The sequence below is a fragment of the Mesoplodon mirus genome (genome assembly GCF_964341445.2).
Source record: "Mesoplodon mirus genome assembly, chromosome: 5".
Taxonomy (NCBI): domain Eukaryota; kingdom Metazoa; phylum Chordata; class Mammalia; order Artiodactyla; family Ziphiidae; genus Mesoplodon; species Mesoplodon mirus.
In genome coordinates this window covers 37,498,412-37,559,359 of record NC_138980.1, presented here as the reverse complement: position 1 = coordinate 37,559,359, position 60,948 = coordinate 37,498,412, and the positions used below count along the sequence as shown (strand labels likewise).

At 46.6% G+C, this 60,948-nt stretch overlaps 2 protein-coding genes and 1 pseudogene across 4 annotated transcripts; 2 read left to right on the top strand and 1 right to left on the bottom strand.

Annotated features, from left to right (window-relative positions):
- The first annotated feature begins 307 nt into the window (after positions 1 to 307).
- On the top strand, positions 308 to 32,728 carry C3 (complement C3). Its single transcript, XM_082620548.1, has 41 exons — positions 308 to 440; positions 946 to 1,138; positions 1,967 to 2,129; positions 2,227 to 2,297; positions 4,107 to 4,201; positions 4,305 to 4,387; positions 4,493 to 4,583; positions 4,702 to 4,804; positions 4,933 to 5,059; positions 5,360 to 5,475; positions 5,576 to 5,722; positions 6,397 to 6,606; positions 6,719 to 6,925; positions 7,577 to 7,735; positions 8,097 to 8,226; positions 8,504 to 8,575; positions 8,759 to 8,956; positions 10,770 to 10,881; positions 11,148 to 11,233; positions 16,822 to 16,964; positions 17,057 to 17,269; positions 18,693 to 18,759; positions 18,856 to 18,942; positions 19,664 to 19,867; positions 20,379 to 20,454; positions 20,726 to 20,885; positions 21,897 to 21,995; positions 22,969 to 23,125; positions 24,611 to 24,774; positions 25,802 to 25,960; positions 26,109 to 26,168; positions 26,292 to 26,382; positions 26,504 to 26,555; positions 28,729 to 28,816; positions 28,935 to 29,021; positions 30,875 to 30,980; positions 31,391 to 31,480; positions 31,643 to 31,723; positions 32,150 to 32,233; positions 32,322 to 32,457; positions 32,540 to 32,728. The coding sequence occupies exons 1-41, from the start codon at positions 370 to 372 to the stop codon at positions 32,679 to 32,681; spliced, it is 4,980 nt and encodes a 1,659-aa protein (XP_082476674.1). The 5' UTR covers positions 308 to 369; the 3' UTR covers positions 32,682 to 32,728.
- Positions 32,729 to 35,900: 3,172 nt separating this feature from the next.
- On the bottom strand, positions 35,901 to 38,485 carry LOC309803810 (C-terminal-binding protein 2-like; annotated as a pseudogene). Its single transcript has one exon. The product of its transcript is annotated as a C-terminal-binding protein 2-like (transcript).
- A 1,585-nt stretch (positions 38,486 to 40,070) lies between these two features.
- Positions 40,071 to 45,808, top strand: TNFSF14 (TNF superfamily member 14). 2 transcript variants are annotated; one of them, XM_082620396.1, is made up of 4 exons: positions 40,071 to 40,377; positions 41,861 to 41,897; positions 42,142 to 42,183; positions 42,808 to 45,808. In XM_082620396.1, the coding sequence occupies exons 1-4, from the start codon at positions 40,159 to 40,161 to the stop codon at positions 43,233 to 43,235; spliced, it is 726 nt and encodes a 241-aa protein (XP_082476522.1). In that variant the 5' UTR covers positions 40,071 to 40,158; the 3' UTR covers positions 43,236 to 45,808. The 2 variants fall into 2 exon arrangements, with proteins under 2 accessions (XP_082476522.1, XP_082476523.1); XM_082620397.1 differs by lacking the exon at positions 41,861 to 41,897 and having other exon boundaries at positions 40,071 to 40,417.
- Positions 45,809 to 60,948: the final 15,140 nt, after the last annotated feature.

Sequence of the window (60,948 nt, the reverse complement as noted above, 5' to 3'; positions counted from 1 at the left end):
TCTGGCCTCTGTCCTCAATTTTCCTCTACTACCAAGTGGGTGTGACAGGGAAAGATCCCTGTTCACCAGCTGGCCTTGACCCTGAGGGAGCCTAAGGCTGTTGTGTTCCTGTTGCAGGAGGGCATGCCCTCAGGTTACTTACCCCAAGCTCATGCTGCCCCGCAGACTGAAAAACTTAGGAAATAGTATTGAGTAATCTGGGGCAGTACCAGGGAGGGGGGAGCCCATGGGGAGTGGAGGGCTGGGCTGAGGAGGGAGAAAGGCGGGAGCTAAATAAAAGGCAGCCTCCAGCAAGCTCTGCTCACTCCTCCCTCCCCGCCTCTGTCTCTCTGTCCCTCCGTCCCTCTGTCCCTTCACTGTCCTGGCACCATGCATCCTACTTCGGGCCCCAGTCTGCTGCTGCTGCTGGCCAGTCTCCCCCTAGCCCTGGGGGACCCCATGTGAGTAGTCACAGCCCGACCCCAAACAAGGCTGCTTCTGAGATGGGAGTGGGCATTTGTGGGTACAGGTCCCTGCAAGTTTAGGGCGCATGCGCGGTGTTGGGTGATTCTGTGGACGGGCAGTTTGGACTTCATAGGATCTGGGAGTTTGTAGTTTCAGGATTTAAGGGTTTAGAGATTTCGTATGGGTGTATGTGAATGAGAAGGTGGAGTTGGTTGTATTTATAGGTCTGGGGTGCTAGAGGTTTAGGGAGAAGTTTAGGGTGTTCCAGGGTTGGGTGTTTAGAGACTTGGGGTGTTTAAAGATTTAGGGGTTAGGGCTCCCAGAGTTGGTGGTTTTTATTTGGAGGTTCAGGAGTTGATGGGATTTGAAGCCCTTGAGCTGTCTGCCGGTCACCAGATCCCCTGTGGGACCCCGGGGCTGGGGCAGAGCGCTGACCCGGATAGGGCTGGTATCTCGGGCTCCAGGCATGACAGCTCCATGCCCTGTGCTCCCCTCCGGCAGGTATTCCATGATCACCCCCAACGTCTTGCGTCTGGAGAGCGAGGAGATGGTGGTGCTGGAGGCCCACGAAGGGCAAGGGAATATACCAGTTGCAGTCACCGTCCACGACTTCCCGTTCAAGAGACAAGTGCTGTCCAGCGAAAACACCGAGCTGAACAGTGCCAATGGCTACCTGAGCACCGTCACCATAAAGGTGGGCACGCACGGGAGCCCAGCCCCGCTGACACCCCACCCCCTCTTTGAGTGCTCCCGCTGCTGAGCCCCTCCTCCCTCTCTGGGCCCCACCCACTCTATCTGAGCCGGGCCCCTTCTGTCTGAGTCTCCGCTCCATTCTGAACCCCTCCCCTCTCTGAATCTCCGCCCCTTTTGAGTCCCTCCCTTTGCTGAGTCCCTCCCACTGCTTCTTCCAGTGCTTTCTCTGAGATGCCTCTACCTTTTTTTTTTAACTTTTTATTTTATATTGGAATATAGTTGATTAACAATGTTGTGATAATTTCAGGTGTACAGCGAAGTGATTCAATTATACATATACATGTATATATTCTTTTTCAAATTCTTTTCCCATTTAGGTTGTTACATAATATTGAGCAGAGTTCCCTGTGCTATACATAGCCCCCTTATCTCTCTCAACTCCACCCCCTTCCAAGCCGGACCATCTCTGAGCCCCCCACCCCCATTTCTGAGCCCCTCCCCTCCAAGCCCCTCCCCCTCTAAGCCCTCTCTCCCTTCAGAGCCCCTCCCCTCTCTGGGTCTCCTCCTCTTTCGGAGTCCCCTTCCCGTTCTGAGCTCTCCCTCCTCTGAGCCCCCTGTCTGATTCCCCCTTCCCATCCTTCCCTCTGACTCCCACCCCCTCTCTTGCCCTTGCCCTCTCTCCAAGTACCCTTTTTTTCCCCAAACCTGGGCAAACAAGGGAGACCAGGAGTGATGGGCAGGCTCTGTTGTGAAGAGGGGCAGGTGTGGATCCAGCCAAAGGCAAGGGGCCCTAGAGCAGACGCCTAATAACCCCCTGGTTCATGCCCAGATCCCGGCCAGCAAGGAGTTAAAATCAGAAACGGGGCACAAATTCGTGACTGTCCAGGCGGCCTTCGGGAACGAGATGGTGGAGCAGGTGGTGCTGATCAGCCTTCAGAGCGGGTACCTCTTCATCCAGACGGACAAGACCATCTACACCCCAGGCTCCACGGGTAAGGGTCTGGGGGTGGCTGGAGAGGGCCGGGGGCAGGGCTGGGGGGAGGGGCAGGGCCTCACCCAGCTCTCCCTTTCTCTCCCACCTCGTCTCAGTCCTCTATCGGATCTTTACCGTTGACCACAAGCTGCTGCCCGTGGGCCAGACAGTTATCGTCAGCATTGAGGTACCAGCCAACCGGGACCCCAGACCTACCCGGGGCAGAGACTCGGGGAGAGACAAAGAGATAGAGGCAGAGAAAGAAGACACAGGCAAAGGCCCAGCAGCAGAGACCTAAAGGCAAAGAAATATGTAGAGGCACACAGATGGGGAGAGGGGGCGGGGACCCAGGGAGACTACGTGGAGAGATGCTTGCGCCCGTGGATTCTGGGTCCCGATAAACCGCTGGTTACTGTTTGACTCTGGGCAGGTCACTTTACCTTTCCAAGTCTCCGTTTCCTCATCTGAAGATTGGGATAATGACAGACGCTAATTCTATGTAGTCTGTTCTAGCTAGTGCAGCCAGAGGGCGCTTGTGAGCACCCCGCCTCTGCCCGCAGCGCTCCAGGGCTCCCACCTCCCTCGGGGTAAAAGCCCAAGTCCTCCCCGCTGCCCACTAGGCCTGGCCCTACCTACCCCGTCCCCTCCCTGCCCTCACCTCCTCCCTGTCTCCCCCTCGCTCACTCCGCTCCAGCCACACCGGCCTCCTCACTGTTCCTCCAACAACCCAGGCACAGTCTGCCCTAGGACCTTTGCACAGGCTATGCCCCCTACCCAAAAATCCCTCTTCCTCCAAATTTCCACACAGCTTGCTCCATCACCTCCTTCAAGTCTTTGCTCAAATATCACCAGTGTCCCAGTTTTACAGTGAGACCTCTCTGAGCGCCCCATAAAATTGCAACACCCCCTCTCTCCACCGCCCCCCACCCCCCACACACACACATGCACTCCACTCTCATTTTCCCTTCCTCCACTCTTATTTTCCTTCCGGGCCATCTCCCTTTAGCATCTTCTAAATTGGATTTATTCATTTGTTACTTGCACCTCCCCCAACATCCACTGAACCTAAATTCCAAACGGAAAGGGATTATCTGTTGACACCACTGCTTGGCATGTAGTAGGGTAAATAAAAACTTACTGGAAGAAGGGAGAGAGGGAAGGAGAGGGGAGAAAGAAGAAGGGAGCGATGGGCAGGGAAAAACAAGTGTAGGAGGAAGGGAGAGAGAAGGAAGGGAAGGAATGGAGCATGTGCTCCTTACGGGATCTTCATGAGTTTGTACTGAGATCACACAAACCTAACAGGGACCAGGTTCTGAAGGCTGTGAGCTGGCTTTAGGGATTGTGGGATCTGCGGGGAACGGAGAACACAACACACATCTCCTCTAAAGGCACAGAGCTGCCCGGCTCCCATGAAATGTCACCTTGTGCCAACAGGAGCACGTTATCCACAATTACCCCAATTTCCAAGAGAAGCCAAAATACCAGATTTCTATGTGATGTCTCTTGTTGTTTAACTGTCGGCAACGAATGAAATCATATGTGTATTAGATCAAGCCACGCGACATTGCTATGCTTTAGGTCAAAAAAGGCGAATGTGGGCAATTATGTGTGATTTATACAAATCAAGTGCTTAGTGCAGGGTCCTGCACAAAAGTAGGTGATAAATGCTAGTTTTTATTAGTCTTCAGAGAGACACTGATCACCATGAGCTCTTGCTTATATTAACATGTCCCAAACCAGTGACATAGGAGCTATAATTATCTCCGTTTTCTAGATGTGCACACTGAGCACAGAGAGGTTAAGTAACTTGCCCACGTCACACAGCTTGTAAGTGGCACAGTGGGGATTTGAACCCAGGCTGACTGGCTCAGGTGCATGTTCTTAACCACTGCCCCTGTAGACATGACACAGAGTGTCCAGACAGAGAGAAGGAGGGGAGAGCCAAAGGGCTAAGCCTGGTCTCTGAAGAGCCATTTCTCTCCCTGTCTCCCCACAGACCCCTGATGGCATTCCCATCAAGCGGGACTCCCTGTCTTCTCACAACCAGTTTGGCATCTTGGCCTTGTCTTGGAACATCCCAGAGCTGGTCAAGTATGTCAGGCCCTCCAGGAGGGGGTTCAGGGCTCCCCTACCCCAGGAGAGGGAGTGGGGGTCTGCTAGGTCTGGTCAGATCACTAGCCTGCTTTTGCCACAGCATGGGGCAGTGGAAGATCAAAGCCCACTACGAAGATTCTCCGCAGCAGGTCTTCTCTGCTGAGTTTGAGGTGAAAGAATACGGTAAGGGGAGCAGAGAGCCGTGGGTGGGAGCGTGGGGAAGGATGGGGGAGCACATAATTCTGGACTCAATGCTGGTTCACTCCCCACCACGATCTGTTCCCCCAGTGCTGCCCAGTTTTGAGGTCCAAGTGGAGCCTGAAGAGAAATTCTACTACATCGATGACCCAAATGGCCTGAAGGTCAACATCATTGCCAGGTGAGGGACAGGGGAGGGACCAGCTAGGGGGAGGGGCTCAGCCACAGCCAACAGAAGTTTGGAGGAAGACTCATCTTTTTTAAGGAGGGGAGAATCTGAGACTCTCCCCGCCTCACAGGTTCTTGTACGGGGAGAATGTGGATGGAACAGCTTTCGTCATCTTTGGAGTCCAGGACGATGACCGGAGGATTTCATTGGCCCACTCCCTCACCCGTGTTCCGGTACCTAACAGAGGCCCCCTCTAAGTCTCCTGCACTCTGAGCATCCTTCCTGTCCCCATCAGCGCCCCTCCCGCACCTGAGCCCCCCTCCACCCCCCGCCTCCGCTGAGCCTTCACTGTCTCCCCCAGATCACTGACGGTACTGGGGAGGCCACACTGCAACGACAGGTCTTGCTGAACGGAGTACAGCCCTCCCAAGCCGATGCCCTAGTGGGCAAGTCCTTATATGTGTCCGTCACCGTCATCCTGCACTCAGGTGAGGCCAGGCTGAGGGCAGGGGCCCAGCACCACCGTACGGTCCAGTCTGAGACGGGAGGCCCAGAAGGAAGGCGGGGTCCAGTCTGATAGGGATGACCCAGTCTGCGGCGCAAGACCCAGTCTGGGAGCGGAGGCTCGGTCTGAGGGTGGATGTTCAGAATGAAGGTGGGATCCGGTTTATGGGGGAGATGCAGTCCGAGGAAAGAGGCCCAGTATGAAGGCAGAGTCCAATCTGAGGGGGGAGGCCTGGTCCTGAGGGGTGGCCCAGGAGCCCACCCTCACGATTGGTCCCCCTCAGGCAGCGACATGGTGGAGGCAGAGCGTACCGGGATCCCCATCGTGACCTCCCCCTACCAGATCCACTTCACCAAGACCCCCAAGTTCTTCAAACCCGCCATGCCCTTCGACCTCATGGTGAGACGCAGGGCGGGGCTGCAACCCGCCTCCACTGCTCCTGAGCATGACCATGCCTCTAGGTCTGCCTGAACCCCCTCCACCTGGCCTGCACCCACAGGTGTTCGTGACGAACCCCGACGGCTCCCCTGCCCGCCACATCCCGGTGGTGACCCAGGGCACCAACGTGCAGTCCTTGACCCAGGACGACGGTGTGGCCAAGCTGACCATCAACACACTCAACAACCGGCAGCCCCTGACCATCACTGTGAGTCCAGGCCAGACTCGCGACCCCACACCAGGAGACAGGGGGCTTGATTTTGTAGAGCGGGGTCCTGACATTTGCACAAAGGGATCCTGTCCTGGGCATACAGGGGGTCCTTTCATTTGCATAAAGGGATGTGCCATCCACAGAGAGATGTTTTCATTTACATAGAAGGGCTCTTTTTTCACTTTATTTTATTGAAGCATAGTTGATTTACAATGTTGTGTTAATTTCTGCTGTACAGCAAAGTGATTCAGTTATATATATATATGACTGAATATATATATATATATAACTATATATATATATGTATATACCTTCTTTTTCATATTCTTTTCCATTATGGTTTATCACAGGATATTGTATATAGTTCCCTGTGCTATACAGTAGGACCTTGGTGTTTATCCATCCTATATATATATGGTAGTTTTCATGCATAGATGAGTTCTCATCTGCACAGCAGGGTCCTACCTTCTGCCTAGACGTCTTATAAGGATCCTTGCAATGGCATTGCACCCACCTGGATAATCCCATCTCTTCCCCATTTCCTCAAGATCCTTAACCTAATCTCATCTGCAGAGTCTCTCTTGCCACATAAAATACCATATTCCCTGGTCCCAGGGATATGGGTGTGGACATCTCTGGGGGCCAGCATGCATCCATCTTTCCTTGCCCAGGTACGCACACAGAAGGAGAATATCCCAGAGGCGCGACAGGCGACCAGGACCATGCAGGCCCTACCCTACAACACCCAGGGCAACTCCAACAACTACCTGCACCTCTCTGTGCCCCGAGTGGAGCTCAAGCCTGGGGAGACTCTCAATGTCAACTTCCACCTGCGCACGGACCCCAGCCACCAAGCCAAGATCCGCTACTACACTTACTTGGTCTGTGGCTTCCTAGAACACCCAGCACCCCCGGGAGCCCTCCGCCATCCTGGCTCCCCCCGCCATCCTCCCTCTTACCTTTCCGATACTTATACCAACCTGTTCTCCCCAGGTCATGAACAAGGGGAAGCTGTTGAAGGTGGGGCGGCAGGTGCGAGAGCCCGGCCAGGACCTAGTGGTGTTGCCCATAACCATCACAGCGGACTTCATCCCTTCCTTCCGCCTGGTGGCCTATTACACGCTGATCACCAGCAACAACCAGAGGGAGGTGGTGGCCGACTCCGTGTGGGTGGATGTCAAGGACTCATGTGTGGGCACGGTAAGCTTTGTGGCATCTCTCTGTGCCCATCTGGGGACTCTCCACCTGGCTGTCACTTTCCCCATCTTGGGCCCTCTGGCTCTGTCTCTCTCCAACTCCTTTTTAAATTTTTAAAATTTATTTTATTATTTATTTATTTTATTATTTATTTATTTATTTATTTTGGCTGTGTTGGGTCTTCGTTGCTGCGCTCGGGCTTTTCTCTACTTGAGAGCAGGGGCTACTCTTCACTGTGGTGCACGGGCTTCTCATTGTGGTGGCTTCTCTTGTTGCAGAGCATGGGCTTTAGGCGCGTGGGCTTCAGTAGTTGTGGCACATGGGCTCAGAAGTTGTGGCACACGGGCTTAGTTGCTCTGCGGCATGTGGGATCTTCCCAGACCAGGGCTCAAACCCGTGTCCCCTGCATCGGCAGGCGGACTCTTAACCACTGCGCCACCAGGGAAGCCCTCAGTATCTCTTTTGCTCCTGGTTTTCTCTCTTTTCTTGACTTTCTACCTGATGCCGGTCTGCCTGCCTCCCTTCCTCGCTCTCTCCTTTCAGTCCAGCCCAGGACCTCCTTTGTCTTTGGCTTCCAGAGACCAGGGCCTTGCAGGGCTGACTTCTCCCTCCCTCCCCTCCAATCATCCCCCTCTACCCCACCCCTGACCATAGCTGGTGGTGAAAAATGGCGGGAAGGAAGAGAAGCACCATCGGCCTGGGCAACAGATAACCCTGAAGATCGAGGCTGACCAGGGGTCCCGAGTGGGGCTGGTGGCTGTGGACAAGGGCGTGTTTGTGCTGAATAAGAAGAACAAATTGACCCAGAGTAAGGTATGCCCCTGCGTCACTGAGGTTGGTTTAGAGATGGCGTTGGGTTGAGGCGGGAATGGTGCTGAGGGGAACAAATGGGTTTGAGTGTGGGTTAAGTGTAGAGGTCCGAATGGATGCAGATACAGGGATGGGTTGAAGTCAAGTTGACGATGAGAATGTGGATGGACAAGGGTCCAAGCTGGGGATGATCCCGGGGATGGACACAGCTCCAGGTCTAACTCCAGATGGTCCACCATGGCTGGCCAGCCTGGGGACCAGGATGAGGATGGATGGTGTGGGGTTGGATGGACGTGTTGGCCAATCGGTGGAGGCACGGCTGACCCGATCTCGCCACACTCTCGGCCTCCACTCCCCACTGCAGATCTGGGACATAGTGGAGAAGGCAGACATTGGCTGCACTCCAGGCAGTGGAAGTGACTATGCCGGCGTCTTCACGGATGCAGGGCTGGCCCTCAAGACCAGCAAAAGCCCACAGACCGCCCAGAGGGCAGGTGAGGATGCAGCCAGCAGCAGGGCTAGGGAGGGGCAGGGCCTCCACCTCCCAGATACTGAGAACAGGTTAAGGGCAGCTCTCTGGGATGGGGGTGGGGGTATTGAAGTCCCGCCTCCACCACCATCTAGCATATTACTTCTTTCGGAGCCTCAGTTTCTACATTTGTCAAATGGGAGCAATAACACCCCGACCTCAAGGGGGACTACTGTGGGGAGGAAACCAAGGACACACGGTAGATGCCTAATCCCTCTGGTTCCCGGTCCACCTGCCTTTAGATCCTCAGTGCCCAAAACCAGCCGCCCGCCGACGCCGCTCGGTGCAGCTCATGGAAAAGAGGATGGATAAAGGTGGGAGCCTTCCGTCAGCGCTCGCCCACCGCTTCCCACCCGAGATCCAGCCCCTACGGGATCCCAGACGGAGAGGGAGGGGGCCTAGCCGTGAGGAAGTTCTCCCTGGGGTCTGTCCTGAGTGCCTCCTGCTTCGAGGCCCAGGCTGAGGGCGCGCGGGGTGGGGGATCTGTGCTCCCACAGCCGGACAGTACAGCAAGGAGCTGCGCAAGTGCTGTGAGGACGGCATGCGGGACAACCCCATGAAGTTCCCGTGCCAGCGCCGGGCCCAGTTCATCCTGCAAGGCGACGCATGCGTGAAGGCCTTCCTGGACTGCTGCGAATACATCGCCCAGCTGCGGCTGCAGCACAGCCGCGACGGGACCCTGGAGCTGGCCCGGAGTGAGTCCGGTGGCAGGGAGGAGGCCCCTGTCCAAGGGAGGGGAGGTGCCTGTCCAAGGCGGGAGGTGCCTGTCCAAGGTGGGGAGGTGCCTATCCAAGGGGGATGGTGCCTGTTCAAGGGGGGAGGAGGTGCCTGTCCAAGGGAGGAGGAGGTGCCTGTCCAAGGGGGGAGGTGCCTGTCCAAGGCGGGAGGTGCTTGTCCGAGGAGAGAGGAGGCGCCTGTCTGAGGAAGAAAGAAGCCTTCAGATGAGGAGCTAGGTGATTCAGGTCTGAGGGAAGAAGGACCCAGTCCAGTGGGGGACTAGGTCCTTCTTCCCTTGCCTGGGAGGATCATCCTGGCCCTGGCCCTGTCACTCTGAAATTTGACCTTAGCAGTGCCCAGGACATCCATGGTCTGAGGGCACGTTCTAGATGAGAGGGCTGGTCACACTAGTTGCCAATGGGAAGACTAAGATGGGTTCTAGCCTTGCCTTTACCAAAGAAAACTAATTCATGTTGCCTTACAAAGAGAGGTGCCTAACTTATGCCTAATCAATGTTCATTCATTCATTCATTCATTCAGCTCTGGATGTACACACTTGAAACTTTACATCTCAGGCCAAGTCAGTCTTAAGCAAAGCCAAGAGAAAATTCTCTTAGAAGCCCATTTCAAGCAAAACCAGAATGGTCTCCACCACAAAGTGGCATTTACAGAACTAACAAGAGTCCCCACTGCCATCTGCTGAGAGGCAGAGGACCCCGGTGTGAACTGATCCCTCCTTTTTTTAACATCTTTTAATATGTCTTAATTAAGAGAAGGACTTTTCTGCCAGGATGGGCTTTGTCAAAACTGAATATTTGCAGGCACCTCTCAATGGCCGCCATTGCCAAAGTGGTCAAATAGGTCTAAATTCCTTTATCTGGAAAGCTATCAACTCCTCCAACCCTCCCCCCCTCCAAAGACACAAAGATTCCCAACACACATGAACGAAGACTTCTACCTTCAGTCTCTTTGCAAATTGCAATAACTAGACATGGTGCTCTCTGCTCCAGTGACCCAAGACTTTTCTTTTGCAAAGAGGAAATTTGGACAAAACTTCTGATTTACTGGGGTATAATTTACACACACGGGTGTTTTTTTTTTTTTTTTTCCAGCATTGTTTCATTTCTTTAGCCAATTGGGGTGAGACAGAGGGTTGATTAAAAGTTAGTACCCCAAGGGCACTTTGATGCATTATTCCAGAGTATGGGTGGATTTGGGCATCTATGGAATTCCACCTACTTTGTCGTTAGGCAGACCCAGAGCCAAATTAAAATCTCTTCATCATTTTTTGAGGAAAGCCCAGCCAGGGTTGAACTCTATTCCAGCCCAGCTTCGTTTATGTGCAGACGGGGTCAAGTTGGCTTTTAAAGGCCACCATCTCTTCAGCAATCTCCATCAAGTCTGGGGAATCTCTCAACTCACCCCATTGCTTTCAGGATGGACTTAACCATCAGACACAGCAGGCATGGTGCTTGGGGGCCAATGATGCTTTTAGAGGCTCATTCATGCAAATGTTTTCATTCCTTTGAAAATCAAAGACGGGAAAAAAAAATCAATCCAGTTCAGTCTGGCTTATTTTCACCTTTCTACCAACAGAATTGTAAAATATGATTTTTAATTTTTTTTATGGAGAAAGGAGCCCCCAGAGACAAATGTGCCTAGGGTCCCCGGAAGTGATCACGTGACCCTGGGTGTGTCACTGCTAGGAACCCCTCCAGGGTATTATAGAGATAAATATCTAAAAGGGGACAGTGGGGAAAGTGAGTCTGTTTTAACTCCCACCCCCCACAGGTGACCTGGATGATGAAATAATCCCAGAGGAGGACATCATTTCCCGAAGCCAGTTCCCAGAGAGCTGGCTGTGGACCATTGTTGAGGACCTTAAAGTCGCAGACAAAAATGGGTAAGGCTGGGATGCTCCCACTTCAACCCACCCCAGACCAGCCCCTATCATCACCCCAGACTGGACATTGAGTTTGTATGCACCTCAATGCCCCCTCTTTTCTGGAATCATTGTGGAATCACACAACCTAGCCTAGAAGAGTTGGGGCTACCTACACATGCCCACCCGCCAGCCCCCCTCCAACCCTGTCCCTTGGGGCCCCTCCCTACCAGCTCTCCCCCTCCACCCTGCTAGGTATCTTCTAATGGCTCCCCTCCCCGATCCAGGATCTCCACGAAGCTCATGAACGTGTTTTTGAAAGACTCCATCACCACTTGGGAGATTCTGGCTGTGAGCTTGTCAGACAAGAAAGGTGAGAGAGGATGGTGGCCTGGTCCTCAGGAGGCCAGGACCCCAGACCCCCCCGGGCATTTTCTCATTCAATCCTGACAGATCCTTTGTTTCCTGGTGGCTGACACTTTCCCCTGGCTCCTGGAGAGGCATTAGAGTGTAGAATGTGAGTGACATTGTGCTTTTTGTAAATAGATTTTAGTTTTAGTGCAGCTTTAGTTCAGAGCAAAATTGAGAGGATGGTGCAGAGATTTCCCATATACCCCTTTCCCCACCACAGACACAGTCTCCCTCACCATCAACATCCCCCACCAGCATGGTGCATTTGTAACAATCGAAGGATGCATGGGTACATCATGATCACTGCAAGTTCTTAGCGGAGGTCAGGGTTCACTCTTGGTGTTGTACGTTCTATGGGTTTGGACAAATGTATAATGACATGTATCCACCATCATAGTATCATACAGAATGATTTACAGCAACAAAAACTTTGCAGGGGTGATGTTGCCATGATATTGGGTAAAGCAATTAAGAAAAAATAGGGCTTCCCTAGTGACGCAGTGGTTGAGAGTCCGCCTGCCGATGCAGGGAACGCGGGTTCGTGTCCCAGTCCGGGAAGATCCCACATGCCGCGCAGCGGCCGGGCCCGTGAGCCATGGCCGTTGAGCCTGCGCGTCCGGAGTCTGTGCTCCGCAATGGAAGAGGCCACAACAGTGAGAGGCCCGCGTACCACCAAAAAAAAAAAAAAAAAAAAGTCGACAAAGAAAAAATAAAAGAGGAAGCGGGATGAAATGAGTGATTGAAACATTGGTGGTTAGATTGTGAAACACGACCAAAAAAGGTGTATGTGTACCCCCCCTGCCCTACCGACCCACCACCACCAAGGGCTGGGTGTGAGACCCTGACACACCCTAGCCAAATATGGATGACTTATAACAGGTCTGAGAATGGGGCAAGAAGAGTGAGGCACTGACTTTGAATGCAAAATTAAGTGGGTGCCAAAAAACTCAGTCATCAAGATAAATCATATTTTCATGCAATAGTTTTCTTGGAAAAAAATCAAAATGAATGCAAAAAAAACCATGTTGTACAAAATATCCAAATTTTAAATATAAACCAGCACCGTGCCGAGCCATAATGGAGTTTGAGGTAAAAGGAAAGATGTGTCCCATATGCATGTTTTATGTATATTTTAAAGGTTAATTTTTTTCCAGAGCCTTAAAGTAGTTGAAAAACTATTGAAAACACTAAAACATTTTTAAAATAGGTGTATTAAAACTCACAACATTAAGTGTATTTTATTTATACCAAACTCAGAATTTAATATACTCTAGTATAAGTTTGTTTAGTTGTAATTCATCATAAGTTATACTTTATTATCATTTTACTTTCCTGGCTTCAAGATTTTCAAAATCTACTTCTTTGCCTATCTTTCTTCTAATGGAAGGAATTGCAATTTTCTGCTAATTTCTCTTGAACAAGTGATGATGGCAGATGAAATCATATACGCAGAGCACATAGTTTTCCTTCTGCCTGAGACTCCAAAACCACTCAGCACCGTTCTAGTTTGGGGCCCCCATCCCTGTTTCAAATCAGAGCATCTTCATATTTGCCTGTTGTACATTTCCATATATCGAGATTCTGTGTGAGGTTCCCTTTACCTAAAAAAAGGTTCCTGCACCTCGAAAAAAAAAAAGTTGAAAACCACAGTTAGATCCTTGCCCCTCAAAGCCTATTCCCTGGACCAGTTGCAATCTGGTAAAGCAGGTTTACCAGGGAGTTTGTTAGACATTCAGAATCTTAGTCACTCCTGACCTGCTCAGTCAGAATGTGCATTTTATTACATGATCCCCAGGAGATTTGTATGGACATGAATGTTGGAAGAGTTCTTCCCTGCCCCAGCATTTCTCAATCTCATCACTGATGTCATTCTGGGCTGGGTCATTCTTTGTGGCAGGGGACTGTGCAATATAAGATGTTGGGTATCTTCATGGCTTCTACCTGCTAGATTCCAGTAGCATCCCATCTCCCTAGTTGTGACATCCAAAATGTCCCCAGATATTACTAAATGTCCCTGGGGGGGCAGAATCCCTGTGGTTTTTAGATCTTGCCTGTGATATCTTTTCAACATCATTAACTCTCTACATATTATCTCATTTAATGCTCACAACTACCCTATAAGGTTGGTACTATGATTCTCCTACAAATGAGAACACTGAAGCCAGGGAAAGAAGGTGACTTGCCCAGGATCACAAGTGAATGAAACTTTCAGGAATCCAAACTTCAGAATGAAGACTGTAGCATGATAACCAATAGAACTTGAAAGTTTTAGATTTGTGAGCTATTAGGAATTAAAGAGTCAGTAAGGTTAAAAGCAGGGAGCTTCCCAAGCCCAAATGCCTGTGTTCAAATCCCAGGTCTTCCTCTGGGCAGCTGTGTGGCCTTCGTCAAGTTACCCACCCTCTTTGTGCTCATCCATAAAATGGGCACAATAGAAATAGTACCTATTCAAAGTGTTGGGATTTTATAATGGTGATAATAGTACCTGACACATTGTAAATGTTCAATGAGTGTGAGCTATTATTTTTATTATTGGAGTCGAACATACTTTAGGGAGCAAAGGGTAAATGTCTTTCGGAGATGCATAGACGCTCCCTTAAATGACACAAAGCAGGCATCAGAAGTCATTTCTTTCTTTTTTTTAATTGAAGTATAGTTGATTTACAGTGTTGTGTTAGTTTCTGGTGTAGTCATGTCTTTTCTTTTTAATATTTATTTATTTATTTACTTTTTGGCTGCGTGGGGTCTTAGTTGCAGCGTGGGCTCTTCGTTTTGGTGTGAGGGCTTCTCTCTAGTTGTGATGTACTGGCTCCAGAGCACGTGGGCTCTCTAGTTGTGGCTTGCATGCTCAATAGTTGTGGGTCATGGGCTTAGTTGCCCTGTGGCACGTGGGATCTTAGTTCCCAGACCAGGGATTGAACTCACGCCCCCTGCATTGGAAGGCGGATTCTTAACCACTGGACCACCAGCGAAGTCCCTCATTTCTTTTTAACTAAGAGATTTTTTTAAATGTACTAGGTTTTCAGAAACAGTTGAGCAAAAAGTATAGAGAGGTGCCATGTACCCCTCTCTCCCCCAGATTCCCCTATTGTTAACATCTTGCATTAGTGTGGTACGTTTGTTATAATGGATGGGCCAATACCGATACATTATTATGAACTGAAGTCCATAGTTGGCATTAGGATTCACTCTTGGTGTTGTACATTCTATGGGTTTGGATAAATACATCATGACTTGTAGCCACTGTCACAGTATCACACAGAATAATTGTTTCACTGCCTTGAAGTGACAGGAATTGTGTATCAGAAGTCATTCCTTTTTTGGTTCTCTTTCCATTCTTCCTTCCATCTCATTCAAGGAGAAAAGCTAAGTCTAGTGCAAGGATGTCTTTACCTTGTCTCTAATTCTTGTTTAACTCCTTTTTTTAAACAAAGAGAGAGTGGTCTAGCTTTCTGTGGGCAACACAAGCTAACTAGTATTTAACAGAATCATTCTGTTTTCCTTGAGGTAACCTCCTGTTTATAGCACAAGAACCTGGGATCTCATGCACCGTAGTAAATTAAATTTGAGTTTAAAAATGTAAATAGTACGTAAGAAATGGTAAATTAAACCAGTGACTGTAGCAGACCCCCCCGAAGGTGATGAGTAAATGACTGTAGATTGGGAAATAAGGATTTTGTTCAAGCCTCTGATTATTATTTTTTCTGGCATTGAAGAATACGAAAAATTATCAGATCTTTTTTTTTTTTCTTTTTTGGCGGTGCTGCGTGGCTTATGGAATCTTAGTTCCCCAACCAGCGATTGAACCCTAGTCCAATCAGGGATTGGCCCTTAGCAGTGAGAGCAGGGAGTCCTAACCACTGGACCGCCAGGGAATTCCCTCCAATCTTAATAGATTTCTTGGTGTAACATTATTATTAATGTGATAATGTTTTCACAAATTTCACTTGCATCAACACTTTGCTTACATTTAATCTGGTAACTGTTGTATCACAAGTAACCACTGTTTTTAAGCATCGTTTTGCTCAATGTTGTTAACAAAATTCAACTGAGTAAATTTGAAGATCTAACTGGGTTTGTTAAACAATTCATGAGCTGGGCAGCATCTTATCTGGCAAGCAGAGAGATACTCAGAGGAGTTGTACAAAATGAAAGGTTTTTATAGAATGAAGGGTAGGGCAAACAAGTCATCAGCAAGAGAAAGATTTCCTCATTGGAGGAAAGTAACAGTTCAGGTAAGACAGCTTCTCATTGGCTGAGCTGCAGTGTTTTCATTGGCTGGGCTTGTTGCTGGGCAGGAAGAAAATCTTCCTTCCTCCTGCTGGAGTAAGTTAATTGCACTTTCTGTTTGGGAGTGCAAACATCTCTTCCAGTTGGGGTCTGTAATTGAAGCTTCTTCCTGTTGGGATCTCTTGACATCTTCCTGTTTGGGATAACATCTTCCTGTTTGGGATAACTGAAGTGAGTGGTAGGGCATCAGAGCTCCCTCTACAGGCCTTCCCTTCTCCAATCTTAGTTGAGGTGTCCTTTCATTAATTTTTACAATGTAGATCAGCACTGTCCATTAGAAATATAATGTAAGCTGTGTATGTCATTTAAAATTTTCTGGTAGCCCCACAAAAAAGGAGTAGATTAAATCAATTTTAATAATACACTTTATTTAATCCAAATATATCCAAAATATTATTATTTCAACATTTTGTAAAAATTTGCAAAATCACTACCACACTAATCATGTTACAATAGCAAATCTATTAATATTTAAGAATAACCTATTAATATCTCAAAATTTTTAATCATGTATTTTATTTTTGTTTGTACTAAGCCTTTGAAATCTGCCATGTATTTTATACTGACAGTGCATCTAAATTAGGATGCTAGCTTTTCATTGAAAATACTCTGATCTGTATTTTGGGATCCATAAAATTTACAGTTGAAAAGGTAGATTGGCCTATCCAAGTTGTTCTAAACATACTTAAACTAAAAACTTTAAAAGTTTTCCAATCACTGAATCAAGCATCCTTTCTAAAATTGAGATGAAATGCACAAAACATGAAAGTCACCATTTGAAAGTGTACAACTCAGTGGTTTTTATTACATTCACAATGAGCATTGGTTTTTAAGTTTAAATCTAAGTTAATTAAAAGGAAATAAAAGTAGGAATCCAGTTCTCACTCAGCTAACCACATTTCAAGTGCCCAGTGACCACTTGGGGCTACCATTTTGGAGATCGTACATATAGACCCTTCATTTATGCTTGCCTTCTTCCCTCCTACACATCTATCTATGAGTAAAATTACAAAGAAAATGGGAACCATTAAATCATGGCAACTCCCAGCCACCACCACCATCTGTAAGTTATCACCATTAATGATGGTTCGTCTATGGGCTTCTGCAAAGACAGGCTGACCTTGGGACAGCTCCAGTGGTCAGAGGTAAGCACTGAGACATTGGTAGGGGCAAGAACTTGGACCTGAACTTGGATCCAGTCCACCTTGCCCACCCCCCGCCCCACCCCTGACACTTCATGTTCTGTTTCCACCCGGGCAGGGATCTGTGTGGCTGACCCCTATGAGGTCACGGTGATGCAGGATTTCTTCATTGACCTGCGTCTACCCTACTCTGTTGTGCGCAATGAGCAGGTGGAGATCCGAGCTGTCCTCTACAACTACCGGGAGGCGGAGGAGCTCAAGGTGGGCCCCTGGTGCAATGGAAGCATGATGGGGGCTTGGAGAAGAGGGTCTGTGGCACATTCCTCTGACGTGATACTCTCTCTCCCCGGCAGGTGAGGGTGGAATTGCTCTACAATCCAGCCTTCTGTAGCCTGGCAACTGCCAAGAAGCACCACCAGCAGACTCTAATCATCCCACCCAAGTCCTCGGTGCCCGTGCCTTATGTCATTGTGCCCCTGAAAGTCGGCCTCCATGAGGTGGAGGTCAAGGCTGCTGTCTACAACCGCTTCATCAGTGATGGTGTCAAGAAGACCCTGAAGGTCGTGGTGAGTCCTTGGGGTACCTGCTGCTGCTTGTCCTTCAGGAAAGGCTCCTGTTCTCCCTGTGCTGTCAACCCAGGTTAGAGACCCAGGCCAACCTTAGGAAATTCAGGAGTCCTGGAGGTTTGGAAGCAGGGCCGGGATTAGGGTGAGGCAAGTGAGGTATTCTCCTTGGGCACACAATTTTAGGGGGCACCCTAAAACTCAAACAAAGATCAATAATATTTTTTTCATTAAAATATATTTTAATATCAAATATGACATTCTGTAACACATTTCAGCATAGGAGTTTTCTTTTGACTTTAAAAATCTTGGTGGGAATTCCCTGGCAGTCCAGTGATTGGGACTCGGCGCTTTCACTGCTGTGGCCCCGGGCTTGATCCCTGGTTAGGGAACTAAGATCTCGTAAGCCGCATGGTGCAGCCAAATAAATAAATAAATAGGACAAAAATGTTTATCTGTAGACACATGACAGCTCACATTGGACCTTTGATTCTAATCAAGATAGCCCCTATTTTAACTGAGCACTTATGTGTCAGGCACTGTGTTAGTACTTATGTACATTCTTTCATTGATTTTTTCTTCTTCTCTTTTCTTTATTATTTATTCTTATTTATTTATTTAAAATTTTTGTTTTACTTTTATATTATTTGTTTTATTTTTAGATTTTTATTTTAATTTTATTTATCCCATTGAGAGGCATTTGGTTTAAAAACAGACTCTGGGGCCTCCCTGGTGGCGCAGTGGTTGAGAGTCCGCCTGCCGATGCAGGGGATACGGGTTCGTGCCCCGGTCTGGGAGGATCCCATATGCCGCGGAGCGGCTGGGCCCGTGAGCCATGGCCGCTGGGCCTGCGCATCCGGAGCCTGTGCTCCGCAACGGGAGAGGCCACAACAGTGAGAGGCCCGCATACCGCAAAAGGAAAAAAAAAAAAAAAAAAAAAAAAAAAAAACAGACTCTGGAGCCAGACTACCAGGTTCAAGCCCAAATTCTGTTCTACTCGCTGTGTGACCTTGGGCAAGTTACTTCACCTGTCTGTACCCCAGTTCCCCCATCTTTAAAATGGCATTGATAATAGCAGTACCCACTCCAGTGGGTTGTTGTGAAGATTACATGAATTAACCCCAGGAAAGCAATCTTCTAGGCACATAGGAAGATTTCTAAAGGTCTTGTTATTTCTTTATTAATTTATAATTTTATTATTAATTTGCACAACAGTGGGTATGAGATAGATGTTTATATTACCTCCTTATAAGGAAGGAAGCTGAGGCACAGGCAGGTTAAGTAACTGACTTCCAGTCATACTGCTAAGGTCAGGTGGAGGCCATCATGCCTTATGCTACAGGAATCCCAAGAACAGTGCCCTGCTGACTGTCTGTCTGTCTGCCCTTTTATTCACGCGACTCCCCCTACCCCTAACACTGTCCAGCCAGAAGGAATGAGAGTGAACAAAACTGTGGCCGTTCGCACACTGGATCCAGAACATCTGGGCCAAAGTGAGTCAGCGAGGCAAAGGGGGTGAGGCCTGGGTGGTGATGCAGGGTGGGGTGGGAGGGGGCTGGTGCCATCGGTGTCTCCCATTCACCCGGCAGAGGGGGTGCAGCGAGAGGAAATCAAAGCTGCCGATCTCAGTGACCAAGTCCCAGACACGGAGTCAGAGACCAAGATCCTCCTGCAAGGTGAGATGCTCCTGGCCCCAATCCCAGGGGACCCAGAATGGTGTTGGGGGGCCATGACTCCTAAGAAGGGAGCCCAGTTCCATCTAATCTCAGGAGTATTTAACCATTGTGTCTCCCCCCTCCTCTTCAGCTAGAACCCCTCCTTAATCTCCTTTATAGAAGGCTCCAGGCAGTACTTAGTTCAGAAAATAGCTTTTGCTGATAAAGAAGCAGTCGAGTTCAAGAGCAGAAATTCTGGATTTAATTGCCTCGGATGGAGAACTGGGGCAAGAAGGGACAGGACGGAGCTGGAAAGGCACCTTGCAACTTGACAGCTGTAAGGTTTTGGGAGGAGACCCTTGGTTTCCTCGTCTGTGGTAGGGGCGAATAATAGTATCGATATCTAAGGGTTGTTGGGAGGATTAAATGAGATACTGTATGGTGTTAGAACAGAGCCTAGCAAATAGCATTAAGCATGATAAAAGTATTCATGGTTGTTGTTCCTGGAAGTATTTTACCACTGGTGTAACCAGAGGACCCAGGGACCGGAGTCTCCCTGTGAAGCAGAAGCCCACTCCCACCGCCCACAAATGCAGAGCCCCCTCTAGCCACTCAGCCGTGCATCATTTCCATCACTGACATGCTCCCAGCTGTCCCTGACCCCTTGGGCCCTGGCTGGTCAGAGCCTGGAAATGCTGGGGGCAGCCCCGGACTTGAGTGCCATCCTCACGCCTGGCTGCAGGGACCCCAGTGGCCCAGATGACGGAGGATGCCATCAACGGAGAGCGGCTGAAGCACCTCATCCAAACCCCCTCGGGCTGTGGGGAGCAGAACATGATCAGCATGACGCCCACGGTCATCGCGGTGCACTACCTGGACAACACAGAGCAGTGGGAGAAGTTCGGCCCGGAGAAGCGGCAGGAGGCCTTGGAGCTCATCAAGAAGGGTGTGCGCCCCACTCGACCCTCTGAGCCCCCTCTGCCCCTGAGACCCCGCCTCTCTGAGACCCGCTCCTATGAAACCTCTCCACCCCTGGACCCTGCCCGCTTTGAGCCCCCTCCACTCCTGAGACCCCGCCCATCTCGAGGCCCCGCCCCTCCTCTGAGAGCACCCCCTCACCCCTCTCTGAGCCCCTCTCTGAGCTCCCTCCCCCACTGAGGCCCGCTTGCCCCTGGGAACCCATTTTGAGAACCCTCCTTTCTCTGAATCCCCTCTCCTCCGAGAACTCCTTCCCCTTCTCTCTGATCCTCCCACCTTCTCTGAGTCCCTCTCCGCTTTCAGCTCCCCTCCCTCCCATACGCCCGCCCCATGCCTAGAGCCCCACCTTTCCTCTCTGGACCCCTGTCCCGCCCCTCACAGAATCTTTATCCTCTTTCTAAGCCCCTCCCCTCCCTGGCCTACCCACCCCAGCCGCCCCCTCCACTCAGCCTCTAGTGACACTTCTCTCCTCCCTGCAGGGTACACCCAGCAGCTGGCCTACAGACAACCCAACTCGGCTTACGCCGCCTTCCTGAGCCGGCCACCCAGCACCTGGTGAGTCTCCATGATCAGCTTGCTCATCCTCAGCCTTGCACCTCCCTGAGCAGGGTCTGGATCCCGGCCTGGGGTGGTCTAGGCCGGTCGCCACCCAGAGTCAAGGTACCAGCCCACTGTGTAACCTGCACGCAACGCTGGGCCCTGAGCTTTGGGAAGGGAACCTGGGCCAAGCAGGCTAGGCCCTGCCTCTCTCTGCTCATTGGTTGGCTGGGATGCCAGTCTCCGGATCCCAGAGACAATTGGCTCACGCTCTGTATCCACCCACCAGGTTGACAGCCTTCGTGGTCAAGGTCTTGGCACTGGCCTCCAACCTCATCGCCATCGACTCCCAGGTCCTCTGTGGGGCCGTCAAATGGCTGATCCTAGAGAAGCAGAAGCCTGATGGAGTCTTCCAGGAGGATGGGCCAGTGATACACCAAGAAATGATTGTAAGAGGCAGAGATTCGGGGCAGGCTGGGAGAGAGGGGCACCTGAGCATCACAGGATGCACTGGAGGAAGATTCCGTCATCCACCCACTGCCCAATTCACTGTGTGTGGGAACAGGGAAATGAGGGAACTGAAAGTGTCCTTCCTCCCTTGCAAAAACCAGAGACCTGCAGGATCTGGTGCAAAACGAAATTCCCCTGGCTCCCCATTGCTCTTAAACACAGAACTCAGAGCTGTGGTCCTAAAAGTGTGCTCCCCAGGCCAGCAGCATCAGCACTACCTGAAAACTTGTTAGAAATGCAAAATGTCAGAAATTCTCAGGTTGGACTCCAGATGCACTGAATCAGAAAATTTAGGGGCAACGCCTAGGAATCTGAGTTTTAACACCCTCCCCCCACCACCCCCACCAGGTGTGCTTAAGTTGGAGAATTGATGCCTTAGCCTGACCTTTCAGGCTTCCAGCCTCATAGCCTTACCTCCTTCTTTCCACACTCCATCTGTACTGCTGGGAACCTTGCTCTGTCCAGACACAGGGCCTTTGCACATGCTGTTCCTGCTGCCTGGCATGCTGACCCCTACGCTCTTTGAGAGTTTACTCCAACTCACTGTTCAGATTGTGGTTCCAGCTATCATCCCTCAGGGACACTTTTCCATGACTCAGTCACACTCCCAATGTCCATTCTCAATGCCACATCCACTTCTCCTGTGCAGCACTCATCAGTCTGTAATTATATATTTGTTGATGAGCTGGTTGGTTCCTGTCTGTCTCCCCTACCAGATGGGGAGTTCCATGAGGGCTGGGGCCGGAGTCTGGTTTTCATCCAACATCTCAACCACAGCATCAGCAACATTTGCAGAATGAATGAATGAATAATACCAAAGAGCTTGACCCTCCTGGGGAGAAACTGGGAAGAGACCCAGCGCTGCCTTGACCGGCTTATCCTACAGCGGGGTTGGTTGGCATCTGGGAACACACTGGTGACCCTATCCTTGTTTTCTGCTTCTCCTCTAGGGTGGCTTCAAGAATCCCGAGGAGAAAGACGTGTCCCTCACGGCGTTTGTTCTCATCGCGCTGCAGGAGGCTAAAGACATTTGCGAGGCACAGGTCAACGTAAGTGTCCCCCGCTCTCTCCCTTCTTCCTCTCCCCCACCCAGGACACATCCACCTGGGAAGGTGAGGCGTTGCTTTCAGGCCATTTCCAGTCCTCCCAGTGTGGTAACAACCACCACAGCAGCCATAAGAGTATCTAAGATAACTCATCTAAGAGTGTAACGAGTTTAAGTCCTGTAATCCTTGTAACAGCCCAAGAGGTAGGCTACTCTTATTATCCCCAGTTTACAGAAGAGAAAACTGAGGCACAGAGAAATCAAAGATCGGGTCCTTTCTGCCTGCTTTACCATTGTCAGAGTTGTAGCCAATTTCAACAAAAGCCCCTTCAGCTTGCTTTCCACAACACTCCTACATCTGTATCCTTGCTGCTTTCCTAAAGAAAACTCAGGACACAGAGCTAAAAGGGGAGTGGGGGCGGAGTCCTCAAGATTATTACCTTAGTCTGAGGGATCTTTCAGGAGATTTTTAAAGGTGTCCATGGCCCCAAAAGGAAAAGCATTAAAAATATTGGCTCACTGCTATCCCCTTTTCCTCTAGTTTTGGTTCTGAAGCAGAGAAGCTTAGAAAGACAGGCTCCTGAGAATCTGTAATCACTCCATCTGCTTTGCCCTGGGGTTTTGAGAGTGGGTTGTTTGACTTTTAGTTACACCACTGTAATTGGCAATCTATAAACTAGCAACCCCTCCACCCCCACCCCAATCCCGTGCCTCCACTGGAGAGCTGGTTGTTAAACATTTACTAGCACACCACAGGGTATATAGACTCCCCAGCCCCCCAACCCCAGCACAGAGTAGGTACTCAGCAACAAAGCAGCTCACAATGGGAAACCCTCGAAAATAGACAGATCCAAGACAGATAGGTCCCAAGGACAGAAACCACCTGGTGCCCAAGAAGTGATGCTTATGTGATCCTTACCAGTTCTCTGTGGCAGCAACGCCCACCTGACCAGAGTACCCAATCCTCTTTCTCATAGAGCCTGGGGCGCAGCATCACTAAGGCAGGAGACTTCCTTGAAGACCACTACATAGAGTTGCAAAGACCATATACTGTGGCCATTGCTGGCTACGCCCTGGCTATGTTGGACAAGCTGGAGAATGCCCTCCTCAACAAATTTCTGAACACAGCCACAGGTGAGGGGCAGCCTGGAGGGGTAAAGAGGGATGCATGGCTGGGGTGGGAGGGTGGCCCTCTCGAGCTGGGATGCATGGCTCTAAGCTGCACTGGGATGGACAGCTCCAAGCTGAGCTGGGATGGATGACTCTATGGTGTGAAAAGTTCTCAACGTAAGCCACACAAGAAGGTTCATTGCACAATTCATTCAACAATGTTGAATGTTGTATGTTGAGCGCTTGCTATGACACAGCATTGAGCTGTCATTAAGAACATGGGCTCTGACATCAGACAGATCTAAACTGAAATCCCACTCTGCCACTTTCTCACTGTCTGACCTTGTACAAGTTGCTTAGCCTCTCTGGACTTTAGTTTCCTCATCTTAAAATGATACCTATGTCATAGGGTGGTTGTAAAGATTAAATGAATAATGCAAGTAGAAAAAGGTCTAGCATAAGAGCTCTATCACTGATAGCATCGTTGCCTTTAATATTGTTAATAATATTATCATTATCTCAAGGGTAATTAAGATCCGATAAGATAATGCCATAGGGAATTCAGCACAGTGATGACACTGTATCATGTTTGCACTCACTGATAATAACATATCTCAAGTAACATAATGTAACCTATAGTAAAGTGGCTTAACACAACAAAAGTTTGTTGTTGGTGAACAGCTCTCCTCCATACAGTGATGCAGGGATCCAGGCCTCTATCTTTTCCAGGCTCTGCCACTCTGGGGCCTCAGAACACATCCCATTCAAGCTGAAGGGGAAGTAGGAAGACTTCAAGGGAGACTGCAAGGGAGGTGGACCAGACATGGAAGGGACCCCATCATGGCCGTGCACATTCCATTGGCCAGAGCTCAGTCATGTGGCCATACCTACGTGCAAAGGCATCTGGGAGATATAGTCCAACTGTGTACCCAAGAAGAGGAGGGTATTGTTCTTAGTGACAGTCTCTGCCATTGTTACTTTCTTAGGCACTTGGGACACCACAGTGAATACAGCACAGCTCCTGCCATTATGGCCTCACACTCCAGTTGAAGAAAGAAATGAGTTAATAGATTACTGTAGAGCATCATAGTGCTGGGACGGGAGAAGCACAGGATGCTTTGAGAGACAGGAGGAAGAAGGACCTCACCCAGTCTTGGGGTGCCATTGAAGCTGAATTGTATAGGGTGGGTAAGAACTAACCAGGAGTAGATGGAGAAAAGGTGCTCCAAGTCAAGGGAACAGAATATGCAAAGGCTCAGAGGTAAGAATGAGCATGGCAAGTTTAGGGAATCTCCTGCAGTGGGGCTGCAGTTCAGAATTCAAATGGAGAAGTGAAGGTTAATGAGGGAAGAGAATGAGGCAGGAGCCAGCAGATTGAGGACCTTGAATGTGGGCCAGGACACCTGAACACCAAGAGGTCTAGTATGAGTCTTTTTTCTGAGCCTTCTCTGAGCTATTTACAGGCTGGACAGAGCAGTGAGTATTATGGGGTGGGGGTTCTCCCTGCAGAAAGGAACCGCTGGGAGGAGCGTGACCAGAAGCTCTACAACGTGGAAGCCACATCCTACGCCCTCTTGGCTCTGCTGATGCTCAAAGACTTTGACTCTGTGCCTCCTGTTGTGCGCTGGCTCAATGAGCAGAGATACTACGGAGGTGGTTACGGCTCCACGCAGGCAAGTAGCCCCACACCCCCAGGCACCAGCATCCCAACCTCCTATGGCCTCCCATTAGCTTTCTGGAGAAGACACTGAGACCAAGAGAGGCAGTGCTTCTGTCCCATGAGCCAGGATGATTGTGATGAAGTTGAGAAATATATTTTTTTAATTGCAAACCCATCTATGGATTCTAGACTACATTCTGGATGCCCCAAGCTGTGTTCTGAGCCTCCTTTTCCATCCTGGTGTCTAGATCATGTTCTCAGGGCCCAGGTTCAGGTGTGAGCCTCTCTCTCCCCCAGTAGGTTCTAGACCATGTTCCCATTTCTACCACGTTCCCATCTTATCCTGTCTCACTGGTGGGTTCTAGACCAGGTTCTTAATGATTCTAGGCCATTATCCAAGGCTTTCTCTCCCACTGGTGGGCTCTAGGCCATGTTCTCAGTCACATCAAGCTCTCAGTGTTACCACATCTTACTGTGAGTTTTAGACCAGGTTCTCAGTTATTCTAGTCCCTAATGGGTTCTAGACCATGGGTTCAGTAACCTCAAACTCCAGCAACCTCAGATTCCAGTTTAACCCTTTTTCTTTCTAGTGGGCTCTCAATCACATTCTCAGTGTCAATTCTGGGTTCTAGATCAGATGCTTAGTGTTCCCAGATTCCAATTTTATTCTTTTTTTCAAGAGTGGGTTCTAGACACATTCTCAGCGCCTCTAAACTCTTGTCTTAGACTCTCTCCTCTGGATGGGTCTAGACCACCTTCTCAGTGTGGTTAGACTTTCAGTCTTATGTCTATACTTTCTGGTGGGTTCTACACATGTTCCCAGTGTCTCCAAGTTCTGGTCTGAACCTCTCTCACTCAGAGAGTTCTAGGACATGTCCCCAGTATCCAGCAACCCCCAGTCGTATTCTCACCCTCTCTGGTGGGTTCTAGGTCACAGCCTCAGTGCCCCAAGTCTGATCTGAGTCTCTTCATCCTTCAGTGGATACTAACCACCTTCTCAGTCGCCCAGATTCACCCTCTTTCTCTGTCATGGGCAACAGGCCACTTTCATGGTGTTCCAAGCCTTGGCCCAGTACCAGAAGGATGTCCCTGATCACAAGGAACTGAACCTGGATGTGTCCATCCAACTACCCAGCCGCAGCTCTCTGATCAGGCATCGTATCCTCTGGGAATCTGCTAGCCTCCTGCGCTCAGAAGAGGTATAGCCACCTGGCCAAACCCTCATCACTTTCATCCTCCATGTCATTCAGAGTTTGCCAGGAGGCAGGAGGGAGGGCAGACGCCCATCACAGCCAGGGGAAGGCTTGGTTCCCAATGCTCTCTCTTCTCTCTCCCCACTCCCCACAGACCAAGGAAAATGAGGATTTCACATTAACAGCTCAAGGGAAAGGACAGGGTACCTTGTCGGTAAGGAACGGGAACCCACACCTTCTTGGCCCACCACTTTCTCTAGGTTCCTCTGCCCCAGAGGCACCCTCTCCTTCCCAAGTCAAGAGGGCTGACACCTTGTCTCCCCTCCCATCTCGCCAGGTGGTGACCGTGTACCACGCCAAACTCAAAGGCAAAGTCACCTGCAAAAAGTTTGACCTCCGGGTTTCCACACATCCAGCCCCCGAACCAGGTAAAAGGAGTCCAGACCCTATCTGTCACCCTTCCACCACCCCCATTCTAATGTCTCCCTCCCTCTTGGATCAGAACCCAGGAACCCCCCTCCCCCATCCTTCTGTCTTCTGTGTTTCTAGTCAAGAAGCCTCAGGATGCCAAAAGCTCCATGATCCTTGACATCTGTACGAGGTAAGAGATGGGTCACTGGGGTTCATCTTAGCCATCCCTCTGTCTCTAGCATGACTTCTTACAAATAATAACTGTGATGCTTAATGCTTTCTGAGAGCGTATTGTGCATATAGTCCTGTGCTAAATACCCACAAGGAGACAGCAAGCAGTCCTCACTTTGCATGACAGTGTGAGACTAGCAATGACAATGTAAGCTGAGTCTGTACAAAGACATCTTAATCATCCATGAAATTACAATTGTTCCATGACCTTTATTTTTTTTAAACATCTTTATTGGAGTATAATTGCTTTACAGTGGTGTGTTAGTTTCTGTAGTTTCTGCTTTATAGCAAAGTGAATCAGTTATACATATACATATGTCCCCATATCTCTTCCCTCTTGCATCTCCCTCCCCGCAACCCTCCCTATCCCACCCCTCTAGGTGGTCACAAAGCACCGAGCTGATCTCCCTGTGCTATGCGGCCGCTTCCCACTAGCTATCTATTTTACGTTTGGTAGTGTAGATATGTCCATTCCATTCTCTCACTTCATCCCAGCCTGCCCTTCCCCCTCCCTGTATCCTCAAGTCCATTCTCTAGTAGGTCTGTGTCTTTATTCCCGTCTTGCCCCTAGGTTCTTCATGACCTTTTTTTTTTTTTTTTTAGATTCCATATATATGTGTTAGCATATGGTATTTGTTTTTCTCTTTCTGACTTACTTCATTCTGTATGACAGACTCTAGGTCCATCCGCCTCACTAGAAATAACTCAACTTCACTTCTTTTTATGACTGAGTAATATTCCATTATATATATGTGCCACATCTTCTTTATCCATTCATCTGTTGATGGACACTTAGGTTGCTTCCATGTCCTGGCTATTGTAGATAGAGCTGCAATGAACATTTTGGTACATGACTCTTTTCGAATTATGGTTTTCCATGACCTTTAAAAATTTTGGTCACAACATCAAAAACTCTCACACTGCCAGTTTTAAAGGTCTGGAGAAACGGAAGTATAGTAAGGTGAGTATTTGTTGAGTACACTGTAATTTAAAACATTAGAACACTGAGACAACAATTGGTTGGGTTTCTTTCCCCCCCGCCTTTGTAAAACACTTATCCAAAGCACTGTGGTTGGGACAGTGTCTCCTTTTTTCTTTTTGTATAACTTATGAGATAAAGCAAGCATCTTTTCGTGCCATAGTGTATTGTCATGTTCTCTTCTAAGTTTGGGTCAACTTCCAACATTTCATTCTTTGAGCTTTCAATGTCATCACATATCCAAGAGACCCTTTAATGTGATGGTTTTTGCTGGTGTCCCTTCCTCTGGGACATCCACATCCTTTTTGTCACAACCACTTTCCTCATTTATGTTGATCATTTTGCCTCACTGAGTTTCTCTGGCCACATAGCTAGTCTTGCAAATGGCATCAGGGCCAACCTCCCCATGGTCTGCTATTTTTTCTCTAACTCCATTTATGGTTTACTCAAAGTTTACTTCCAGTGTTATCACTCTTCATTTCATGGCTGTGCTTTCATCTTTATTGGCCAATTCCCTCTTTCAATGATCCATTTTTGTAAAATGTCACAAAGGTTTTTTCCACTGTGAGAGAAAGGAGTGACACAACTCACACCTTGCTGTCTGTGTGTGAACTGAATAATGGATGCTCAGTGACCTAACAGACTCTGAAAGAAGGGATGTGATTGGTCATTGGTTGTGAGGTGCATCTGTTATTTATGAAGTGATTGGTGGAGTGAAGAGCTAGCAACAAGATTTGTACTTTATGCCATTACTCACAATTAATATACCGTGGTACTGAAATCTGAACCATGGTGCTGAGGGACTGGTGCCATTGAACTAGACCATGGTAACAGAATCATGCAAAGTGAGACATGCCCATATTCTTATATCTTCATTCTCTAGAACTAAGGCAGGGAGAGGTTAAGTAACTCATCAAATGTTACAAAGGGCTGGGATTTGAACACAGGCAGTTGGGCTCCAGAACCTGAGCAATTAATCACCTTGATCATTATGCTACATTTCCTGTATTCCCCTTGGGGGAATGTTTCGTAAAATCGAACCTCACTCTATGCTGCTATGTGGGAACTAGAGGCCTCAGTCCCTGATATGACCCCCTTGTTCAGGCAGTGACCCCACCTTAGGGCCCAACCCCTCTCCCCCTGCCCCATCCAGGTACCTGGGAGACCAGGATGCCACTATGTCAATCCTGGATATATCCATGATGACGGGCTTCTCTCCTGATATTGATGACCTCAAACTGGTATGAAGGTCTTGGGCTCGGGGGCTGGTATCCATGGGAAGGAGCCCAGGGTCTGGAAGAAGCTGGAGGGAGGGAAGGGGAGGCAGGAGGGATTTTCACAAGCCTCACCCTTCCCCAGCTGAGCACTGGTGTCGACAGATACATCTCTAAGTATGAGCTGAACAAAGACTCCACAAAGAACACCCTCATCATCTACCTGGACAAGGTAAGGCTTCCATTGGGATCTTGACCCCTATGTGGCTGGCCTTTCCTTCTCCATTGGCCTTGTCTCCAGGTCAGGCCAGCCCCATCCTAGGGGAGACAGGGTCTGGGATGCTGGTGTGGGAGGAAAGGGCATGTAAAACAAGGTCAACCCACCTTCTAGAAGCATCTCACCTTTTTTTTTTTTAATTTATTTATCTTATTTATTTATTTTTGACTGCGTTGGGTCTTCATTGCTGCACGCGGGCTTTCTCTCGTTGCAATGAGCAGGGGCTACTCTTCGTTTTGGTGCGCAAGCTTCTCATGATGGTGGCTTCTCTCGTTGTGGAGCACAGGCTCTAGGCACATGGGCTTCAGTAGTTGTGGTGCATGGGCTCAGCAGTTGTGGCACACAGGCTTAGTTGCTCGGCGGCATGTGAGATCTTCCCAGACCAGGGATCAAACCCGTGTCCTCTGCATTGGCAGGCGGATTCCTAACCACTGCGCCACTAGGGAAGCCTGCGTTTCACCTTCTGACCACTCATGTTCCAACCTCATTTTTCACTTGCTCCCTCCAGCCTCTTCTCATCAGAGTCTTGAACAACCATTGAAAAAAAACCACCTTGGTTTAAAAAAAAAAAGTGCTCGGTGGAGAAAAAGGACTTCCCTTGCTCCCACCCCCTAGCATTTCTCTCTTCTCTTATTTTCTCTCCATCTAGCCTTCTCTTGCTGTCTTTATCTTGAACATGATTCCTTCTCTTTCCTGCTTATTTCTTCCCCTTCTCATATCCGCATATCTTCCCTGCTAACTCCCTGTACCCTTACCCCGTGTTAGTCAGCATAAGCATCACTAGCTACTATAATAAAACCCCTAAGAATATGGGGGTCTCAACACAAGAGACTTGTATGTCCCACTCGTGTAAAGTCCAGCTGGTATGGGAGGTAAGGAAGGGGACTTCTGCTCCATGTGGTCACGCAGGGATCCACGTACCTTCCATCTTGTGGTTCTGTAACCCCTAGGATTCTGGACTCCTCTGCTGGATCCTTCCTTCCTAGAAGAAAACAGGGTTGTGCATGAGATGGGTTGTTTGTTTGTTTGTTTGTTTGTTTTTGAGATGGGTTTTTTAATGGGGTTTTTTGTATTTTAATTTTTGTACCTTAAAATTTTTATATAATTTCAACCTTACAGACAAATTTCAGAGCACAATGAAGAAGTTCCATATAACCTTTACCCAAATTCACTAATTGTTAGCATTTTCCTCCAAATATACATGATGCCTATGTATATGTATATATATATGTATATCTGTCTCCTTCCTTCATCTCTCCCTTCTTCCCTTTCTTTTTTCTTTCTTCCTTTCTCTTTATTTATTGCAACTTTATTGAGCTTTAATTGACATATAACATTGTGTAGGTTTAAGATGTACAATGTAATGATTTGATATGTATATATATTGGGAAATAATTACCACAATAAGGTTAGTTACATCCATCCCCTCACATAGTTATAAAGTGTGTGTGTGTTAAGCACTTTTAAGATCTAATCTTTTCGCAACTTTCAAATGTCTATTGCAGTCTTGTTAACCATGGAATGTTTTTAAGGATATAGATAGCAATCCTTGGCCAGAACTCAATCACATGGCTGCATGGAACTGAAAACATGCTGAGAAGTGTAATCTAGCCATGAGCCGTGGAGGAAAAAAAATGGATTTGATGAACTGCTCATTAATCTTTTGGCAAAGATTCCTGCTCCCCCCATCTTCCCCACCCATATCCTTCCTTGATCTCTCAGTTTCTCCACCACTGCTCCAACCTCCAGACCCCATGCTGGACTTCCTCACATGTCACCCCCTTGACCAACCTCCTCCTTCTTTCCAGGTCTCACACAGCCTGGAGGACTGTCTATCCTTCAAAGTTCACCAGTACTTTAATGTGGGGCTTATACAGCCTGGGGCAGTCAAGGTGTACTCTTATTACAACCTGGGTGAGCAGCTGTCCTAGGGCCTGGGGTCCCAGGGATCTGGGAATTAGGAGTCTAGGGGTCCCAGGAATGCAGGAGTTAAGAGTCTGGGGGTCCCGGGAATCCATGGGTTAGGAGTCTGGGGTTCCCAGGGATCTAGGAGTTAGGAGTCTGGGAGGGTCCTGGGAATCCAGGAGCTAGGAGTCTGGGGGGGGGGGTCCCAAGGATCTAGGAGCTAGGAGTCTGGCGGGTCCCGGGAATCCAGGAGTTAGGAGTCTGGTGGTCCTGGGGATATGGGAGTTAGGGGTCTGAGGGTCCCAGGGTTGGGGATCTGGCCTCAGCAGGTCTGATGGACTGGAGTTGGGAAACTGAGCCCCCCCAGCTGTGGTCTCTGGGGTGGAGGCCCTAGCCCTCCCCATCTCCTCTGCCCACAGATGAAGTTTGCACCCGGTTCTACCACCCGGAGAAGGAGGACGGGATGCTGGACAAACTCTGCCACAAAGATACATGCCGCTGTGCTGAGGGTGGGTGCGCAGGCGCCAGGAGGGGTGGTCACGCCCACTGGACCCCTGATTCCACAGGGTGGGGGCGGTGACCCAGGAAGGCTGGGCATACTCGTGGGTTTTAGGCCCTGAACGAGAAGCGGGACTTAGACCGTGTCCCCCGCCCACCCACTCACCCCACAGAGAACTGCTTCATGCACCACACGGAGGAGGTCACCCTGGAGGACCGGCTGGACAGGGCCTGCGAGCCAGGCGTGGACTATGGTGAGTCTGGTGGGGGGGGAGGGGCGGCGCGCGCATGCGTGGTTGTGTGTGTGTGAGCGGAGGTGTGACGGCGCGTGTGGTCATGGCTACGTGTGGCTGTGGTTGTGTGTGTGATGTGCTGTGAGGGGCTCTGATTGCACGGGGGACCGTGGTCATGAGTGGGATGGTATGTGGGCGTGTGTGAGAGAGGTGTTTGTCAGTGGACAGAAGCAGCTGTCATTGTGTCTGTGACTGTCGTTGTGGACGGCTGATTGTGTGCATGGCCGTGAGTGTGGCTGGGTATGTTACTGCAGTGGGGGGGCGGGCAGGGGGCTTGAGCCTGCCTGGCTGTGGTCCTGCCCGTATAGGCTTGGGAGGAGCCGGGTGACGACGCCCCACAGACAACCCTGCCCAGGACCCACGCTGACTTCTTTCCCCCGCCCACAGTGTACAAGATCAGACTTCTCAAGAAGGAGCTGTCGGATGACTTTGACGATTACATCATGGTCATCGAGCAGATCATCAAATCAGGTTAGCCCTGTGTCTGCTGTCTTTCTGCATCCCCCTCCCCCGTGTCCGTCCCTCCCCACAGCTCAGCTTCCCTCTCCCTCCCCTTCAGGCTCCGATGAGGTGCAAGTTCAACAGGAGCGTAGGTTCATCAGCCACATCAAGTGCAGAGAAGCCCTCAAACTGAAGGAGGGGGCCCACTACCTCGTGTGGGGCATCTCCTCTGACCTGTGGGGAGAGAAACCCAAGTGAGTGCCCGCCCTGCGCCTGCGCGTGCCCACCTCCTCCCGCCCTTCCCCTCCCCCTCCTGACCTGCCTCTCTTACCCCAGCATCAGCTACATCATCGGGAAAGACACCTGGGTGGAGCTGTGGCCTGATGCGGATGAATGCCAAGACGAGGAGAACCAGAAACAGTGCCAGGACCTGGCCAACTTCACCGAAAACATGGTTGTCTTTGGCTGCCCCAACTGATCCCACCACCATTGTCCACCCAATAAAGCTCCAGTTCTATTTCACAAGTCTCCCAAAGTCTGGAGCCCTTTGAGAGGGAGAGAGAGGCAGCTGTGATCCCCCGCTGCCTCACTTGCAGCTCAGCTCCATCCTACAGGAACTTCCTGTAGTTCACCTGCAAGTTCGCAGGCTTCCTCACCTATAGCGCATGTGCCTGCCTCACCTGCACCTAGCCAGAAGTGCACCTGCATCTTCCCCTGAATCTCAGCTGCACCTCAGCTCCATCCATACCTGAATTTTCATTTGCATCCTCACCAGCAGCTCACTGCCCCTTCACCTGAGTTCTCACCACCTTCCTTACCTGCCTCTTTATTGCATCCTCACCTGAACTCTTACCAGGATCTCATCTGAATCTTTACCTGCTCTCTCACCTGCACACTCGCCTGTATTTTCTGCATCTTCACCTGCTTCCCTCACCTACATCTTTTTTTTTTTTTTTTTTTTTCGGTACGCGGTTCTCTCACTGATGTGGCCTCTCCCGTTGCGGAGCACAGGCTCTGGACGCATAGGCTCAGCGGCCATGGCTCACGGGCCCAGCCACTCCGTGGCATGTGGGATCTTCCCAGACCGGGGCACGAACCCGTGTCCCCTGCATCGGCAGGCAGACTCTCAACCACTGCGCCACCAGGGAAGCCCCCCCCCACCTACATCTTTATCTGTAAACTTACCTGTATCTTTACAAACATGCTTACCTATACTCTCACCTGTCTTTCCACTTGCATCTTCACCTGTATTTTCTCTGCATCTTCATCAGCGTGAGGACCTGCATCTTTACCTACATTCTTCTCTGGATCTCTTCCTATATTCTTACCAGCATCCTTATCTACATCCTCACCTGCATATTTACCTGCCTTTTCACTTGCACCTTCCCCTGCGTCTTCACCTATGTCTTCACCAGCATCAGAACTCTCCAGTCCTCCTCTGCCTTCTCACCTTCATGCTCACCTGCATCCTTACCTGCCATCCTCACCTGTTCTCATCTTCATCCCATTTGCTCTCATCTGCAGCTCACTTTCACTCCATTTCCCGTCTCACACATCCCATTTGCAATCCTCTAGACTCACCCCACCCTCCAGGTCACCACTTTGTAGATGGGCCGGAACAGACTGGTAAGATTGTGTGAGGAGTCGGCTGGGCCTGGAGGGGGCGGTAGAGGTCAGGCAGGTGATGTTTCCAGCTGGAGCCCTGAGGGACCAAGCCAGAGATGTGACTGGTATCTCAGCGGTTGAAAAAGCAGTGCAGGGGCTGTTGTGGTCACAGCCTCACCAGAAACACATGGTGGGGCAGCAGCCATAGTTGAGTGAGGCCGCTGGCTGCCAAGGGGCCCCAAGTGCCTCTTCTAACTCCACCTGTGGTCCCTTGAGGACCGTTGAGGGTGGAATCCAGGCTCCGACTCTGTAAGGTCATCACAGGAAAACCCCCTGAACCTAGAAGTCACACCTGCATAGCCCCCTTTCCCTAAGACCCTGGGTCCTGGAAACCCCACCTCCCAACTTCAGGAATGTTGGGGAAATTGACTCACAGCCTACCCCCCAACTCCCTCCAGCCTCCAGTTGCTGGACACCCCCGTCAAGGGGAGACACAGAGATCCTCATTACTCACTAGGTGTCACAGCTGACATCTGCCAGGCCCCCCTGCCCTCCTTTATGTGCAATTTTTCATTTCTTTTCTTGCTCTATTTCTTTAATGTGTGGGATGTTTTTGTTTTGTTTTTTGTTTTTTACTTTTTTTTTAGCATCTATGTTTCTAGGCTGTGAACAGCACAGACAGGACCTTACATTCTAAAGATAGCATGGAGTTGATTTCAGACAGTGAGGGTATCCAAAAAGGAAAGGAGATCCGGGTGACCTGGGAAGCCTGCCTGCAACGGGGCCAACCAGCAAAGACATTTAGATTGAAGGATGGTTCAGTTTATGTGTCAATTTTGTTAGGCTATGGTGACCAGTTGTTTGGTCAAATACCAGGCTAAATGTTTCTCAGAAGGTTTTTTTTTTTTTTGAAATTTTTTTACTTTTTATTGAAAACTGCACTGAACACTAAATGTCCACCTTTACAATAAACAAATACAATAATGGTAACACACTAAAACAAAACATATTTCTGATAGCCATTATTTTTCTGTTTGGGACAGTTTTGAAGGTTTTTTGGTCACAAAACAGGAATGTCAGGACTTCCCTGGTAGCGCAGTGGTTAAGAATCCACCTGCCAAAGCAGGGGACACGGTTTCGAGCCCCAGTCCAGGAAGATCCCACATGCCACGCAGAGCAGCTAAGCCCGTGCGCCACAACTACTGAGACTGCGCTCTAGAGCCCACAAGCCACAACTACTGAAGCCCACGCACCTAGAGCCCATGCTCCACAACAAGAGAAGCCACTGCAATGAGAAGCCTGCGCACTGCAACAGGGTAGATCCCGCTTGCCGCAACTTAGAGAAAGCCCACGCGCAGCAAGGAAGACCCAGCACGGCCAAAAATAAGTTAAATAAATAAATTTATTTTTTTAACTTGAAAAAAAATTAAAAAACAGGTATGTCCCTATCCAAAGGCTCAAAATAGGCCATCTTTTAACCAAAAAGGCAGTGATTCACAAAAGGCTGTGAATACAACATGTAACTAGCTGATATAAATCTAATAGAATTTGTTAAAATCAGTCACATCTAATAACACACCTGAAGTATTCTTATATAAAATATCACATGAAGAAAAGAAGACTTTATCAATGTCTAAAAAAGTGTGTTTGTTCATGGACACTCTGACAAGTTACCATAAAATGTTTCCTGAGACATAATGCAATATTATTCTTCTTGAACACTTTCAGTTCAAGACTTTCCACTCAATAAAATAGCTGAGGATATGAAACTGAGAAAATATATTTGAGTACAAACAGCTTGTGAAACTTAATACTTTTTTTTGCTTTTTGCATCATCAGAAGGTATTACTGAACTCACAACCAACTTGCCCGCTCTGTATGCAGTTCAGATGGATGAGGCTTCTCTGTACAGAAGCCTGTACTGTCTTCGATCCTATGCTCGTGGTTGTCTAACACAAACAGTTTTCTCCCCATTTTGTAGTAATTTAACTTTCCTATTAGCAAAAACGGTAGCCAGCCCCCGTAGACTGAAGGAACTAGAGTCAGGATGGTGATTTCCTCTTACTATTTTTTATTTTGATGTTTGGAACTCTTTTTTGTTGTTGGGTTTTGTTTTTATTTTTTTACTTTTTTTTTTTTTTGGCTACTTTGGGTCTTTGTTGCTGAGCGTAGACTTCCTCTAGTTGCCGCGAGAGAGGGCTACTCTTTGTTGCGGTGCGTGGGCTGCTCAATGCAGCGGCTTCTCTTTGTTGAGGAGCACAGGCTGTAGGCGAAGGGACCTCAGTTGTTTTGGCGCACGGGCTTAGTTGCTCCACGGCATGTGGGATCTTCCCGGGGGCGCGGGGGTGGGACGACAGGGGAACCCATGTCCCCTGCATTGGCAGCAAGATTCTTAACCACTGAGCCACCAGGGAAGCCCGGTTTTTGTTTTTTTTTTTTTTTTTTTTTTAATTTTTTGTTTGTTTGTTTTTGATTGAAGTATAGTTGATTTACAATGTTAAGAAGTTTGGAACTCTTGATGCAACATTCTAGAGCAAGGGGTTCAGGACCTGCTGTGCCCAAGGGACGGATAAAGGAAAAAGTTCTATTTATTCTTTTTTTTTTTTTTAAGAAATTGGCAATGTAATTTTTTCAAGTATTTTTTTAATTTATTTGGCTGTGCCCGTTCTTAGTTTCGGCATGTGGGACCGAGTTCCCTGACCAAGGATCAAACCTGGGCCCCCTGCATTGGGAGTGCGGGATCTTAACCACTGGACCACCAGGGAAGTCCCAAGATCTATTTACTCTTTGTGATTGGATGCACAGATGAAAAACTTAACACACAATAACAGAAGTTGGTCGTGACTAAATCACGTCCAGTCTTTTTCCATGCTTCTGTAAGCAGATGACATCTTCTTCGGTTTGCCCCTGTCACTAGCTCTTTTGTGGTTTTTAACACCGTCCATGATGCAAATGTCCAGAATCAGTTAAAAAGACTGTCAAATTCCTTTTCTCTTAGTTCATCTATTTTTCACTGTCTCTTGGTGCCAGGTGTATCCAAATGATTACCTTTCCTCACTCTCTGCTATTGCTTGTTGGGGGGTTCTGGGTTGTCCCCATGTTTTTGTGGGCTGGTTGGGAGAGGGAGCTTGGGAAGGGTGTGCCACCGTGGGGAGGTTGTGGGTCACCAGGATGCCCCGGGGGGATGATCCCTTCCATGGCTGCAGGAAGTCCTCCCGGAGCCACGCCCATGATGCCTGGCGGGCCTCTGTAGGTGGCACCGTTGAACTCTGGATGAATTGCTCGCTGATCTATTATGGACCAGGGTGCTGTTATGGCCAAGAATTCCTTGTTCACACAGTTTCTTAAGCTCTCTGGCATGCCACATGTGATTGCCTGGCTGGTCTCTGCTCACTATACCAGGCCGTGTGAGGTGTACAAATGAGATGTGGTGCATCTTTCAAGGGACACTGCGCAAAGCCGAAAGGCTCCGATTGGTGCACCTGGAGGGCCGTCCCCTCGTACCCTGCCTTCCTTGACGGCTTAGGCTAAGACTTTCTCATCCACCAGTCCTCCGCGGGTGGCATTCACTAGGAATGCCCCTTGTCTCATCTGCTTTATAGTAAAATCAATGATGAGGTGGTGGTTATATCCGTTGAGACTACAGTGCAAGGAGATGCAGTCTCTCTGATACAGTAAGTCCTGTAGGGGGTAGATCCTCTGCACACCCAGGGACGGCTCGATCCCATCCTGCAAGTAGGGGTCACAAAATATGATGTTGAATCCAAACCATCTGCCCCGTGCGACAGAAGCACGTGAGGCCCAGCATCTCCCCACGGATGCAGGCTGCCCCTGAGGCAACCTCCCAGATCAGCTCGATGTTCTGTACCCACGGGCTTTCCGCAGTGCTTGGTTCAGCCATGGGTTCCCCCAGGACAGACTGAGGATGTGGCAGATGGTGGAGTCGTCTGTCTCTTCCACTGCCACCATGGGATGTTAGCACAAGATGATCCCGAGCTCACCCGCAGCCTTGCTGTCCACATGGTCGAAGCTGCTGCCTATCCACACCATCACCCTCAGGGCCTTGAACGCCTCCAGGTCCTCCCTGGTGAGGGTGATGGTGTGGTACATCGTGGCACAGACAGCCTCGTTTAAAACCTTCTCTTGGATCTCCTGAGTGGACTGTGCATCACAGAAGGCCACGGTGGCCAGGTCCTTCAGGATGGGCATCTCCACTGTGCAGTCTCGGCCATGGAGGAGCGCCACGGGGGGCTGGGGGCGTGCAAGGGGCCCCTTCATGATCTGGGGGAGGATACATTCACAGATTCTGTCCAATCGCTGTCGCTTGACTTTGTGCTTATCCACAAGGGCCATTCTTTTTTTTTTTGGTTGCGGGGTGTGCACCATTCCGGATCTTAGTTCCCGACCAGGGAGTGAACCTGTGCCTCCTGCAGTGGAAGTGTGGAATCCTAACCACTGGACCGTACAAGGGCCATTATTTATCGAACTTTGCACCTCTCTCATTCAAAAGCCCAAGTGGTCGTCTAAGAGCTTTGGGACCCTCTCAGGAGTCTGCGGACATTATGCCACTAAGCACCCAATATAAATTTGTCCACAAACTCTATAGTTCACGTCATGGGCTGTCCGTCTTTTCTTTTCTTTTTTTAAAATTAATTTTATTTATGCCATTACTCACAAAAGACCACGTAGTGTATATTTCCATTTTTTTGAAATGTTCAACACAGGTAAATCCATAGAGCAGGAAAGCAGACTAGTGGTTGCCAGGGTCTGTGGGTGGGAGAGTTGGGGAGTGACTGCTTAATGGTTATAAGGTTTACTTTTGAAATGCTTTGGAAGTAGGTAGTGTGGCACAACATTGTAAGTGTACTAAATGACACTGAGTTGTTTGCTTTAAAATGGTTTGTTTTATGTGGTGTGAATTTACCTCAATTAAATAAATAAACGAGGCCACGCCAACTCCAGGGTAGAGAATGAATTATAAGGTGGCAAGAGGTAAAGTAGTACATCCATTTGGGAAGTTACTGCAAGAGTCCAAGCAAGAAATGATGCCAGCAGTTCCAATCCTAGGTATACACCCGAAAGAATTGAGTGTCTTAGTCCATCTGGACTGCTATAACAAGATACCCTAGACTGAGTGGCTTAAACAACAGATATTTACTTCTCACAGTTCTAGAGGATGGAAGTCTGAGATCAGGGTGCCTAAGTGGTTGAGTTCCAGTGAGAGCCCTTCTCCTGGCCCTCTTCCTGGCTTGTATCTGGCCTCCTTCTCTCTGTATCCTCACATGGCAGAGAGGGAAAGAGAGCATGTATCTTATAAGCACACTAATCCCATTCAGGAGGGCCCCACCCTCATGCCCTAGCACCTCCCAAAGGCTCCACCTCCAAATACCATCACATTGGGGGTTAGGGTATCGACATCAATTTGGATGGCACATAAACATCCAGTTCATAGCACTTAGGGTGGTAGCAGTGGAAATGGAAACAGGTGGCCGCATTTGAGATCTGGTTTAGAGGTTGAATCAACAGGGCCTGCTGAGGGTAGGATGTCGTGACAGGACGGAAGGAGGGGTCCAGGACGACTCCCAGCCCTTGAGTTTAGTTAGTTGAGTAGACAGTGGTTCTACCCTCTGACTGTGAATTTCAATTAAAACTTGCATGCATGCACACACGTGTGCATGCAGACATGCAAGCACACAGCTGCACCTGCACATACATGCATGACCACACATGCATACATGCATACACAGCACACACATGCATACACACAGACACGCATGCACACACACGCATATACGCACCCACACATGTGCACACACACAAACCACTCGTATTTTCCACTACTCTTATCACCATCTTGAACACTAAATAGTATTTTCTTATTGGGCTTTCTTATTAGTTTTTCTCAGCCTGCTAGAATAGGAGCTCCATAAGACCAAGGACTTTTGTCTCTCTTGTTCATGGCTGTGCCCCCAAACCTAGAACAATGCCTGGCACACAGGAGGTGCTCAGTAAGTATTTGGCAACCATGTGAATGACACAGCCAGAAGGGAAAACTGGGGCCTTGCCTCTCCCATCCCCACCTGAGTCACATCTTCAGATGCTTCTGGAGAGACTCTGAGTGAGAGTGAGATGGGGCCGGGCCAGGGGTGGGGGGACAGGAAGAAGAGGAGGATGAGTGGGGAAGGGGGAGGGGCCGAGCCCCAGCTCTAAAGGCAGCCCTGGGACCCACGGGCGCCTGTTGGCAGCGTGAAAAGCCCAGGAGTGTTGGGCAATCGTGGTTTCCTCCCAGCCCGCAGGACCCAGCCGTGCCAGCCCAGCCCCAGGCGTCTTGGGGCCTCGTCCGCTCAGGCATGGAGGAGACAGTGGTGAGGCCCTCGGTGTTCGTGGTGGATGGACAGACGGACATCCCTTTCACAAGGCTGGGGCACAGCCACAGGAGACAGCCCTGCAGTGCAGCCCGGCTGGGCCTGGGCCTCCTGCTGCTGCTGTTGGCGACTGGAGTGGCTGTCCAGGGCTGGTTCCTGCTGCAGCTACACTGGCGCCTGGAGGTGATGGCCGCCCCCCTGCAGGCAAGTGGTGCTGGGGTGGGGGTGGGGGGGCTCGAAGCCAGTGTCACTGAGCATCTGTGTGTGTGTGTATGTGCAGAATGGAGGGCAGACTAAGAGCAGCCCAAGGCAAGTTAATTCACCTCTTGGAACCTCAGTTTCCTCATCTGTAAAATGGGCGTGATAATAAGCATCTTCCTAGGGAATAAAATATGATTTTTTGTGTGTGGTGCCCAGCTGGCCCACAGCAAGCATTCAACCAATGGGAACTGACATTTTTTTTAATTGAGATATAATTGACATAGGACATTGTGTAAGTTTAAGTGTACAACATATTAATTTGTTACATAAATATTGAAATAGGGTTGCCATTGTAGCATTAGCTAATGCCTCTCTGGTATCACATAATTATCATTTCTTCTAGTGATGGGAACTAACAAAATCTAAGCCTTTAAGAAGTTTAACATTTATAACACAGTTGTGTTGTCTGTAACCCCTGAAACCGACATTCTGACATGGCTCGTTATTATTATTTTTTTAATATTTATCTGACTCTTCCATTTAGCCACTTTTATTTTTATTTTTAATTTTTTGGCCGTGCTGTGCAGCATGTGGAATCTTAGTTCCAAGACCAGGGATCAAACCCACACACCCTGCATTGGAAGTGCAGAGTCTTAACCACTGGACCTCCAGGGAAGTCCCTGACATGGCTAGTTATCATCAGCTGTAACCTGATCACCATTTTTGGGACTGTCACTGATCCACTTTGTCCGAGTCTGTGAGAATCTCTCTCTGCATCCATTTCCCATTGGCCTTGGATGTCTCCGTCGATCTGTCTGCCACACCTGTGGGTCTGTATGTCCCAAGCCACGCCTATGTGGTCTCAGCCTTTTTGTGTTTCCAGGTCCTTTCTCCTCATGGCGGGACCTGTGCTGCTGTCCTGCACCCATGTACCCACATGGCCATGTGCTCACCTGTCTACAGCCCATGTGTTGACATCATGTGTCTTTGTTTCTGCATCTCCGTGTGCCCAGACCCACGTGGCTCCATAAACCATGCAATCCACATACTTGCATCCACGTGTGCCTTGTCAGTGTGTCACACAAGTGTCCAGGTCTGTGCCCATGTGTCCATATCCACATGTTAGCGTTTACGTCCAAGGGTCCAGCCATCCAGGTGGCCATGTGTCTTCGACAGCACTTATTTAATAAACCTTATATAGTACCTGCTCTCTGCCAGGCACTGTAATATGCTTTTCACATGAGAATTTGCTGAATCCGAAGCAGGCACTTTTCATGTGTCCATTTACAGAGGGGAAAACTGAGGAACTGGATGGTTAAGAGCCTGCTGGGCGGCGGGGTGTGAGGTGGGGTGTGCACGTGGCCTTGGATATGTCTGAGGGTGATGTCTGTGCCCATGGTCTGCATGTGTCTCTCAGCCACGAGTCTGAGTGATGCCAGGGCGTGGGCCCCGCAGATCCTCACCATGGGCTGCTCTGCACTTTTAGGACAGAGGTGCAGGATCCTGGGATCAGCTGGTGCAAGGTGAGTCCGTGTCCTGGTCCCAGGAGAGGGGATGCAATGGTTCCCACGCTGCCCCCACCCCTTCAGCCCATTGCCCAATGTGATTTGCATAACTGGCCTAAGCCCCACAGACGCCCGTCCCCCAAGCTGGAGAAGCAGAAGTTTGGGTCATTCCGGAAAGGGTGGGGTTGACACCAGGAGGCGGACTGAATGACCCCTCTGGAGGCTGACCCTTACCCCTCTGACTCTGACCCTCTCTCCCCAGATCAGAGGCCCCAGCGGGCCAACCCGGCAGCACACCTCACAGGTGAGGGGGCCCCCAAGTCCTGGCAGGGGGTAGGGGTTCAGTGTGTCCTGGGGAGACCAGACAGACACCCCAACATGGCAGCGTATTCCTTCATTCATTAACTATTCAGAGTTGCCCAGAGCACAGGCACTGCCTAGGTCTGTGAATTTCCTAATTTTATTTATTGAATAAACCCTTGTACCAGTGTTTACTCTGTGGCACGCACCGTGACGTTCTTTCCCACTATTAATTCATTAAATCCATAGCTGGTGCTATTCAGAGCTCCATTTTACAGAGAGGGAGACTGAAGCACTCAGAGGTTATAAGCCTGCTGGGCCAGGATGTGTTCTGCCACTTCCAACTTTTGACAGTTTGGGCAAATCAATTGCTCTGTGCCTCAGTTTCCCCGCCTGCAAGAAGGGGATGAAACGAATTAAGATGTATGATAAGCACGTTATTTTGCCACCTCCTGGGCCTCCGTTTCCCCAGCTGTAAAGTGAGGATAAAGTGAGTTCATATATCTAAATCTCTGGAACAGCCTAACACAGAGGGGGTGGCACTCAGAGAGGGGTAGCAACTGGCCTGGGGTCACACAGCAAACGTGGGACCTGTGCCTACCAGCTCCCCCTCTGTCTCCCTCCGCAGGGGCCAACTCCAGCCTGACAGGCAGTGGGGGCCCGCTGCTGTGGGAGACGAAACTGGGCCTGGCCTTCTTGAGGGGCCTCACCTACCAGGATGGTGCCCTGGTCATCGCCCAGACCGGCTACTATTACATCTACTCCAAGGTGCAGCTGGGCGGTGTGGGCTGCCCCCAGGGGCTGATCGGCGGCCTGCCCATCACTCACGGCCTCTACAAGCGCACGGCCCGCTACCCCGAGGAGCTGGAGCTGCTGGTCAGCCGGCGGTCACCCTGCGGGCGAGCAAGCAGCCCCCAGGTCTGGTGGGACAGCAGCTTCCTGGGCGGAGTGGTCCACCTGGATGCCGGGGAGGAGGTGGTGGTGCGCGTGCCTGATGGGAGCCTGGTCCGAGTCCGTGATGGTACGCGGTCCTACTTCGGGGCGTTCATGGTGTGAAGGAAGGAGCCAGGGTAGACTGAACAGAGTCCGACAGACAGAGACCTCAGAGGGTGCCTCGGGAGACAGGAAAACCAACAAGCAGAGATTTTGGAGTGTGCCCAGGAGAACCCCAAACTCAACAGGTGGAGAGCTAAGTGGGGACCACTGGGACCAAGAACCCAGTTATCCCACAAGGTGAAAACCCAGCAGGAACCTCTGAACAACCAAAGGAGATTGCAGACCCTGCCATGGACAACACTGAAGACACAGACCTGGAGACTTGGGGGTCTGTGAGCCCCCAAGCAGGGGTAAAGCTGATCTGCCTGATATTCAGGAAAAAGGGGTGAGGGGTGGGTATTTATACTTTTGACTCAGAACTAAGTGGGACTTGGGGATCCAGAGAGTTGGGAGTTGGCTGAGAACAGGAAACGTCTTATCACCCTCTCCACTCTCACAAGTGTGGGCAGAGTGGGGGAGGGCAGATTTATCATCAGGACTCACCCACCAGCGGAGAGCCCAGCCCAGCCCCGCCCATGGTCATAGTCACCTACCCAAGTCCCACGTACGGGCTTGTGGCCACACCACAGCCTGGCCATGAAGTTACACTCAGAGATGCAGGCATAGGGATGTGATGGTAGATGTTTGACAACCAGGTTTTCTGGGAAGGGAGAGGCTTTTTAGTGTCTGTTGATTTCCATGGTGTAAATATTCCCACTGTGGCTGGTCTCTGTCTCCCATATATATCATCAACCAGTTGGCTGTATCCCATCACTGCTAAGAGCTCACATTCCATCAGGACAGCAAAACCGTTTCAGCACCCAAGCCAGAGCCTGGTACAGAGGCACTTGGAAAATGTTTGCAGAAAGAAACACAAAGAAAGAGAGAGTGAGAGAAGGAAGGGACGGAGGGAGGGAGGAAAGAAAGAAAGGAAGAAAGAAAGGAAGAAAGGGAGAAAAGAAAGAAGCTACCATCACAGCTACAGCATCACAGAGAATCACAGCCCCACAAGTTCAATCACTCCTTCACAACCACAGACACGTACACACAAAGCATCAGATTCTCATACAACCTCACACAAGTCATAGCATCACAAGCCCCCAATCACAAACACTGCATTACAACCACATAGGACACAGTCACACACAGTCATCATCAGAGCCTCAGTCACCCACACAGGCCATACAGTCACACCAAGTGACACACAGGATACAACGCTTCTCACATCAGACTTCCACATGCTGTCTCACAGTCACACCCATCACACACAGAGCATCACACTGGCAAACACACAAATACACACACAGCCTCAAGTTCCTCCTAGCCAAGACATATACATCCTGAGGTGAGGACCAGACTTAGTCTGTAGCCCTGGTCCCCTTGACCACTGGTCTTGGAAATAAATGGTGAACTTTGCACCTGGATCTGTCTAGTTCTTAGGGGAAGGATGGCTCGTGAAGGCACAGGGATAGATGGAATGACCCACAGCTGAGAAATATGAACCCAGCTGGCTCAACTCCATGCAGGAAGCTTAGCAGGGAAACCAGAGACCTGATGCCCAGGTCTGCCTTAGCCTCAAATCTACAATTCCTGAGAAAGTAGAGGCCACACACTTCCAAGTACCCTTACTGCAGACATCCAGCACAGATTGGCAGTCTCCCCAGCCAGTCGGAAGCTTGAAGTAACTGGGGGCATGAAAGAGTGTGGGGTGGGACAGATAATGATATGCATACAAATCAAATGGTTTATGCAAATGAGCATGGACCCAGGAAGTAAGACTTCTCTGGATCCTAGGATGAAGACTCAGACCTCAGAGGTGAATGAACCATTCTTGTTATTGTTGACATGGTTGTTGACATTGTTGCCTGGTACAGGGGTGAAGGGGGCTTTGTGATCAGATGGTCCTGGGTTCCAAGTCTACTCTACCACTTCCTGGCAGTGTGACCTGGAGCAAATCCCATCACTTCTCAGCACCTCTTAGGTAACAAGAGTCCTTACCTCCTAGGTTTATTGTCAAGATTAAATCTGATGAGGAAAAAGCCATTTGGTATGGTGCCTGGTACACAGTAAGAGATCCATATGTGTGTGAGTGCCGTAAGTGATTTACAAACAGTAAGGAGAGCATTTGTCAGGCACGTCCCCTACGCCAGGCATCTCGTGCAAGTCACACCTTTATCTAGATCCCTGGGCAGGAGCTGTTGTTGCCCCCATGTTCCAGATGTAGAGACTGAGGCAGGGATGCATCCCCCACTCTGCCTGCACCAAAGGCACACAGCTTTGTGCCTCTTTGCCTGTGTTGGGCTGGTGGGAGATGAGACAGCCCCAGATGCCCAGACCCCACCCATGCTGGAGTTTCCTTTACTCTCATCATGGTCTTCCTGTTTCTGTGGCTTTAATGAGGAGACCAAGGTGTGGGGAACTTATCAAAGCCATCAGCAGCCACCAGCGTCTGCCTGAGGATGGAACCTCTAAGTTTAGCCTCCGAAGATCATTCCTGGGTGGGGCCTTGATTTCAGATAAAGCGCAGGAGCAGCAAGGCCCTAGCCCAAGCCAGTGACCTACTTTACAACTTCTTAGAAGTCTATCTACTTGATTTCCGCTTTCACCTCTGGTGTCTTTTCAGATTTCACCCTCCCGCCCCACCAACTCTCTCAAGACCCAAAGTCTGCTATCCTCAGCCTCCTTCCCAGCCCAGGGGCAGGAAACTCTCCTGCTTCTGTCCATCTCTTGCCAGGATCCAGAGGTAATAGAAGGCAAAATAATGGTGATTAAATTGTTTCTTAATTTCCTATGATGACACGATGCCCTTCCCTGCTACGTATCACTGCATACGAACACTGAGATGCATCATCTCAGAGAAACAGAATGGGTCTTACACCAGAGCCAGACCACCTGGGTTTAAATCTCTGCTCTGCCATTTCCCAGCTGGGTGATCTCGGGATCCATCCTTGGCCTCTTTAGTCCTTAGCAGATATTTGTTTGTGAGCACAGTTGTAATCACATGCATATTTAACTTTCGGGTTCTTTTCAGTTATTACATAAGGTGACCTTACATCCATAGACCACGTCTAGTCACTGAGTGTGTTTTTCAAATGGGAATTCATAGCCAATGTTTAAACATTACAAAACTTTACATGTGGACAAATCCAGATTTCATGGCAAGTTGGAGGTTACAACAACTCAGGCTGGGTAGTGATTGTCCCCTTTGGACAGGGCATGAGCTCACCAGCTCACAACAGTCTCCACCCCTCCCTGTGGTTTCCCACTTGAAGGCTGAATGTCAGTTGCCTTTCTCTTTTTTCTTTTCTTTTTTTTTTTTTTTCTTTGCGGTACACGGGCCTCTCACTGCTGTGGCCTCTCCCGTTGTGGAGCACAGGCTCCGGACGCACAGGCTCAGTGGCCATGGCTCACGGGCCCAGCCGCTCCGCAGCATGTGGGATCCTCCCAGACCGGGGCACAAACCTGTGTCCCCTGCATCGGCAGGCGGACTCTCAACCACTGCGCCACCAGGGAAGCCCCTCAGTTGCCTTTCTTCATCATGTTTGCATGATTGTTTTTCTTAAAATAATAATGATCTTTAATTATAGGTCATACTTCTAATGTACCCACTGCATGACAGGCACTGTGCTAAGTGCATTAATTCACAGTAACTCATTGAATTCTCAATGGTTGGGGGGGGGTACTGTTATAATACCCATTTTATGGATGGGGAAATCTAAGCACAGAGAGGTTAAGTCATTTCTCCATCAAAGGTGGGAAAATATGTGACAGCCTAGATGACCATAAGTTTCAAGAAAAATGAGAGTTCCTAGTTGTATTAGTTTCCTATTGCTGCTTAATACAATACTAATTTGTTATCCTCAGTTCTGGAAGTCAGAAGTCAGAAATGAGTCTTATGGGACTCAAATCAAGGTATCAGAGGGCCGCATTCCTTCTGGAGGAAAGATTTGTCCCCAAGCCCTTTGCTCAGGCTCTGCCTCTGTGGGAGCCCAAACTAAGACATGTGTGTAGCAAACATGAATCTCACCTCACAAGGAGTGAAAAATAATTCAACTTCCTTTTATTCATAGCGCAACTTAATTTATGCAAAGATCCTTTTGCACTGACATGCTGAGACCTTGATATTAGTCAGCTGGGAACCATACCTCCCCACGTGCTCCTGTTCCAAGACTGCCAAAATTCCAGGGAGCTTAGGAAATGCCAATGCATTAAGGATGAGGCAGGGATCTGTCTAGTTCTCTAGCTACACATGCACACTGGTGCCCCGTCTCTTCTGATCCACCTACCCTCTGTTTTCCTCCTTGTGACCTATCAAAAGTGGTACATTCTCTACCACTCCTGAAGCTTGTGCGTGAAGCTGATTTTTAAGCCAGGTTTAGGTACAGGAAACTCTGTGAGGCTCTCTGTGGCTTCAGCTGCCCAGAGACACCATTGAGTCATTTCCTTTTTGGGGACCTGCAGCCTCTCTGCAATAGGGAGCAGGACTCAAGCCTCTTCTAGTTTTCAGTCCCCCTAGAACTTCTCTGGGGGAATCTTCCATGTTTCCAAGGTTGTTTTTTTTCCAAAAAGCAGAGCACAGGAACTTCCTGCCCTGTCATGGCTGTTGAACTGTGTCTTCTCCAGAATTCATATGTTGAAGCTCTAACACCCAGTGTCTCAGAATGTGACTATATTTGGAGATAGCACCTTAAGAGAGAAAATTAAGGTGATTCAAGTGGGCCCTAATCCAATATGACTGGCGTCCTTATAAGAAGAGATTAGGACACAGATGCACACAGAGGGAAGACCATGTGAGGACACAGGGAGAAGGTGGCCATCTATACAAACCAAAGAGAGAGGCTTCCGAAGGAACCAACTCCGCAGCCCTTTGATCTTGGATTTCCAGCCTCCAGAATTGTGAGAAAACAAATTTCTGTTGTTTAAGTCACTCAGTCTGTGGTCCTTTGTTATGGCAGCTCCAGTGAACTAATGTATCACCCTAACCACCCTCCTGCCCCACCCCACTACCTAGGCATAGTTAAGATATGCCAAGTGCTTAATTGAGCAGTTCCTGGCACATACTAGGTGCTCAGTAAACATTGGCCATCGTTGTTGATATTATTATTATTTATTTCTCCCATCCCTTTCCCCATTTGGGCAGAAGTTGGCTTTGTATGTTCATTTCTTCACAAAAGAGATGGTGGAAAGCAGGAATAACCTATGAATCTCCACCTGGCATCGATCTCCAAAAGCATAAAGTAATGGAGAGGTTTAAGGTTTGCCCAGAATTGGGGGGGATACGTAGGGATAATTCTGAAGAGCCACCCTGGCTTCACAACTCCCCATGAGACCCACTGAAGCCCCTGCTGTCAGAGCCCAGCTCTTCCCTCTGCCGGGTCCTCCTGCCCTCACACCCTCACATGTCCTGAACCGGACAGCATTTGGCAATTAACCTCCACCATGCAAATCTCCCTTGCAGAGCCTGTTTTGTGGAAACCCAATCTTTTGAGAGTGGCCTCAGCTGACACAGACAGACCCTGCTCCTACTACAAACTCATAGACATGCTGAATAAAGTATAATAAAATATTACAACATATAGATGAACTTGAAGAAAGAAACATCCCTAGATGCTTTTGGAAGAGAGAAATTAAAGCCAGAGTGACAATGGGGCGGGGGGAGAGGCTGTTGGCCAATGGATCAGGGTGGGGGTGGGGATTGGTCCCAAAAGTAGACTCTAGGGGACAAAGAAATGGGGATGTGGTAACCCTTAGGGTCAGCGATGTGGCTCAGATCTGTAGGATGCCAAGGAAAGGGAACTGGGGCCCCTGCCCAGAACCTGAAGCTTGGAAAAGTAGTCCATTCTGATTAAGGGGGTCTAGAAAAAGTCTACCTATTATGGGCAGGGAGAAAAGTCACCCACAAAGGATGGAGACCTCAGACCTGCTTCACGTGTGAGTGCATTTGGAGTCTCTACAGAAAGTGCAGGAAGCAGAAGGCAAGCTCCTTGCGGTCAGGGAATGTGTCTTGTTTTTTCCATCTCATAACCAGAGCACAATAGGTTCTCAAATGATCGTGGTTGAGTAAACTGACTATGACTTACCTTGACCAACAGAGTGTTACGGAAATGACATTCCAGGAATTCTAGAATCTAGTCCTCAGAAGGCCAAGTAGCTTCCAACGTTTGTCTTCTCGGAGCCCCAAGTGGCCATGTGAAGAAGTACAGCTATCCGGTGAGAGAGGATGGGTGGACGGAGAGCCCTGGAGGATGAAATGATGAGAGAGGCAATCCGTATAGTTCCACCAGCCCCAGATAAGCTGCCCCAATCCATAGAGCTGAAACTAACCATCCCCGCCAAGCCCTGCCGGGCCAACTCACAGAATTATGAGCAAATTAAACACTTGTTGTTTTACACCACTAAGTTTGGGGTGACTTGTTATGCATCAGTAGGTAACTAATAGACTGTGCAAGCCCTTTTCTACAACCATACAGATAGATAGGCAGGCAGACAGACAGAGAGACAAATAGATGGATAAATAGATGGGTGTTTCGATGGGTGGATAGATGGGTAGGTGGGTGGGTGGATAGATAAGTAAGGGGATGGATGAACGAATGGGAAAATGAGTGAAAGTATGGGTGGGTGGGTGTGTGGATGGATGAATGGATGGATGGATGGATGGGTGGATAGATGTGTGGATGGGCGGTGGATAGATGAGTGGGTGGATTGGATGGATGGATGTACAAAGAATGAATAAATGGATGTTGAATGAATGGATACACACATATATTCTAAATCAAACTCTAACCTTAGTAACAGCCTATTTTGGCAAAAAAAAAAAAAACCACTAATTCATATCATGTAGGCATCCATTGTAGGATTTACCCCAATCTTAGAGTAAAATCTGTGTAACTAAGAGGGAATAAAAACAAAAACACACACAAAAAAACAGGACTAATATATATGCCAGATTTATATATAGCTTAGAGGAAGCAATAGGTTTCACGGGTACATCATCCTGATGGCAAGAAAGTCCTCTGACAGCATCTTTTATGTCCCAAGAGGAAGCCAGGCAGATGATAAAGTCTATTCCATTGGCCGATGTGTCTGTACCAAGACTAGTACCAATACTGTACCAACACTGCTTTCACTAATATGATGAATACAGTAAGTCCTGCTATCTGGGAGGACAAAGCCCTTCTTATTCTACATCTTCAGGATTATCTTGGTTGTGTATGGTCCTTTACTCTGTCAAGTTCCATGAAAAACCCAGTTGAGATTTTTATTGGAACTGCATTGAATCTGTAGATCAAACTGAAGAGTACAGATGTCTTTATAACACTGACTCATCCAGTCAATGAACACGGTATAACTCTCCTTTTATTTAGGTCTTCTTTAATGTTTCTGAATAATGATTCATAATATTTTCCATAAATATTTTGTACCCTTTTTAGGTTTATTTCTAGGTGCTTTACACTTTTTCGTGCTGTAATAAATGTCATCTCTTTTTTAAATGATATTTTCTAACATTTGTTGCTGGTATATACAATGTAATAGATGTTTGCAGTCATCACAATAACACTGAAAAAACAGTTCCTAAAATGGACATCCTTGTCTTGATTCTGATCTTTAAGTGAATGCTTTTAATGGTTTATCATTAATGATGAATCTGCTGGAGGTTTTTTTTAGGTGGCCTTTATCAGATTAAGGAAGGTCCCCTCTATTCCTAATTTGCTAAGAGATTTTTAAAATCATGAATAAATGTTGAATTTTATTAAATGTTTTCTCTACCTCTCTTAAAGTATCACATGATTCTTCCCCTTTACACTGACAATGTGGTGAATTATGTTCATCAGTGTTCTAACATTAATCCAAACTTTTATTCCTGGAATAAATCCAATTTGGTCATGAGATAGATATATATATATTTTTTTTTTTTTTTAATTTATTTTTTTTTTTTGCGGTATGCGGGCCTCTCACTGTTGTGGCCTCTCCCGTTGCGGAGCACAGGCTCCAGACACGCAGGCTCAGCGGCCATGGCTCACGGGCCCAGCCGCTCCGCGGCACGTGGGATCCTCCCAGACCGGGGCACAAACCCGTGTCCCCTGCATCGGCAGGTGGACCCCCAACCACTGTGCCACCAGGGAAACCCGGTCATGATATATTTTTAATACATTACTGGAGTCAATTGACTGATATTTTATAGAGGATTTTTGCATTTGTGTTTAGAAGGGAGACAGTCTGTGGTTTTTCTGACTCATATTATCCTTGTCAGGGTTTGGTATTAAGGCAATTCTGGCCTCATAAAAGAAACTCTGTGTGTGTGTGTGTGTGTGTGTGTGTGTGTGTGTATTCTGAACTAGTTTGTATGCTGTTAGCATTATTAGCTACACAGATATTTAGTCGAACTCTTATGTAAAAACATCTGGATCAGGTGCCTTATTTGTGGGGAAGGTTTGTGTGTGAGTGTGTGTATGGGAAGATTTTAAAGTTATTATTCAATTTCTTTAATGAGTTTTAAATTCTTTAGACTTTGTGGTTTTTCTTGATTCCAAATTCTTTAAGTTATATTTTTCTAGAAATGTGGATATTTTATCTACATTTTCCCAATCATGGATGAATAGATGCCATATTGGTGAATAAAATCATTCTCCATGTCTTTTTAATGTTTCTTCAACCTCTGCAGCCTCTGTAATTATGTCCCCTTTCTTATCAATAATACTTTTTTTTAATATTATGTTTCTTACTTTCCCCAACTTTTCAAACAATTTATTTATTCATTTGTTTGTTTGTTTGTTTGTTTCGGCTGTGCCAGACGTTAGTTGCAGCACGCAGGATTTTTAATTGCAGCATGTGGACATCTTAGTTGCGGCATGCATGCGGGATCTAGTTCCCCAACCAGGGATCGAACCCGGGCCCCCTGCACTGGGAGTCTCACCCCCTGGACCACCAGGGAAGTCCCGATAATATTTCTAATTTTCACTTTTTCTTTGTTTTTCCTTGATCAATGTCACCAGAAGTTTATCATTTTTCTTCTTTTCAAAAAAACTAAATCTTGGCCTTTTTAATTTTTTGAGGAATCACCATACTGTTTTTCTGTTGTGGCTGCACCATTTTACATTCCAACCAGCTCCCCAAATATTTGTTGTGTATTTTTCGGGGGCTCTGTGCATGTTTAATACATGTGGCCACGAGATAAAGGTTGTTCGTGTATTGTTCAAATCTATATCCTACTTTTTAAAAATTGAAGTACAGTTTATTTACAATGTTTCAGGTGTACAGCAGTGATTCAGTTATACATACATATATATATATTCTTTTTCAGATTCTTTTCCATTATAAGTTATTGCAAGACATTGAATATAGTTCCCTGTGCTATAGAGTAGGTCCTTGCTGTTTATCTATTATATATATAGTAGTGTGTGTCTGTTAATCCCAAACTCCTAATTTATCCCTCCTTCCCCTTTCCCCTTTGGTAACTATGTTTTCTATGTCTGTGAGTCTATTTCTGTTCTGTAAATAAGTTCATTTGTATCATTTTTTAAGATTCCACATATAAGTGATATTTGTCTTTGTCTGACTTTTCACTTAGTATGATAATCTCTAGGTCCATCCATGTTGCTGCAAATGGGATAATTTCATTCTTTTTTATGGCTGAGTAACTTTCCATTGTATATATGTACCACATCTTCTTTATACATTCCTCTGTTGATGGACATTTAGGGTGCTTCCATGTCTTGGCTATTGTAAATAGTGCTGCTATGAACATTGGGGTGCATGTGTCTTTTCGAATTAGTTTTCACCTTTTCTGGTATATCCTTACTTTCTGTCTGCTTGAGATATGGATTGCTAAGAGAGATGCTTTAAAAATCTCCCACTTTAGTGGTGTAGTTACCTAATGTAATGTAATTTAGATCCTTCCCCCACCCCCATTTCAGGTCTTCAAATTCTGCAGAGCATTTTTATATCAATAGCACATCTCAATTCGTATCATCCACATGTTTGAGTAGTTCTGTTGATCCTTGCTTTATTTATTGTGAGACTATGTTATTAAGCACATACACATTTAGAATTGTTATATTTTCATGACAGAGAGCTAGTTATATCTAGTAAGGCTTCCTACATTAAAGTCTATGCTGTCTAATAATAACAGGGTTAAATCAACTTTCTTTCTGGCTGTTTACATCCTTAAACTGGCAACTTATTATACTTTTTAAGTTTAAATGCAAACAAAATGTTACTGGATTTTAATTTTTCTTATCCAGTCTGACAATATTTGTCTTTTAATTCGAGTATTCTACTGATGCTGTCCAATAGTGGTGTATGTGAGCCATCTCTGTAATTGAAATTTTTCTAGCAGTCACAATCAAAAGGTGAACAAAATGATGAAATTCACTTTAGTAATATGTTTTATTTTAACAACATAACCAAAATATTATTGCCTCAAAAAGGAATCAATATAAAGTTAGTAATATTTTACCTTTTTTAATTCCAGGTCTCCAAATTCTGGGGTACATTTCACACTAACAGCACACCTCAATTCAGACCATCCACATTTCAAATGTTCTGTTGTGATATATGGCTTGTGGCCACTGTATGGACTAGTGCTGACTTAGACCATCTACATTAATTGCAATTACTAATATGTCTGGATTTATTACGTGCTTTCAGATGGTCCCTCCACTTCTGTATTTTTTTTCTCTCCTTCCTTGCCTTGTTTGGGATTTTTCTCATTCCAATTTTTTCTTACACTCAGTTCAGAAATTACACATCTTATTTCTATTTTGGACATTTCCTTAGAAGTTTTATTTTTTTATTTTTTATTTTTTATTAATTTTTTATTGGAGTACAGTTGATTTACAATGTTGTGTTAGCTTCTTCAGACACTTTAATTTATAAATGTAATCTATCAAAATCTAGCGCTATTCAGTCTTTTTCATCTCCTAAAGCCTCCGAGATGGTCTGCCTGTATCCACTTTCACCCCCTACAGGCCATTCTCCACACAGCAGTTAAAGTGAGATTTTTGGTAAACTTTTTTTTTTTAATGTGTAAAATGTGCAAAATCAGGCATCATCTCACGTAAAGACATCTGTTTGACCAAAAACATTTTAGGATAAAAAAATATTTTTATTCTATTTAAAAAATGAAAATTTCTAATCAAAGGGAACAAAATCCAATTCAAGTATCACAGAGAAGCAAAGAGTAACCAAGGATTGTAAATTCACTTTTTTAAAAAGTTGTTTAAACTTTTTAAAAAGTCGTTAAAAATTTAAACAAATGTCCATCAACAGAAGAATGGATAGAGAAGATGTGGTACATATACAATGGAATATCATTCAGCCACTAAAAACAATGAAATAATGCCATCTGCAACAACATGGATGGACCTAGAGATTGTCATACTGAGTGAAGTAAGTCAGCAGAGAAAGACAAATATCATATGATATCGCTTATATGCAGAATCTAAAAAAAAGTGATACAGATGAATTTATTTACAAAACAGAAACAGACTCACAGACTTAGAGAAGGAACTTATGGTTACCAGGGGGAGGGTGGGAGGGAGGGATAGACTGGGAGTTTGGAATTGACATGTACACACTGCTATATTTAGAATGGATAACCAACAAGGACCTACTGTATAGCACAGTGAACTCTGCTCAGTATTCTGTAACAACCTAATTCAGAAAGGAATTTGAAAAAGAATAGATGCACATATATGTATAACTGAATCATTTTGCTGTACACCTGAAACTAACACAACATTGTTAATCAACTATATTCCGATATAAAATAAAAAGTTTAAAAAAACATAAACAACTTACATTTACTTTTTAATTGAGATATGATTGACATACAAAAAAGCTGTACATATTTAATGTACATATCTCTATGAACTTGAAGATAAACACCCTTAAAACCATCACCATCAACAATGCTATAAACTTAAACATCACCTCTAAAAGCTTCTTTTCTATTTTTTTTGTGACAAGAACATTTAACATAAGATCTGCCCACTTCAAAATTTTTGAAAACGCAAAAGGGAGGGGATATGGAAACATATGTATATGTATAACTGATTAAATTTGTTATAAAGCAAAAAAATAAAATAAAATAAAATTTAAAAAAAAAATTTTGAAGCACACAATACAGTATTTTTAACTATATGCATTATGCTGTGTAGTAGGTCTTAGGACTTATTCATCTTCCATAACTGAAACTGTGTACCTGTTAAACAGTAACTCCCCATTCCCCCTCCTCGAGCCCCTGGCACCCACCATTCTACATCCTTTCTCTATAAGTTTGACTGCAAGTCCCTCATATGAATGGAATCATACAGTATCCTTTTGTGTCTGGCTTGTTTCAAGTACCCTGATGACATCCAAGTTCATCCATGTTGTAGCAAATGGCAGAACTTCCTTCTTTCTTAAGGCTGAAAAATATTCTATTGTATGCATATGTCATATTTCCTTTGTCCATTTATTCATTTGTGATCACTTAGGTTGTTTCTATACCTTTGCTATTGTAAATAACACTTCAATTAACATAAAAGTGCAGGTATCTCTTTGAGATCCTGACTCCAACTATTTTGAGTTTATATCCAGAAGTAGAATTGCTAGATGGTAAGGTAGTTCTATTTGAGGAGCTTCCATACTGTTTTGCATAGGGGCTGCACCATTCTGTATTCCCACCAACACACACACACACACACACACACACACACACACACCCTACTAAGGTACTGATTGGGATTGCACTGGACCTATAGATCAATAGATGTTGATGTAGAATTAATGTTTTCACAATATCGTCTTCCAATCCATGATCACAGTATATTCTTTTGCCCCGCGGCCACTTTCCTGCCAACATTGATGGACGGTGAGGCCCTGTCCGCAGCCACCAATCAGGGGCAAGCTGGTGGAGGTGGCAGACAGATGGTTGGCTTCAGGAGGTGGGGCCGACTGGAATATCCCAGGAGTGCACATGCGTAGGTCAAGTTTAAAAAACGACCCCAAGCTAGGAATGAATGGATGAATTAAAAGAGAAAAAAATAAATGAAAGAGAGAGGTAAAGAACTCCCTGTTTCCACCCACCTCAAATTCTGGTGTGTACGCAAACAAACTGGAGAATGTAAGTGTTCATCTTTACATCGCTTTACCTAGTATGGTTCTCTGAAGCTAGTAAATACTAGCAAATACTGAAATGAAGAGTAGTAATGCTGAGCCCATGTTTATTGGGAGTGATCAAGAATTGAGACGAGAGATAAGGTTGGAAAGAGGGACAGGGACAGCCAGTAAAATTGCCCTTTCTTTTATTACAATTTTTATTTATTATACTTTAATAACATTATAAAATAATGTAAAACTTATAAGATATATTACTATATTTTTCACAAAAGAAATGTAGGTTCATTGTAGAAAATTTAGAAAAGGAAATCTAGAATAAGAAAAAAATGGTAAAAATCACTCAGAGATATCTATCCACTTTTACCATTTGGGTGTATTAGCATCCAATATGTTTTAAAATATATACAGGTGTATATATATATTTTATACAAAAATGTAATTTTGTATATTACTTTCACTTAATAATAATACACATCTTTCCATATTAACAAAAAATGGGGGGAGTGACAGGGATGTATAGGAGCAAAGTGTTTGTATACTATTGAAAATGTTAGTATTATTAAAACTAAGTTGTTATAAGGTTGCTAAGGGGTTGGGTTGTAATCTCCAAGACAACGACTAAGAGAATAATTTTTGAAGGGAAATGAAAGAGGAAGAAGAAGGGCAACCAAAATGGTACACTACAAAAAGTCCATTAAATACCAAAAAAAAAAAGGCAGTAATAGAGGAAACGAGGAACAAAACATATACAGAAAACAAATAGCCAAACTGCAGAAGGAAATCCTTCCATATCAATACAGTAAGTCCCCTACATAAGAACCTTCAAGTTGTGAAATTCAAAGATGTGAATGTGTATTCCATCAACGTCAGTCATGAGTGAAACTGCAGCTTGCCCTCCGTCTCCTATTGCTGACGATCCTTCAGCTCTACCATCTCCCACCTCCTCTTCCTCCGCCAGCCAGTAACTCTTCTTGCCTGTTCACCTGATGCCAGTCCCTGTATGCCAGCTATTGTACTGTGCTACTGTACTTTTCAAGGTACTGTACTGTAAGATTAAAAATGTTTTCCTTATTTTTTGTGTTTGTTTGTTTGTTATGTATTATTTATGTAAAAAGTATTAAAAACCTATTACAGTACAGTACTATATAGCCGATTGTGTTAGTTGGGTACCTAGGCTAACTTTGTTGGACTTATGAACAAATTGGACTTAAGAACAGGCTCTCAGAACTCATTCAAATGTAGGGAACTTACTGTAATTGCTTTAAAAGTAATGGATTAAACTTTCCGAAAAGGCAGAGGTTGGGATATTGGATCTAAAAAACATGGTTCATCTGTCCACAGAAGACTCACTTTAGCGACAAAGACACACAGAGGTTGAAAGTAAAAGGATGGAAAAAGATATTTCATCTAAATAGTACCAGAGGAGAGCTAGGAGACTATATTATTGTCAGACAAAATAAACTTTAAATTTAAAAAAATTACAAAGCACAAAGAAGAATATTATATATTGGTAAAGTTTCAATGCAGCAAGAAGATATAACAATTATAAACATATACACACCTAACAAAGGAGCTCCCAAATATATGAAGCAAAAATGGAATTGAAAAAAGAATAAACAGTTCTACAATAATATTTGGAGATTTTTAACACACCACTTTCAATAATACAACAACCAGATAGAAGATCAATAAGAAAGTAGAAGACTTGAACAACAATATAAACCAATTAGACCTAACACATATACAGAACACTCCACCTTATCATCAGCAGAATACACATTCTTCTCAAGTACATGTGAAACATTATCCAGGATTGACCATATGTTAAGATAGAAACAAAACTTAATAATTGTTTTAAAGTTTTATACAATTTTAAAAGGTTAATTTCCATTTACAGTTAATATAAAATATTGGCTATATTCCCATGTTGTACAATACCAGAGGAGAGCTAGGAGGCTATCTTAAGCCTATCTTACACATGATAGTTTGTACCTACCACTCCCCCACACCTATATTGCCCCTCCCCACCCCCCACTGGTAAACACAAGTTTTTCTCTGTATCTGTGATCCTGCTTCTTTCTTGTTATATTCACTAATTTGTTGTATTTTTAAGATTCCACACATAAGTGATGTCATACAGTATTTGTCTTTCTCTGTCTGACTTATTTCATTTAGCTTAATAAATTTTAAAAGATTGAAATTATAGAGTATTTTTTTCAATCACAGTGGAATGAAACTAGAAATCAGTAAGAGAAGAAAAATTGGAAGTTTCACAAATATGTAGAAATTAAGCAACAAAATCTTAAACAACAAATGTGTCAAAGAAGAAGTAGGGAATTTAGAAAATACCTCGAAATAATGAAAATGAAAACACAGCATACCAAAACTTATAGGGTGCAGCAACAGAAGTCCTGAGAGGGAAATTTATAGCTATATATGCATCCATTAAAAACAAATCTCAAATCAATAACCTAAGTGCACACCTAAAGGAACTAGAAAAAGAATGGCAAATTAAAACCAGAGCTATCAAAAGAAAGGAAATAATAAAAGTTAGAGCAGAGATAAATAAACTAGAGAAGAGAAAAATGACAGAGAAAATTAATAAAACCAAAAGTGATTATTTAAAAATATCAGCAAAACTGACATTTAGCTAGATTCAGTGATAAAAGTTGGGGGAGAGGTGGGGTGGGGGGACTCAAATTACCAAAATCAGAAATGATTTGGAGACATTACTATTGATTTTACAAAAATAAAAAGGATTATAAGAGAATACTATGAATAGTTCTATGCCCTCAAATTTGGTAGCCTAGATGAAATGAACAGATGCTCAGAAATACATAATCTACCAAAACTGACTCAAGATGAAATAGAAAATCTGAATAAACCTATAAGTAGTAAGGAGATCTGACCATTAATCAAAAACCTCCCAACAAAGAAAAGCCCAGGACAGGATGGTTTCAATGGTGAATTCTACCAAACATTTTTTTTTCAGATAGCCCTAAGTTTTTTGTTTTTGTTTTTTTTCATTTTTATTGGAGTATAGTTGCTTTACAATGTTCTGTTAGTTTCTGCTGTACAGCAAAGTGAATCAGCTGTAAGTATACATATATCCCCTCTTTTTTGGATTTCCTTCCCATTTAGGTCACCACAGAGCAGGGACGTGAATAAGAACTGGCCATTCCTCAACCTGAGCACATGTGGTAGTCTTATGGGCCACCGGGAGAACCCAAGACACGTAAGAGGGGGCCGAAACAACTCTGGGGCAAAACTTAGAGGAGTTAAGCTCTCAAGTAGCACATTGGCCCACCTCATGATCCTCACTAACAATTTTATTTCAACAAACTGACCTCGGAATGGGAAATAAAGCTTTGAAAACAAAAGAAAAAGGAACAATAGATTGCCAGGCTCCAACTAATACCCCAGCCATAAAAGTACTTACTTAAATGGAAAGTAAAGGAAATCTTGCCCTAAAAATGAGGGGGCTCTTTTATTGAGTATGCAGCTAAGTTAAATTAAGTTTAAAAATCTGGCTCGATAAAAATATCTTTTCAGAATTCTGACTTTAAACAAAGGCCTTCTAGGGGGAACATACATTTCTCTTCCTGTGTCTTTGAGATGTAAATGTTCTACCTGATCTTCCCTAGGACATTATCTGTGTGTAAATGTGTATGTACATGTTTTGAAAACTTGACCTCTGCCATGCTATATTTGAGAGTAAACTCTCCAGGTTTTACCTAGGTGACATCCTCCCCCACTCTCTTATGGAGAAGCCTCTTGCATCTTATTGGTTTGAATTACTATTATATATATATATATATATATATATATATATATATATATTATTAATAGCCAAATGATGGATTGTTTTAAAATTGGAGAAACTAACAAATTGGTGAATCCAGAGCACTCTCATTATAAACAGCTGTTTTATTGGTACCTATAAAAACAAAAATCAAATTAAAGGTGGAAATAAATATATCTAAAGATTAACCTAAGAACTTATTTAGTTTAAGACAAAGAAAACCTGGCTTGGGAAGCTTCATTTGTGGTCTTGACTTACCCTCAATGTGTCTTTCAGATGCTAATAAAAGCAGTAGAATAATTAATGTTAACAGGAAAAATCCTGTAAGGAAAGTCTAGATACTATTTCCAACAAGGTAAAAATTTTTAAAGGAATTATCTCAAATGAATAAGAAATCTTTAGATGATTATTTAAAATGGGATAAATAAAATGGACATTTATGTGATTAAAACACAAGGTTTTGATATTACTACACTACCTTAGGTTAAATGGTCCAAAAGGGACCCCTACTGGTCCCCAGCATTAAAAGCCAAACAAGTCTGTTCCATTTACCCCAGTTTAAAAAAGTATATCTAAGGAGCTAGAAAAACATTTACTCTGAGATACCTGACCAGCAATTATTTGGAACAAGAGTTAGGCCAAAGGGTCTGAGTTCCTTGGCTCAATGTCCCTCTGGGGATCCCAGAGTCTTTTATATAAAAATAGATAAATGTGAGGTAGGAGATAGATGGACCTCAGACTGAAAAATTTCTCCCCTATGGACAGATACTCCAAAATAGCAGGAGAGAGGAGGCTGAGCCCTGCCCAGATAAGAGATAAAAGACCACATAT

What these genes read in the sequence shown, in the direction of transcription:
- TNFSF14 (XM_082620397.1), top strand. Translation starts at nt 40,159, where the DNA reads ATGGAGGAGACAGTGGTGAGGCCCTCGGTGTTCGTGGTGGATGGACAG. An exon ending in GGTGGGGGGGCTCGAAGCCA is followed by an intron (nt 40,418 to 42,141) that starts GTGTCACTGAGC and finishes CTCTCTCCCCAG; the next exon opens with ATCAGAGGCCCCAGCGGGCC. An exon ending in CCCGGCAGCACACCTCACAG is followed by an intron (nt 42,184 to 42,807) that starts GTGAGGGGGCCC and finishes CTCCCTCCGCAG; the next exon opens with GGGCCAACTCCAGCCTGACA.
- C3 (XM_082620548.1), top strand. Translation starts at nt 370, where the DNA reads ATGCATCCTACTTCGGGCCCCAGTCTGCTGCTGCTGCTGGCCAGTCTC. An exon ending in GCCTCCTGCGCTCAGAAGAG is followed by an intron (nt 25,961 to 26,108) that starts GTATAGCCACCT and finishes CACTCCCCACAG; the next exon opens with ACCAAGGAAAATGAGGATTT. An exon ending in CTGTGGGGAGAGAAACCCAA is followed by an intron (nt 32,458 to 32,539) that starts GTGAGTGCCCGC and finishes CTCTTACCCCAG; the next exon opens with CATCAGCTACATCATCGGGA.